At 36.7% G+C, this 72,089-nt stretch overlaps 1 protein-coding gene across 1 annotated transcript; it reads right to left on the reverse strand.

The window, feature by feature from the left end:
• Positions 1-25,900: 25,900 nt before the first annotated feature.
• On the reverse strand, positions 25,901-57,011 carry LOC140147661 (uncharacterized). The gene is made up of 11 exons (XM_072169432.1): positions 56,699-57,011; positions 42,332-42,438; positions 41,523-41,661; positions 34,911-35,071; positions 34,227-34,394; positions 33,314-33,444; positions 32,460-32,542; positions 30,019-30,140; positions 28,283-28,364; positions 27,997-28,107; positions 25,901-26,257 (listed from the first exon to the last, which is right to left on the reverse strand). The coding sequence occupies exons 1-11, from the start codon at positions 56,870-56,872 to the stop codon at positions 25,913-25,915; spliced, it is 1,623 nt and encodes a 540-aa protein (XP_072025533.1). The 5' UTR covers positions 56,873-57,011; the 3' UTR covers positions 25,901-25,912.
• Positions 57,012-72,089: the final 15,078 nt, after the last annotated feature.

Genomic DNA, 72,089 nt, shown 5'->3' on the forward strand with positions numbered 1-72,089 from the left:
CATTGACAACACCAACATCGCAGAAGGGGATGATGAGGGGAGGGCTTGAAACGCCAAATGGTCTTAGCAGTAGGAGATGAATGCACTCAGACTGGATTCTTTGTGTGTCTAAAATTTGCACCTGAAATATAATTCCTTACACTAAATTTGTCACACCAGGTCCGAGATTCATGCACTTCATTTTATTTCATAAAATATATCATAATATATCTGACAATGGAAGAAATTGGAGGACCATATTAATAATATTAGAAAAATAAAGTTTGTGTTTTTTTGCCTGAGCAATCATGTTGGAATATGAAGGAATGTTTTCTTCGTTCTATTTTTTAATAAAAAAATTTAAAAAAAGGCAAAAAGAAGCTTTACAATATTATGAGATTATGTTCGCTTATGATCAATGACATTTAATTTTTGTTACGTTTTTATCATGCTTTTAACTATTCTACTCTTTAATTGACTGAAAATTTAACACACGAAAAAAATAGAAATCTGATGTATATTTTCCTCATCATTTATATTACAGCGGAAGATATCCCCTTAGAAGAGCATGATAGGTTTAAAAAGAGAGGTCTAACAAGATAATGTTTGACTTTGAAGGTAAGGCTTCAAGTCAACTGCCATCCCACTCTAGTTCATTCATGAGGCAAATGCAAATTAATTATCTTTTATCAAATTTCTATTTATCAGTTTGATCAGGTTACAGGTTGACCATTAAAAATGAAGTAAGATAAAACGTACATTTAAAAGCCGACAAAAATGTATTATTTGATTATTTCTATAATGTTTGTAGTACACTCTTGCACTGTTCTATACATTGAAAACTACCAATGGTTTTATATTTTTATAAATATTTCTTTTGACTGAAAATCTCTACAAAATAAAAGTTAACGATCTCCCTTCATGATTTAATACTTGTAAGCTCTAAACGTTGTAATTTTCTTGTTCTCTCCTTTTCAACTTTTCTAGTCTGCAACAAACAGCACCTTGTATGATCAACATGTCATGTGCCACGTTTATGGGTCACAGTGTGCCAACACAAATGAAGTATTATCTGGACGAGCAGGGCAGAATTCAGACTGTCAAGTCTTATCATCTGATGAAACAACTGAAAGCCATGGCTTTGAAAAAGCAAGAGGAAGAGAAAGTAAGCAGGCTTATGACTTCATGTCTTTTCTTTTGTCACCACTACAGAATGACGCACCGTGCAAATAGATTGGTACTACCACCGGTACCAGCCCATTGAATGATCAATATAAATGTAATCTGTGCGCACTCCAGTGCATGAGTGTGGAGGACTTAACACAGCATGTGTTATAAAAGGCCCCCAAAGTATCAATACTGCAAGGTCGGGACGTGCAGATACCGCACCATCCGTCCGGAACTACTCATCAACCATAAAATCAAATGTCACACCCAGACTAAATCAAATGTATTCTACCGCCTAGGGCCACACCCATACCACCCATTTACTCTCAGGCAAAGAGAAGAGAAAGAAGACAAGAAATCAAATGAAGAACAGAATCACAGCAAAGGCTAAGATAAGAGACCAGAGAAGGAGCAGAAAGAGAAGGCAAAATTGGACATAGAGAAGCAAAAGAAGACAGACGAAAGACATGGGCAAAGAGAAAAGAAAGAAGACAAGAAATCAAATGAAGAACAGAATCACGGCAAAGTGACACTTAAAAAAGTCACCTGTGACACTTAATAATTCACCTAATATGACACTTAATAAGTAGCCTAATGTGACACTTAATAATTTCAACTGTGACACTTAATAATACACCTAATGTAACACTTAATAGTTCACCTAATGTGACACTAAATAAGTCACCTAATATGACACTTAATAAGTCACCTAATGTGACACTTCATCTTCATTAAAAATGTAATGTAAAATGACACTTAATAATTCCCCTAATGTAACACTTAATAATTCACCTAATGTGACACTTAATAATTCACCTAATATGACACTTAATAATTCCCCTATTATTATGACACTTAATAATGCACCAAGTTTTATAAGTCACTTAATGTGACACTTAATAATTAACCTAATGTGACACTTAATCTTAATTTAAAACGTAATGTGAAATGGCACTTAATAATTCAATGTGATTTGATAGCTCTACAGATAAACCCTGGTGAAAACACTTTACAGTCAATGGATTATAGGTTTTCCCTTGGAAGCAAAGTCTGCGAACATCTATCTCTGTCTTTTTCCTGTAGCCATTTGCAAAATGGATAAGGGTCTCTTCATGTAATGTTCTTTGAATTCCAGATCAAGAGCAGGACAAAACCCATTATGACAACACAACTATGACAATTTCAGCCTCTCAAAAAGAACTGATGATGGAGATCAAGAGCGGGACGAAGACAATTGATGCTGTTGTGGAGAGCATGTTGTCAACCATTGACAACACCAACATCGCAGAAGGGGATGATGAGGGGAGGGCTTGAAACGCCAAATGGTCTTAGCAGTAGGAGATGAATGCACTCAGACTGGATTCTTTGTGTGTCTAAAATTTGCACCTGAAATATAATTCCTTACACTAAATTTGTCACACCAGGTCCGAGATTCATGCACTTCATTTTATTTCATAAAATATATCATAATATATCTGACAATGGAAGAAATTGGAGGACCATATTAATAATATTAGAAAAATAAAGTTTGTGTTTTTTTGCCTGAGCAATCATGTTGCAATATGAAGGAATGTTTTCTTCGTTCTATTTTTTAAAAATAAAAAATTTTAAAAAAAGGCAAAAAGAAGCTTTACAATATTATGAGATTATGTTCGCTTATGATCAATGACATTTAATTTTTGTTAAGTTTTTATCATGCTTTTAACTATTCTACTCTTTAATTGACCGAAAATTTAACACACTAAAAAAATAGAAATCTGATGTATATTTTCCTGATCATTTATATTACAGCGGAAGATATCCCCTTAGAAGAGCATGATAGGTTTAAACAGATGTCTAACAAGATAATGTTCGACTTTGAAGGTAAGGCTTCAAGTCAACTGCCATCCCACTCTAGTTCATTCATGAGGCAAATGCAAATTAATTATCTTTTATCAAATTTCCATTTATCAGTTTGATCAGGTTACAGGTTGACCATTAAAAATGAAGTAAGATAAAACGTACATTTAAAAGCCGACAAAAATGTATTATTTGATTATTTCTATAATGTTTGTAGTACACTCTTGCACTGTTCTATACATTGAAAACTAGCAATGGTTTTATATTTTTATAAATATTTCTTTTGACTGAAAATCTCTACAAAATAAAAGTTGACGATCTCCCTTCATGATTTAATACTTGTAAGCTCTAAACGTTGTAATTTTCTTGTTCTCTCCTTTTCAACTTTTCTAGTCTGCAACAAACAGCACCTTGTATGATCAACATGTCATGTGCCACGTTTATGGGTCACAGTGTGCCAACACAAATGAAGTATTATCTGGACGAGCAGGGCAGAATTCAGACTGTCAAGTCTTATCATCTGATGAAACAACTGAAAGCCATGGCTTTGAAAAAGCAAGAGGAAGAGAAAGTAAGCAGGCTTATGACTTCATGTCTTTTCTTTTGTCACCACTACAGAATGACGCACCATGCAAATAGATTGGTACTACCACCGGTACCAGCCCATTGATGATCAATATAAATGTAATCTGTGCGCACTCCAGTGCATGAGTGTGGAGGACTTAACACAGCATGTGTTATAAAAGGCCCACAAAGTATCAATACTGCAAGGTCGGGACGTGCAGATACCGCACCATCCGTCCGAACTACTCATCAACCATAAAATCAAATGTCACACCCAGACTAAATCAAATGTATTCTACCGCCTAGGGCCACACCCATACCACCCATTTACTCTCAGGCAAAGAGAAGAGAAAGAAGACAAGAAATCAAATGAAGAACAGAATCACGGCAAAGGCTAAGATAAGAGACCAGAGAAGGAGCAGAAAGAGAAGGCAAAATTGGACATAGAGAAGCAAAAGAAGACAGACGAAAGACAAGGGCAAAGAGAAAAGAAAGAAGACAAGAAATCAAATGAAGAACAGAATCACGGCAAAGGCGAAGATAAGAGACCAGAGAAGGAGCAGAAAGAGAAGGCAAAATTGGACAAGGAGAAGCAAAAGAAGACAGACGAAAGACAAGGACAAAGAGAAGAGAAAGAAAAAAAGAAATCGAACGAAGAACAGAATCACGGCAAAGGCGAAGATAAGAGACCAGAGAAGGAGCTTCAGCCTGGACAGACATTAGGCAGCCAAACAAGCAATCAACCAACCCTTTAGATATGTGATGGCCAAAAATTACTATAGTTAAAAAAGGTACTTTTCTATTGAAAGCCTCCTTGTACTATGAAGCCACAAAATAATGGATTTATGTTATTATTTTTTTTTGAAAAAAAAGGCCATTTTCTGGTCACTTATTTTTTAACCACCTTTGTATAACCACAGACCAATCATGAGTCTTTGCATTTTAAATACATCATGTAATGATGATCACTTTTTATTATTCTGTTACTGGTTGCATATAGTTTTTGCACCAGACTCGTTGAAATATGTTCAACATGTCCTAAAAATTGTGTGCACGTGCACACTGTGCATGTAAAATTTATAGTGTGCATTTAACTCATTTTAATTTTCTTACTTATTTACTGTGGCTTCTCAAAAACACATCTTATTACTTTAGCATGCATCAATTATTTTCCTTTTGATATTATTACAGCTACATAATATACAGGACTTGACCAACATGGCAACCCATATTAAAGAAGATAAAACATAAATGGAAGGCGTGAATATTCCTAGGCCAGTCCTTCATATCTATTTTCATGAAGATGCTGCACAACTGATTTGGAACTTCACTCAATGAAATTTCAGTGTTCCAGTTTGAGAACTATTTGCAAACTCTGAAGAGATCTGCAGCCAACCTAGCTGCCCAGGTTGCCAAGTGCTACACTGAACTTGAAGCAACAAACAGGTTCCCAAGAGTAAAACATACAGTGTAATATATCTAAGTATCCCCTTGACAAGACAAATGTATATGTGCAGATGGGCACACTGTGACTGTGACATAATCAAGAAGCGATCACACAGTACTTCTTTAGATACCAATACGAGTCCCAACTTCTGAATATACCCTTCATTCCTAATAATGCAAGAAATGGCCAAAGGATGATAAAGAGCAGCATGATCCAAAGGAAAGCCATTTGGAGAAAGTCATACCATATTTCCTCTGCACAGCATAAGATGGAAAAAAGCCCCATAGAAACTACATATACAAACAAACAAAACCAATACAGGGACTTATATGTATCAAAGATATGATTTATACAAATTTATCTAAAGATTTGAAGCAAATATTGTTACCAAGCCACTTTTATTAACATTTATAAATGAATGAATTTATGTATTTAATTTAATTAACAACTAATGGCAACATGGTACTTATATGCAATTATTTGGAACTTCATAAAAGAAAACTTTGATTGCACAATGTATATCATTTAGTTTTTAACATCATGTTTTTACAGGAATGAAAAACAATCTGCAGTTCTAGTGTAATAAACACAAAATTGACTGAAAATCTCTACAAAACAGATATGCATAAAATGAAAGTTGCCAATCTCCCTTCCTGATTATACATGTTCTAAACATTGTAATTTTCTTGTTGTCTCCTTTTCAACTTTTCTTGACTGCAACAAACAGTACTTCTTATGATCAGCATATGCAGTGTGCAACATTCATGGGTCATAGCGTGCCAACTCAGATGAAATACTATCTTGATGAGCAGGGCAGAATGCAGGCTGTCATATCTTACCGCCTAATGAAAGAACTTAAAGCCATGACTTTGAAAAAGCAAGAGGAGGAGAAAGTAAGCAGGCTTTGGTGATATTTTGATTAAAGCTTAATCTACAAAAGAACTTACAAATACATATTAAATGATAGGTGGTTCCACAATATCTTCTCCTGGTAACCAAACATAAATATAAAGCTATATTGCATTGTGTCTACAATTAACTGCAAAAGTGCTACATATATAACGGTCAGCGACCGACCCTGCGCAAGGTGGTAAATGCACAGCATTATTTAATGTTCGCTATATTGTCCAAACATGATAAAAATGAAAACAAATATTGGCTTTCAAATGGTATCATCACCTAGGTATTTCTAAGCATGGAGGAATAGGCCATTTATTTTATATTGACAAGGTTTCATTAGTGAATACCTTTATATTTGAAGCACATATAATTTGTGCACATTTGATCTTGTTTATCATACAAATTACTGTAATTTATCATTGACTGCTTTATATTAAGGTATTACCAATGTGTTTAATCAAGTCTAGGTGTAATTAGTCTATTTCTTTGCAACAACAATGAATCCAATGGCGTACAATCTTTTGAGTTATGTGTGCATCATGATTTTGGGGTGCCGCTCTGGTACCAAATTCCAGCCTGGGAGCTGGAATATGTCATAACGTTGATATTAGAAACTCGACGGCTTGTGAGTGCGACTGCTTTTGGTGTATGCACTCGAGCACTCGAGTAGCCGCGCTGACAGAGGATCCTCTGTACCCAGCATCAATGTGATGTAATATGAAAGTCTAGTTCTTATTTCCTGAATTTAGTGCAATTTTCAATGTGATTATCAATTTAATTCTCAATTTCATTCTCAATTTAATTCAGTTATCAAGTTAATTTTTAAATTTATTCAATTCATATGAAATCCATGTAATTAAATTCTAAAATTAGTTTCTCAGTTATAGAATAGTATAGATGCTTATAATAGCCCCATTCCCAGTTAGAAAGGCTGCACTGTCCACCCCAACACTGGTCATATTACTGTCCAGCCAACCATGTTAGGTCTGCACATGATAATAAACCTTTGTTTTACCTTTGTAGCTAATTCAAGTTAGTGTTACCATTTGATTTGCCCAAGCACCTAACAATGCGTGCAACATGTATCATGTGGCATGCATGCAGCATGCATTATACGCATAGGATGCACATTAAGATGCAGTTCAGAAGGTACCATTTCTTCCACCGTGACCAGATTTGACTTCCGTACATAGCCATAGTGACTTAGTCTATCCGACAAAGGTTTGAGTTTGTCCAGATTGCCCCAGATGGATATCTCCACTGGCGTACAATACATGTTGCCCTTCCCAGATGGCACCACTCCAATGTTTCCACTAAATGCAAACTTGATCATAATAAAAATTAATAATAATTATGCAATCAATTAATCAATATATAAATGAACACAGAAATAATGAAATTATGAAAAATTATAATTAAGTGATCAATTGCTAACCAAATATATGGATGAAAAGGACTTTCAAGGACCGTGGAACCCTGTTATTACTAATTCTTATCATTATTTCAGTGAAGATATCCATCTGGTGCAATGCGGACGAACTCAAAGCCTGTGTCTGATTGACTAAGTCGCTATGGCTTGTACTGAAGTCAAATCAGATGGACCACACCCCCACTTCTCCACTGGCATACAATACATATTTCCATTGCCAAGTAGCACCATTCCTCGTGTATAAATGCACACAATGTTTCCACTAAAAGCAATTAATTTAAAATTAATAATAATTACGCAATCAATTAATCAATATATAAATGAACACAAAAATAATAAAATAGATATCCATCCGTTGCAATCCGGACGAACTCAAAGCCTGTGTCTGATTGACTAAGTCACTATGGCTTGTACTGAAGTCAAATCTGATGGACCCCCCTCACTTCTCCACTGGCATACGATACATGCTGCCCTTCCCAGGGATTGAGCATGTACTGTTGCACAACTAAATAAAGATTGTTGCAGAAGAAGAAGATTCCAAGAAGGCCCAACTTTAAGGAGCCAGATCTGCATGCGTGCTCCTCCCGCTGATAGATATGCACAAAGAGAAACTGTTTGGGAGCGCAGGCAAGCCCGGACATGAAAATCAAAGGGTAATTATATTTCGATAGGGAGTGGTTGCAAAATCAATGCCTTTTGTAGATCTATGCTAAAGTAGAAAGCTAATATTTTCTCACTATCCCAGTGAATTTTAGCACACGTAATATTTTTCATTTAAATTGTTTGATCAAAATTTGATTTGTGGTAACCTGCAGCAATACAACTCCAAATTTCAAACATTATATGGTAGGTCTCAATCTAAGATATAAAACTGAACATGTATAATCCCAGCGATTTATGTCAATTTTCAGTTTCCTGGGCATGGCCAATTTATAGCTTTATAAATGTATGACAAACCTAGAAAATTATTGATGCAAATAATATTAAACATGCCAGTTTAGTCATTTTGTAACCTTTTTTTTTTTTTTTTTTTTTGGAAATTGCATTCATTACTTCAATCCCTTGTTTGTATTGTCATGAAATTGTTTTAACTATAAGTGCAATAATAGTATGTACAAGAATGATTCACATCAGGTTCTTTTCCAGGTTGAGGAAAGAAAGAAGCGTTATTGGAAGTTAATAGCCGAAGAAGTAACTCAGGTGAAAAACATCGAAAGATCATGGGATGATTGCTGCAAGAAATGGCAACTACTAAAATCTGAAGCTTTGAACGTAAAGAAGCAGCAATCAAAGACTGGTATGTAAAATAATTAAACAAATAAATTAGAATTTTTTTACACTTTCCATGTCAATAATTGTATAAGAAATTTGGTACATTTGCCATTTTAGCAACTAGGTGATGTCAATTGTGCATATAAAAAAAAGCTTGATTGGCGTAACTGCAATAAAGAGCTATTTATACAAGTTTAAGAATTACTTTTCTGATTAAAATGTTCAAAGTTTATGAACAGAAATGAATGATTCAAAGTATGTGTATTTAATTTGGTCTTGGAAATTATGACAATGTACAGGACTTCACAATATACTCACAAATACCAGGATTCCATAACACCCACCATGCACTTCATGTCATTGTTCAGGGTGATAGCTTTTTGCTCAAAAGGGAGATAAATAACTACTGGTTGAGGAATGTCTGGTGCAATGTCCTGCAGCAATGAAAAACGTCAGTGTTGTATGGGATGCTTTCACAGGCCACTTGACAGATGGAGTCAAGTCGGCAGTTTATACCACTTACAATAGTGACATGGCAGTTATTCCAGGGGGCTGCACATCAAAGATACAACCCTGTGATGTCAGTTGGAATCAACCTTTTAAGGACGCATACAGAGATCTTTATGATGACTGGCTGGTCGATGAGACCCCAGAAATCGCATAAGGGGGAAATAGGAAGCCTCGATCTATCCAAGGCACTGGTCTTACAATGGGTCGAGGCTGGGCAGGCAGTCAGTCATGCAGAATTAGATCAAGAGGCAGAGTTAGACCAGGAGGCAGAAATGGAGTTGAAACTTGAGGACTGAGACGAGTGGGTGATGAGGAAGATGACACACACATGCAGCAGAAGCGGAGTCCGGATCTGTACATTGCCTGTTACTGTGCAGATGGCAATTTTATAAGCCAAACAGCATGTTCACAAAAATCAACCAAAATGGATTTGTTGTGGTGGGTGACATGGTTCACTCAATCACCAGAGTTTGAAAACAGCATTTTCATGCAAATCAAACCCAATATGGGTGTTGTTGTACATGGTTCACTTAAAGGTGAATCTCATTGAAAATAAAGTTATATATCAATGGAAAGCTTATGATGTCAGGATACCAAAAATTATTTTTTCCGATTTTTTTGATGGCCAATAAAGCTGAAAAATTAAAAAAATGAATGAATTTTTGGTCTTTTTAAGCGCCCAAAAGCACCCAAATCAATCGTCTATGACCTTGGGAATGCTCGTGACGTAAGCTCAGGGTGCGCAGTCACGTGAACCTACTCGGAAACATGTAAACAAGACTTGCTTCCTGTACTTTGCAAGCTGTCCGGCAAGTCTGATTTTCACAATAAAGCTTGAAATTAGAGGACTCTTCAAGTTGCTGGTTCCTTCTATATAATAATAGAATTATTGTCAGCACATAAATTTTCCGTAAATTTTTGACAAAATCAGTCATAACTCGCTGGGTATAATTGGGTAATTGATTTTGAATTTCGCGCTGGGATCAGTTCCATGCGCAGTGCTTGCTACTACCGTATACCGCTCATGTCATGGACTGAATAAACAAATTAAATACTTGTTTGTGACATTCCCTATTCTATGTATTTTCGCAATAAAGCTTAAAATTAGAGGAATATTCAAGTTACAAAATCAGTCGAAACTGGATGGGTATAATTGGGTTATTGAGTTCGAATTTCAGGCTGTGATCAATTATTCCATGCGAAATGCTTGCTGCGACCGGTGTCCGTCATGGCATAATATAAACATCAAATACTTGCTTATCAAGTGACATTCCCTGTTCTTGATTCATTATAAAATATCTGATTTCTAAAAAATATTGTCTTGCAGTAATCAAAAAAGATTTCATTAAATCCAGCTCATAAAAAGGTTTTCATATCTAGCGCCGTGATCATTCCCGGTCGGATATCATTCATTGCGGAAAATATTCTTTCCATGAATTCACAATTGAAAGAAACATACTTTAATACAATTTAGGCTTAGTAGACCGAATATTTGATGGAATTCTGAAATCTAAATTATAATATTGTCATTTCTGTCACAATTCTTGATGATAGAACAATCGGTGTAGCCCTACTGAAAAAGAAAAACATCCATGTAAATTGTTGTATGGATGATGGTAGTAGCGACATACTGCAGAAATTGCAGGAGCTGATGTCTGCGTAGGCGGGTATGACCAAACAGCGCTAGCGCTTAGCGTCGTATTCGGGAGAATTTCTGCGTGTGTAGGACTATTAGCTGATTCAATCGTTCCTTGATATGAACATTTACAGGAATAAATTTTGCTGATGAAGTAGCAATAAGTTGGAAATATCAGAATGTGAATATCAAATCGGTCATTTTGTCTGCAAGTACAGTACAGTCGCGGATACACTCGGCGACTGAGACTCGATCAGTCACTGAGTTCATCCACCATGGTTCATCCCGTACGTACGTATCTACGAGTTCGGCTATCATACATGACCGGTTGTAAAGCTAAGAAATAATTTAAAAAATCCTGTACATGTACCTTATTCTATTCCCTTATTTTCTCATTGTGATAAGTTCATCTCAACTTGGTGGGACGATCTGAACTGGTAGCACTAGCAGTTATTTTTTGCAATCTGTTTTCATTCCGGTTCTTCGCTAATCTTCGCTCTTAGTGCTTTACTGTAATATTCCCTATGCATATCGTGGATGGCTTGGGTGGCTTGGCCAACACTTTTTCCATTTTTATCCACACACTTTATTCAGGAACTTCTTTATTTGATCATGATGTTTCCTTCATTTTATTCTTATTTTATTGAAGATATTGTTCATGTAAAGTAAGTTGGCAATGACTGAATTCGTACATCGGCCCGATGCATGACACAGTAATGCATGGACATTGTGTTTACAATCAAACCCGGAAGTAACTGTGTGTCCCCGAGCTGACGTCATCAACGAAAGCGCGCCAATTTGAACGATTTCGCTTTGTAATTTAGGGGGTGCCAATATCCAATCTTTGCATGGAGATTGTGTCTAGCCTGGTATGTAAGGCAAATAAAAAATATTCTTTTCTGCTTCCTGACATCATAAGCTTTCCATTGATATATAACTTTATTTTCAATGAGGTTCACCTTTAATATGTTAACTATTCAGGTGTTCAGATGGCAATCAAATGCTATGTGAGTTTAAAGAAAAAAAGAGGGGTGGCAAGGGTTCAGGATGGAACCCTTGGGTGGCATGTTTTTCAGGGGGATCAGGGTCTGGACCTTTTCTTTTTTGTTAGTTTCAATGGTCGTGTCCTGAAAATATTTGGAGGTTTGTTGCCCCAGGTGGGATCCACCATCCAAATCATCAAATAATATGTCCAGACACCGTTCCCACCTTTTTGTTTCCCATCAATGGGAAACCTTTGTAGATACTACATAGCCTTTGCATCAGGGCGTGAGATTGGAATTCCAGTTTCCTTTCTCAAGTAAGGGCTCAGAGTAAAATTTTAAAATTGTGTTTGGGAGTCCCCAGATGGGAGTGGCCTTCTCTCCTTTCTCCTTTTCCTTGCTATTTTCTTCCATTTCTTGCTTTGTTTATTAAAGCTATCTAGGCCAGCATGCATTTTATTAGCCTACACTGGCTATCTTGGCTTGTGCTTTTTTTAGTATGAGCTTGGAACGGTCCATGAATTTCCCATGGATTAGCATGTGTCCCTCACGGACCAACCTGGGTAAACAAACAGGCGTGTGTGCATCAGTGTGGTGCTGACAGCTTCAGCTATTCCGCAAAAATAAAAAGTGAATTGGGTTGTAACAAAATTGGCTGTGTGATGAGTTGTTTTTTCTCTCTGTGCATGTAGCCTAAGACCCTCTGAAGACAAATGCCACCAAACAACTACTGAACAAACTCTAGACTATTCCAGAGATCCTACTTGTAACCGACTGTAGAGAATTTTGTGGTAAAAACAGCAGATGGCTGCAACAAATTGACAAAGTAAATTTAGTGTGGTTACTTCTTGTATTGTGAAACATACAAGGCATATCAGTTTTGTTTCATTAAAATTCCCAATAAAACAATGTCTTCAGCAGACAATATTTGAATCTGTTTATATCTTTTGAAAATTAAAATAATTTTTTTTCCGTAAACTGTTTTGCAATTCATGTTATCTGCAGTAGACAGCACTGCAAATTAACCATATCTCATTATCTCAGGTATTTATACAAATCCATTTATAACAGTAAAAATTTACTTTTTTGCCTCTTTTTCCATTCAAATGTTATCTTCAGTAGATAGCACTGTAAATCAGACTTATATAACACAAGCCCCACATATGTGTGAGGCCAACAAAAAATAACATGAAAACCAGAAAATGTGAATTTTTCCCATTTGTCATATACAGGAAACATGATGTCAGGGCAATTGATCTTTCATCATGAGAATCTGCAAAAAGAATGCAGGGTATGCAGTAGAATATTCTGAAAACCTGGATCGAAAACGTAAACCATCAGTTATGACTTTAAAGGGTGCAAATAAAAAAGAAAATTTGGTCGGTACTTCTACAAAAATGTTGATAATGTTGATATTTCATCTGACGATGACAACATACATCCAGCATGATTCTGCCACAAGTGTTGTTTGTACCTGAAAACTTGTGTCATGAAAGCGTGTGGCAAATCATGGGTGAGCAAAAGATATCCTCAGACATGACTACCCCACCAATGACCATTCAAGCAAGCAGTATGCATTGTGGAAGAGGCACACCCCAGGTTCAACTAGTGGCGTACAGAAGAAAAATGCCTTGTCATTAATTGTTGTGGGATTTATCTGTTGTTTTTTAAGATGCAAAAAAATACAGTGATTTTGCATGGCGGAATCAACCAACATTTTTATACGCAATTTCTGATGAACATTTTGGGGACATTCATACAGTGGAATGTAATGAGCGTGGAGAGTGGACATTAACAAGAAGGGTAATAGGAGATGGGCCTGCTTTCAGAGCTGGTCTCACACTCAGTCTATTACCAGAGGGAAAGGTACCGTTGTTTGGTGGATGCACCCAACCATTGTTGTCTTCATCAAGCTCATCTCATAACATGTTTCATCATATAGAAGCAATAGTGGTGCTGGTAGACATGTATAATGCCGAAAATATAAATGAAGAACAGCCAAGACAAGCCTGGTTGGAAGTCCTTTCACTGTTAGGTTGGAATTGAATTCTAAAGTAGGTGGCCCCATTTCCCTCATAATCATCAAAATAAGTACAGCATTCATTCTATATAGTTCCCAGGACACTTAACAGCAATCCTGTGCACTGTTGGTTCCTGAATAGCCACTTGCCAGGTATTTGTGCCAGGATTATACATCTGTATTGAGGATGGCATTTCACCTTACAACAGACTACCAGTTTACCTTCATATGCCAGAACTGATGGAAACATATTTGACACTAACTGGGATTGATTCCACAGGCTTCCATTGCTTCTTGCCGATATCATATCGCTCAATATCAAGAAGGCTATCATAGCACTTGTTGTTTCTGCGATCGATGACATAAATGAAGCCGTCCAAGTGCTCATTTGAAAATGTTTGCTGAGGAGTATTCATTGGTTTCAAATGGTTCCATTTGTATCTGGGTCATAAGGGAACAAGTGTGTGTAGACAATATCGCCCTGGTCATGTTCTTCATCAAAGTTGGATTCTTCCTCCTTCTCAGGTACACTCATCTTTCAGTGGTCTAAATTTTTTAATATGACCACATTACATCTATCGTTTCTTGTGTCATTTTTTTATTTAGCTAAAGCTTAAATTTTAAGAGGAAATTCTGACAGTTTGTACACAAATATGTATGAACATGTATGAAAACTTCCCTTTAATGCATGGGAAGTGGGGCAAAATCTGCCCGAGAAATCAGGTGCTGCTCCGCGACAGAGCAAGGGGTGCTTATAACATGTAGCCTGGACGCAAATCGCGGAAATTGGAATTTGAGCACGGAAAATCGAAAATGAAAAATTCTGAAAAAGTAAGCTTAAAATTGACAGAAAAGTAAGAATTTTCTTGAAAAAATATTTAAAACTATCCAAAAATTTGTCAAACATGAAATAGCTGAACTAAAAAATACAATTTCCAAGCATAACAACTCACTTTAAATCACCCAATACAACCCCTTGTCTCAGTACATGTGCGCTGTTGATGTTGCATCACATGGTTGGAAAATAACTGGGCCAGGTCGATCATGACAGCTCATGACCGCAAACACTACACTGTGTACTACACTGTACATGTACAATTACAGTTATTTTCCAACCATGTGATGCAACATCAACAGCGCACATGTACTGAGACAAGGGGTTGTATTGGGTGATTTAAAGTGAGTTGTTATGCTTGGAATTGTTTGACATTGTACATTGTACATGTGCTGTACTGGTTTACTGTGCGAGCGTACCGTGCTTTACGTATGACCTCCTCGTGGCGCATATAATTAGCAGTGAACTGGCTGAAACTGGATCACGGAGTGTGCGCTTTCAGTAGTGATTGACTGAATGCATGCCATGTTCGATTTGTTTTTGTAACGTTCTTAGTCAATTCGCTTATTGGTAGGAAGTTTTTATCAGGAATTTTAAAATGTATTCTGTATGAAAATGGCGGCTAGTGATCGGGGTAGTGCTAAACATGCTTGATGATCGACGAGAGAGCCTCACAGAAAAACATACCAAGGAATTACATATGTTATACTTCAATGGCGATGTTGAAGGTCGGCTTCAGTAAGGTAGGACAAATAACTAACAAGTTCATGTTGTCATTTTGCTTTGTAAGGTGTTTTTATAGGGATTTATGAGTAAAACGGAAAATCACGGAAAATGGCAAAATGGAATTTTGATTTTGTAAAACGGAGAAATGGAGGCTTTAGGATAACAGTTATTTACCTATCCATCCATCAACCACAAAGGACGAACTAGATCTAAGAGCATACGTCATAACAGATATTGCTGGTTTGAAGATAGGTAAAAATAAAACAGATTAATCAATTTAAATTTTATGAATTATTTTACTACTCGCTAGTTATTGCTATTTCACAGGATTGCCTTGATCTGCATAATAATTTGTGTATCATCTGCTGACACGTATATCCTCCACATGCCAATGACGCATTAACTTGTCCTAGTTTCTGAAAATCGAGCAGATTTTACAACAGACTAGGTAGGTGGTCAATGATTCTGAGCTCAGGTAGCAGGGCTTGTGTGGTGATGCTGTGCCATTATCTCTTAGAACAGAACTTCAAGACAAGTACTACATGCAATGTAAGACAGAGTTTACTCTAGAGGAGATTAAGGAACATTCTGTTACTCATAATGAACCAATATCACCGATCAAATTGTATGGGAATATTCTCTTTTAATTAAATATGGCAAAGTCTTTACTAAAATTCTTTTGGCATCCAGTATCAGTAGTATCAAATATTGCAAAGTTACTTGGATTTAGAAGTGTCAGAGCTCAAAAGGTGGTCTAAAATGGTGGTGACCACCACGGATTATGACAAATACTTAGTGTTTTACTATAGGGGAATGTCAGCCAACACATTCCCCTTTAAAGGTGATTTTTCTATGGAGGGATAAGTAACAGTTATTTACTTATCCATCTATCATCCACAAAGGACAACTAGATCTAAAAGTATATGGCATTAATAGATATTGCTGGTTTGAAGATTAGTAAATCTGCAAAGTCTGAATAATTAATTAAAATTTTAATGTATTTTTTTTTACTACTCACTAGTTACTACTTACTATAATATTTTTAAAATTTATACGATCTATGAAATTGAAAAATTAAAACGTATGTTATTTTAAATTATTTAGCATCACATGTTCGACTGCACAATCAAGCTTACAATTGTAATGGCTTTGTTTGAAATTATCTAGCATCAAGATGTTCTCTAGATAGAATGAAAATGATAGCAATGGCTAAAGAAAAAGCAAAAAAGAATGAAGCGGCAAGTTCCTAAGATGAAGCAGCAAGTTCCTCTATGTAAGTAGAATTTAAAGCACTGCTCAATATTCCACAGCAGAAAATCATGCTATCCATGATGCATTGCATGACATTGAGCTATATGGAGTCTGCAGAACATTGCTTTTATTTATTTATTTATTGTAACATTCTACATATACAAGTGACAGTATGTGCCTGTCAATAGGCCCCCTCTTTTAAACCAGCTTATACCCAATGACCCCCTTTTTTAAAACTATGGGAAACTATTACCCAATGACCCATTTTTTATTTTCCTGTTACCCAATGACCCCCTCATTTTTGTAAAATAGGTTACCCAATGACCCCTCATTTATTTTTTTTAAACAGCTAAAAAGATAATATTAAATTCATTAACAGCTGTAAAATGTGTATGGCATTTAAAATCATAGTCTAACATGGTGTACTTAAGGCAGACTTGAGTACCATGATCTAAGCCAATTTCAGCGATCTTTGCACACTTTGGGGCCTGAATCACAATCACCTGTAAATATAGTATTTGCAACATGTTAGCACTGCACTTTGCATCGTGTGCTGTGTTGGGATTTGATACATTGCATGCTTGCATGAACTTGAAATTTGAAAAATCCAAGGCAGCTTACTTAGTAACTTTGCCAACCATAAAAACCATGTGGATTGACTGAAATAATGAGTTACGTTTTTTTATATTGATTTTTTAATATATTAATTTCTCATAATTTCATTATTATTAATTGGTCAATTTTAAGACAAATGTTAAAACAACATTGACAATTGAATTGCAATATATTTAGACTAGTTGCTTCAATGTTCAACAAGATGTAATATTAATAAAAATTATTAATGTTATTAATAATATTAATATAAAATTAATGAAGGTAAGCTTGTCTTGTCTTGTCTACCTTTGAGATGTAGGGACATATGTGATGATTTAATGTTTTTCTATTGTGCCTTGTTCTATGATAGATTACACTGTTTAAAATTTGACGGTTCTTAATTTCTCCACAGATGAGCTAATTAGATGTCAATCCTGCAAGGGTATATTCCCTGGTAAAGCCACTTTCAAAACACACAGAGCCACATGTTTGAAGGCTGAAGGTATGTACCGTATGTAAAGCTAATATATGCCTTAAATTCATGCACGGATGCATGGAGCTGCAAACATGACTGCAGCTCACCGACTTTGCAAGCTCGTGAGGACCAGGCCGCCATCCAAACCATAATATGTGGGGCACACAACTATGATATGAGAGAATTGTAATAGTTCATAATTAAATTTCTAAATCATTTGAAAAAAAAATCATTATTATAATTTGTTATCATTACAGAGGTAAGAAGATGAGGCTATTTTTTGTAGCCGATTATTACCAGTGGCGTGCGCAGGGGGGGGGGCAGGCGGCAATCATTCATTACACCTTACACTCCTAATCACACTCCATTCGGGGGAACTGAAGAACCTGGGCCCCCACTTTCAATGTGCTGCGCACACCACTGATTATTACGCCCTGATCAGCACCATGTACGGTCTGACGGGTGCTTCAGGTATGTTGACCATATATTTTTATCCAATTAAATTTGATTTTCTCAGCATTTTTTATTCAAAAGGTCTCATCATGCAATATATATTGTAAGATTTTAGAAAATAAAATTCAACTGATTAGAATGATATACATTACATAATACCGATATATTGATTTTTTTGTGATTGACTTTGAGCACACTTACAATTAACTTTTAATTAACGCATGTATTAACCTATAAATACTTGAAGTGTACGTAGCTGAGAGCAAAAGCTGACGATCAATTGAAAATCAGATCAAGTTCTTCGAAGCATCTATTGGTTCTTAACGCCTATTTTTAAAACGCATTTTCATGATAAAACGGACTCGCCACAAGTGCCCACAACAAACATGACATATCGTATTTGATAATTTACTCCTGATCTTACTCTCATGATATAGCTAGTCACACAAGCTGTAACTTCTTTTACAAAAACGTCATTGATTGTATTCGGTGTTTACCAATTTACAATGTTTATCTCCCAACTTTAGAGCCGCTTCTAAACATCTTTTGATCATCTTTCAATTGACCAACTCATTAAAAGGATCATATTTTCATTTTTTATTACTTTATCTTTTTATATTGGGAAGTTTTGATTTTTTGTCCCTAAGTAACTGTCGAAGCAACTCGAACCATTAAAAATTAATTAAAGTGATATTTTACTAAAATGATGATCCATTGAAATATCTCCCTCTATTCAAACGTAAACATTTACCAAGTTAACAACATCCGCCAAGAAATCCTGTAGTTTTCAATGAACATTATTGAATTTTGTACGTTCAAATTTAAAAATCATGTTTTTACTAATTTGCAATCTGATTTGTCTGATGTGCTCTCAGGACCCACAAAAAATATTGTGCAAACATTGATACCCGACTCCTTTAATTCTACTTTTGTCACAAATATAGCACTTACATGTATTTTCTTTTTTACCACATCAAATAGGTTACAGACCGCAAAACAGTGACTTCTCACGGGCAGACGTTCCTCGTGATAAGTGACATCAAGATTACAGTGACTTCTCACGGGCGGACATTCCTCGTGATAAGTGACATCGAGATTAGGTGGCTGAAACGATATGTCGAAGAAGTTCGCCCCTTCACTCTAGAGCCCTATTTATTTATTAATAGTTTGGGCAAGAAGTGCACCAAGATAAGCCGTGACCTGACAGTACATTTTCAGCAGGTTACTGGTATCCATAAACACATCACCGCAACAAATGTCAGGCATAATACAGTCTCCACGGTAAGTGAAATAGATGGCAATATTAGTTACCCCCCCTTTGTTCACAAAATACGAGAAAATATTTCTGATTAGAAAGAACTAGCTATATATAGTTCACATAGCTTGAACGACAAATGAGGTGCCAATGTGATGATGACGTGATTTGATTAGCCAATCAGAACCCCACTACAGTATATGCCATAATGCAACATGTTATCACTGCACTTTGCATCTTGTGCTGTGTTGTGTTTTGATACATTGCATGCTTGCATGAACTTGAAATTTGAAAAATCCAAGGAAGCTTAGCCAACCATAAAAACCATGCGGATTGACTGAAACAATGAGTTAAGTTAAAATTGTTTTTTTAATATATATTAATTATTCATAATTTCATTATTATTAACTGCTAAATTTTAAGATAAATGTTAAAACAACATTGACAATTGGATTGCAATATATTTGAGACCTATTTACTTCAATTTTCAACAACATGTAATATTGAAAATGATTATTAATGTAAATAATAATATTAATATAAAATTAATGAAAGCAAGCTTGTCTTGTCTTGTCTACCTTTGAGATGTAGGGACATCTTTTTGCATTCCAGTCTCAAATGCCATAGTTGAGCGTGGCTTCTCCGCCATGAGGCGTGTCAAAACTGACTACAGAAACCGTCTCCAGCACACCACCTTAGACACACTGATGAGAATCTCCCTTGACGGTCCCGAAGCAGCCAATTATAACAGTGAGAGAAATAATTATATTAAAGTTGATTGGAATTTCATGAAATTTTAGTTAAAATAATCCTCATATTATTAAATACATCCAAAAATTTGAAGGTCATTTGGCTATACCGCTTTAGAGATTTCACATACTAATAATGATTTGTATAATGAGAATTAAAAGATAATGCAAGTTGCAACATAATAATAATTCAATTTCCAATGACATTTAATTACTAATATTTACCTTTAAAACATTTTATTTCATATTCTAGTCTTTTCTACAGCTCTAGTGCTAGGAATGAGAGCCACTGGATCAGGACACTCAGGAGCATCTAATCTAAGCGGCTTTCTGGGCCTCCACCCCCAGTAAACCACTGTTCCTGGGCAACACACACAAGACTTCTTGCAGATAATTTAAGTAATAATTATTTCAATGACTCAAATTATAAATTTTGTCAGACAGAAAATCAGATTTTGCTGAAGACAATAAATCGGAAGACAATAAAGGAGAAGGAAGAGAAGAAGAAAATGGATCAGGATACTCAGGAGCATCTAATTTAAGTGGCTTTCTGGGCCTTCCACCCCCAGTAAACCACTGTTCCTGGGCAACACACACACAAGACTTCTTGCAGATAATTTAAGTAATAATTATTTCAATGACTCAAATTATAAATTTTGTCAGACAGAAAATCAGATTTTGCTGAAGACAATAAATCGGAAGACAATAAAGGAGAAGGAAGAGAAGAAGAAAAAGGAGAAGACACAGATAAAGAAGGGGCAGGAGAGGGGCATATTAGGAGGAGGAATGGTGGTAATGTGGTATGGTGTAAATTGGACTAACCTCTGGATGTTACTCCATCTCCACTGTAACTTGCATTACATGAAAGACTTTGAAAAATCATTTCTAGATTTTGAAAATCCAGGAACCATTGGAAAGAAAGCAGTTTTAGCTGACCATCAACATTAGGAAGACTAAATGATCTTCGCACAAACATGACAAAGAGCTTCTCAACAGTGATCATCCAAGCAAGTACCAATGACTGCAACTTGGAAAATAAAGCTGAAGAAGCGGGAAAGATCTACAATAAAATTTCATGGGGATTGGCCATCAGAATGTGAAGTACAAACACTTGTAAATCTTTGGCAATATGATATTACAACATTAAAAAAAAATGACAACAAACAATTTTCATGAAAAGACGTAATTACATATTCATGAGTAAATAGACTTCACCAAGTCTAATGATGACCGGGAAAGGTTTGCTCTATTTCATCCGGATTTCGTCATAAAAAAATGAATAAACAAACGAAAATGTCAATTTTCAGTCTAAAAAAGAATACTCAGGATTCTAGATTAGCTTATTTCACTCCCGACTCGTCAAGATGATTACCATTTTCAGCACCAATTTAGTTTTTTATTTAAAAGTAGACACGTACAATGTAAGATCTTAGATCATCAAGACCATTGCCGGTCCAATCGTAGCAGACGACATACATCATGGCTACGAAGTACAAGAAACTCCGATTAGATGAGTGCTGTGTATGTCCTAATACATCACACAACACTCATGTCAAGTTCTTTAGGTTTCCACGGGACAGAGAGAGGTAAATTTTTTATTAGGTGTTAAAATCCTGGAAGGTAACTGTGTACCTAGTATGCTGGCTTGTTTGTACCGGGTATACATGTACATGTAAGACAGAGGGCACAGCGTAGGTCTAATCTGATATGTATGACAATGACACATGTATTAATCATCTGTTCCAAACCACCCATTCCCTGCATACACAATGATATCTCCAGTTCAGCTCATTTCAGAAGATAGTAATGATGCCCTTGTAAAACCAACATAATCTACTCTATTTATTGTTGGTAGATACAGCTTTTTATTTTTGTTCTGTTTAGGACCTACACATAAAAGTGCAGTAATTAGGATGAACTGCTGTAATATTTTTGCACCACAATATTAAAGAAAGGATCCTACTGCATTTTGAATTGATAGCCTATCTCCTTTTTTATTACCGGTGGTGGTTACTTTTATTTTTAGAAGCAGTAAAACATTTACTATAAAAGATATCTTTAGCATTACTTACTGACCTAGATACTGCATTTGTATAGGAGCAGGCTTAATTATTTTGCCCTGCTCACAAAAATTTGAGTTGTAATAAAAAAAAACATTGAACGCTTATACAATCCAAGTTTTCAAGGGCAACATAGGCCTACTTGCAAAATGGATTTTTTTTGTTGAATAATTTGTTCTGGATTTGCAGTGCGCAGAAGGGCTCATAAAATTTTTCAACTCAACATAAGGTGTCAAAAATACTTCTTTCGCGGATAAAATACTATCTTGAAAAGATGTCAGAGGGTGTAAGATCAACACTGTTTCTCCTCTTTGAGCTTGCTGAGCAACATATTTATGCCACACACAGTGATATCAATCTGGAAATATTTTTAAGAGGCTGATCATACAGGTGATTGCAGCAAGTCAACACTGGGATGTCAAGCAAGATTAATATCATCATCCAGTAATATACACCTCAAACAGAAACTTGGCATCAATCCACAACTGATGATGCCAGGAAATTATGCCAGGACCCTGTTTGGTAAAAGAAATGACAATGTCATACTGGAGCTTATCATTTACTTCTGCTGCAGCTGAACTTTGGTACAATCTTACTTACAAAACTAAAATCACTAATCAATTCAAATGTTCTGTAAAAACATACTTGTTTAATGTTTAACTAAGTTACTTAATTTCATTCTATATATTTTGCTTGTAACCATGGTAACTTTTTAAACCTTATGTTGTTGCTCCGTCGTAACTTTATACAGTGTTATGCAGTGTATACAGTGTCTGAAGTTCAGACCTGATTCATATTGTATTTTAAATCTTATGACATCTTTCTTTTTCCATTGCTTCGGCCTATAGCATAATTTAATAACTACATTTCAATCTTTTCCTTTTTGTAGGTTCAAGCGTTTGAAGAAGAGTTTAAAGAAAGGAGGAAGAGGAGGAGGAGAACGAGGCAGGCCGGGAGAAGGAGGCGTTACGGGAAGAGTTGAATCCAACAGCACGTTCTGAGCAGGTCCTAGGCCTACTGGACAATTGGAATGTAACATCAAATTTAATATACCAAAGACGAAAAAGTAGGGAAACATCCAACATCTAAACAAATCATAAAACCAACACCCCCTTGACATAGGGCATACACTCAAACAAACAAATAAACAAACAAACAAAATCGTCATTTTACATTTTGCAGAAGCATAGATAACACAAATGTCAACGATGTGAGCTCATGTGAATACGGTTTTTTGTTTGCACCTGAATAGCAATCATAGGGATAGCTATGCTGTAGTGAGCCATCATCAAGCGCGTCGACGTCAGGGCGCGGTATGCGTGTGAATAAATGGTTTAAGTTTACGCATACCACACGTGATACGCATTTCATTGACAATATTGTCGCCTAACAACAATCAAAACAATCGCAGATAGCAGTTTCATGATACGTGTTTTTAAATTACGGCACTTGTTCTGTTCAGCTTCTAGCAAGAGTTGTGAATACACTGATATTTTACCGTGTCGCCTCTTTACGCCTTTATTATACCAAAAGAAAATGTGTCTTATTACTCTATTTTGTGATAAAGGAGGAATTTCCACTTGTAAATGCCTGAGATCTTAAGCACCCGCTCTCATTGTCAGTCTCTCTACCACGCCGTAGGTCAACTCCATAAAAATAGTAAGTTTTGATGCGATGCATTAATTTTTCTACCCATCAAGGAAAAACATACATTTGAAATGTTTGTTGTTGTCTAAATTAAATCCAAGGGAAGACATATTTTGACTTTTGAGCAGTCGCTGTCACCTTCACAACAAACCATGTGTGTACAAAATACATAAGCAAATACAGGCATGTGTGCAGTGCACAAAATACATAAACAAATACAATACAAAACTAGGTTTGATGATAAAATGTCTTGAGCAAAAAAAAATAAGAAGATCACAGATTCCTACACACATTTGAAATGTTTTGTTGTTGGCTAAATTAAATCCAAGAGATGAAATATTCCATGCAGTCGCTGTCACCCTCACAAAGAACCATGTGTGTGTAAAATATACATACATAAACAAACACAAAACAAAACTGTGTTTCATGGTGAAACGTCTCGAGCAAAAAAAACTGAAACAGCACTTAGGGTAAACAAGAAATTTGATTACTGCTTTTTAAAAGCTATCATTAAATTATTCAAATGCGACACGATCCTGTCCATGGGGGCCAAAGGAGGCATTTTTGAAAATTGAGTGACTGTAATTTTTACATTATACATATAATAGGCTATCATTTACTGAAAACACCAAAGGCCTAGCACACTTGATTCTAAAGTTATGAAGCTTTTTTATGTTTATTTTTTATGTATTTTATTGTTTTTGAACTTCATATTCTTACCTTTATCTCAGTTTCAAATTTGCCACCTTTGGCTCCCATGGACCAGATTGTGTCACAAAATATAAACATGATTATTCACAATCCATTTGCAATGACATCAAAAATTATACACATTTCTAATCCAATATCAGCAGCTTCTTGCTCTTAATATATATATCTACAAGATTATCCAATTAAAGTCATATAAATTATGACACATACAAAGACCTGTTTCAGGCCATATGCAAAATATATTTCATTGCACAATATTATTGCATTAGGCAAAAAAAAAGGTTGGTCTCACATCCCCTGCGTGTATTGGATTTCTGATGGCGAAAATGTTCATAAATAGCATTTTATTTCACAATTTTGATTTCATTTTCAAAAATGAAGGCAAATTGCCATTGGTAAAACATAATGGGCCAAAACGTGAGTTTTTAAGGTGGTTACCCCCTGAACACCTGATATATTGATAAAATTAAAAATTAAAAAATGCATTCTGCATTGGATTTGTAATCGCTCCAGGACATGAGACAAACCTTTTTTTTTTGGGCCTTCTAGAAGGAAATTGTAAAATTACATGCAATAAATATATTTGATTAACAAAAAATAAGAATATTTTCTTTAACCATTGTTGACAAACTTGCTACATGAAATCTGTATTTTATTATAAAAATACACAAGGGTCAATTTCCATCTTATACTGGGGTCAAAAAGTAAAGTTGCTCTGAAAGTTGTAGCAAATTGTTCACCTACCCACAAGGATTCAAGAAAGGAATAGTTTACACCATTTCCAATCTAGTTGATGCGTTCACAGTGATATTTTGACAGACAGAGAATGAGAACAAAATATCAGGAAACATTGTTTTCTTTAAAATGTCAGATTTTATCATCAAAACAGCACCTAAAGCCTTGATTTTTGTAGGGTATGTTAGTTTATCAAAGTACATTGCAATTGTGTATATATCAGAATTCTGACAAAAATAAGAACATCCTCCTTAGCAAATGTTACAATTAATGTTTTGAGCCATGTACAATTTGCAAATTGACCCTTGACCTGTTGTGACCACTTTTTATTTTGTGACCCTGTTATCATGTGCACTAGATGCACAATCGTTTGTTATGCTGATGTTTTATGAAGCAGAGTATTATTTAATTTTGGTTGTTTGCAGAGAAATGCTAGAATTTCACCAGTATGATAATCCAATATGGCTAATTGTCACAGCTTTACATGAATACAGTGTCAAGACTCGCCTTTTCTTACTTCTTTGGCAAAATACACACAAAAGATATGAAATGAAGTTCACTTATTCCTTAAAATAACCTTTCTGTACTCCAAAATCAAACCTTTGGATCATAAAATACGAAAGAAACAAATGTATACAAAAATGTATAACTGCATATAAAAAATACCCAAAAATATCACCTCCTTTGTACATGTTGTACCTCTTTTACCAATTCCTTAGCATCTCCTGATTTTTCCGGTGGTTTTACCGCCTCCTCTTTCCCTGCTTTTTCCGGTGGTTTTACCTCCTGTTCTTTCCCATTCTCTTTTGCAGCATCCTCATTTAATTTACACATTTCACTCTCACCATCACACGGTGGGTCCGCTTGTTTCTGCTGTTCTAGCTGTTGCTGTAGTTCTTCTATTTGCTGCTGTATTTTTTGCTGTTTTAAATTGTGCTCTGATTGCGGTTGGCTACGAGACTTCACCGAGTTCTCTATATGCTGGATGACTGAGAATGGATCAATGTTTACATTTGATGCCTGCAGAGGGTGGAAAAATAAGAAATTAATTGACAATTATTTTCTAGAACTTTTGTACACCGAAGCAGATCCTTGTCATTTGTATATTTTTTGTTCCATTCAGCATGTAATTTTGATTTTATTGCATACCACCCCAGTAAACACAAAAACGTTTTAAAAATGTTTTAAATAAGTTATATTTTGGGTTTTGGTTTGGGTAAAAACATTTTAATAATATTAAATGTTGGGTTACATAAGGGTCATGAAAACGTTTAACAATGATTTGTAAGGAAAACACACTGCAACAATATTTTTAAAATGTTTTCAAAATATTATTATTATTATAAACTATATTTTGCAAACATTTTTGGCCAAATATCTTGTCAACACTTAAATAACATTACGTTAAAACATTTGCAGCAGGTTATCAAAAAATGTTTTTTAATGTTATGAAAACATTTTATACCCTTTATATACCCTCTATATAACCCGACATTTTAACTTTTTTTGTCAACCTTTTATAACCTTTTTCGAATGATGTCAAAAACATTTTGTTTGCTGGGTCATGCTTTTATAGACGAATCCAAATACACACATTCCTACACCTGACTAGCAGCCTTTAGTTGGGTAGCCGTCGGCTACAATGCACTCAAAACGTGAAATGATTTGGCCTTGGCGGAAATTTTAAACTGCATTCCATCACCCGTTTTACACCTTCCGCGAAAACACAGGTAGACAAAAGAATAACACAATACAGTTCCTTCGACAAAACACACAGCATGGTCTATTCGTTGTTGAAGTGACATAATAATCGGATTAACTATACGCGGTATCTATGCATTGATGTACTTGCGAACAAAAGGACTATGTATATGAACAGATGCGGCGGGATTACCTGCGGAATTATCTCCATTATATATATTATTAGCTATTATTCTATTAACCCTCCTCGTCCATCTTCTCTAGGTGTTAGGCGGCTTTTATTTGCACAATCGGACGCTCAAAACACCAGGTTGGTGCTAGCGGCTACCCAAAGATGTCCGACCAAATCCTGACCATGACTTGGCTACTTGGATTCGTCTATACACAGCAAAAGACATGATTCACTACCTGCCTCATTGAATGGAACATTCCACCTTTCACCTCATGAAAATAATCTTACCATTGCACGCGTAATTATTTATTACTCATATAACTCATAGCCCTGATTTATGATGGGAATTTTTGTACAGGGTTCTTCCATGTCAAAATGGTTCACTTTTTGTGACTATTTCTAAAACTACACTACAAGATTCCTATTGGGGCCACCTGCACAGGTATCAGGGGAGTACCAGTGCAGTACCACTGCTGGTGAGTCCTGTGCAGTAGTAGCATTGGTACTATGTTGGTACCTGTGCAGTACCACTGCTGGTGGGTCCTGTGCAGTAGTAGCATTGGTACTATGTTGGTACCAGTGCGTACCACTGCTGGTGGTCCTGTGCAGTAGTAGCATTGGTACTATGTAGGTACTTGTGTGCACAATTCAGGTACGTTGGCAATGGATGGTGTACCTGTGCCCGTAGATAAATAATCTTGTAGTGTAGTTCTTTGCGACCCCCAGGTTAAGGTTTGCACCAACAGAAAGACTGCGATTAGAAAAAAGTGCATTATTATTAGTATTATCTTTAATAATATTAATAACAGATTTCTGCATGTGATTTTAGATTGACTGAAGACAGATTCAACCAGTATGTCCATGACAAACTCTTGGTCAAACTCACCCCAAAAAGTTCTAGTCCACTAATGTCAGATCTACTACTGGTAGGCGGTCCCCTTGTAATGATTCTTACAATGGCTGGGATATCATCATAATCGGGTGTACTCCAAGGTTCCTGAAATTGCCAAAGAAACATAGATTTGTCAACGTATTTGTGGAAAATACTGCTTTATTAATCAATCTGCTAAATTTAAGTAATAACATTAATACAATAATGTGTTGTTTTCCCCCAAACAATCTATAAAATATATATACATTTTTTTTTATATTAATGAACATCTTAAACTCACCAATTCCGGTAGAAACATTGCTAGACTCCAAGCATATAAGTGAAGATCATCAATAAATGCTCTGATTGTATAATATAGCAACCTGACAAAAGAACAAAATTACATATACATTATTTTTGCCAATATAGTATAAATTTGAAAGATGCTTTCTCATTCTGGTAAAAGAAGAGTATATAATGTTCAGAGAGTCATTGTACAATCAATTAATCAAGAAGTAAATCTTAATTACATACCTGAAGAAAGAAACGACACAAGTCATGAGACACATAAAACAATATTTTGCATGAACGTCTGGGATTGTGTTACTTCACAAGTGGTCTTATAAAGATGCCGGACTTGGGTCATGCTTTTATTCATACACATACACAACTAGGTGCTATTTCCCCAGTACTGGTATAAGCCTAAAAATACACTGTACAAAGTGTTATCTCCCCAGGTTATCTCACTTCTTTCTTAATTCCACATGCACCCCTACACCCGGACCCATGCACCCCGTCACACACCATTCCAACAAAAACCTGCCGACCCTCACATATAAACTGGCCTCAAAAAGAAACTTATAATTTTTCACAAGGTCATATCTTAAATCCTCTCCATAAAAATGAACAAAAATTGCACACATGATTACTTCAATACTCTACTCTAAACACATGTCAGTAACCAAGCAGTTGTCCAACTGACACAACATCAAAATGCACTGACATGGAACACCTTCCTGGACCAAAATCCACATCCCAACAGATTTCAAAATGCACTGACATGGAACACCTTCCTGGACCAAAATCCACATCCCAACAGATTTCTTTTGTTGGGTTCCAATTATTCGCCTGTACATGAACAAAAATTACACACAGGGTAACTTCAATACTCTACTCTAAACACATGTCAGTAACCAAGCAGTTGTCCAACTGACACAACAGTAAAATGCACTGATACGGAACAGCTTTTGGGACCACATTCACAGGCAAATAATTGGAACCCAACAAAAGAAATATGTTGGGATGTGAATTTTGGTCCAGAAAGGTGTTCCATGTCAGTGCATTTTGCTGTTGTGTCAGTTGGACAACTGTTTGGTTACTGACATGTGTTTAGAGTAGAGTATTGAAGTAATCCTGTGTGCAATTTTTGTTTATTTTTATTTAAAAGATTTTAAGATATGACCTTGTGAAAAATTATAAGTTGCTTTTTGAGGCCAGTTTACATGCACATGGACTTGGGTCATTCTTGCATTTATATGCATGGTTTCCCACCATACATACATTACACATGGACTTGTGCTTCCCACACTGAATAGAAGCACTTGCCGACTGAATTTGGGAATATCGTTCACACACATGATAGCCTTGTATGAAAGCAACATTTTCCCATGCCTAACCCAATTTGACCAAAATATGATATGACATGGGTTGTTTCTTTATTCAGGCAATCCATCGTTATATGTAGGAACAGGTTGAACAAAAAATTCAGACAGTGACCTACAACCTTTTGCCAATACCAACTGGGTGGAACCGATAGTTCAGGGGTCAATTTCGAGAGGTTTACTTCACGCCCAACAAGATATGTACCATCAAAATGTACAACTGATCACAATAACTTACATCAATATCTTTTATCATTTATTAGCCCATGATTAATCATTTTATAATGCAATATTTTATTTATACTTCTCCCTTTAAACAAATTAAACATCATGCTCTTTTTATACTTGAATAAATGTAAGTGTGTCCATTACTAACCTGAAAAAATCAGTATTAGGCGTTTTGCTGACTATAAATATTTCATGATCTTTTTTTGGCGTAATGTAAGCCATAGCTGAAGCATTGCCCAATGTGGTTGTTAAACCAAGAGCTGAGTGAACCTGGAAGTAAAATACAGATACCATTATTTAGGTAATTAATATGTTTTGTGCAATAATTACTCATCTTAAGGGATCTAAAATGAGCGTTTATTGCGTTTCGACAGTATTTTTTGTGGGACATGAGAGCACCTCCGACCTATCGAATTGCATTCTGAATACGAAGCATGTCTTTCTGATATGAAATAATTTTCATTTTTGAAAATCACAATATAATACAAATTTTATGACAAATTATAAAATTTGATATTTTTCAAATTTTTGATATATAACAGTCCTCAAAGTAAATTATATAAATCTAATGACATATTCTTAAAGTGTATGTAGCAGGGAGGAAAAGCCGACGGTCAATTGAAAATCTTGACCTTTCATATTGAAGATATGGATTTTTTCCTAAAAAGACCTAATTTTGTTTGGTGTTTTGGGAAAAAAATCCATATCTTCAATACTGAAAGGTCAAAATTTTCAATTGATCGTCGGCTTTTCATCCCACCTACATACACTTTAAGTATAAATCATCAGATTTATAAAGTTTACTTCAAGTACTGTTAAATATCAAAAATATCAATTTTTAATGATTTGCCATAAAATGTGTATTAAATTGCGAATTTCAAAAATCAAAATTATTTGATATCAGAATAACATTCTTCGTATTCATAATGCAATTCGATGTCTCTGATGTGCTCTAATGTCCCACAATAAATACTGTCCAAACGTTCATACCCCAGCCCTTAACCATAACAGTGATGATCTCTTTCTAATGATTAAGTCATAGCCAAAAGAATCATAGCACAACACTACTATGGTAAAGCTGCCAAATTTGATTGTCACACACATGCAAAGAGATCAAAACAGTGAACTTTTTTAATTTATCAGCAAAGCCTGATATCAAATGTTGATTTGCATTTTTTTAAATGTATGCGTGCATACCTTTGTAACACTAAAGCTTAAAAGAAGCTTTAGTGTTACAAAGGTTTGCACGCATAGCACTTATTGTATGTTGAAGTAGCATGCAATTTAGACAAAGTTTTGCCTTTCATGAGAGACATACAAACATGGTTGAGTTCAGATTCTTTTTTTTAAGTCTAATCTCTTTGGCCATAACAGAAGTATTACCTACACAGACCTGCCAACCTCTGAAAGTCCAAATGCGGGACACTAAAAATTTCTTCCAAAATTCCAACGAAATTACGACGAACCTTCCGAATTCGGAAACATTGACACAGTGAAAAGCTGAAAATAACCTCTTCACCAATCCGAAAAAGATACGCAATTCATCGGTTATACAATGTTGCATCAATGAACCATGCACCGAGCGATGAGGCGAAAATTATAGCCTCCTTTTAATGGCAACGTTCATACATATCCAATGTATTACAATGGGCAACGTGAATTTAACACGCAAGCACGTGCTAATCAGGCTTTTAATAGCGCCACCACATTTTCAATGCATTTAAATAGGTATAGCGCCGCCGCAATTCTTTCGTGCCAGATGATATCGGACAATTTGTTGGTTTTTTTAATGATTTTTTTCAATGGACGGAAATGCGGGAATGCGGGACGTCCCGCATTTTCGGGGTGTTAAACTTCGGAATGCGGGACTGTCCCGCAAAATGCGGGACAGTTGGCAGGTCTGCCTACACTTGCTGTTAGGAAAGAACAGCACTTGTTTACATTATGAGAGTGTACGCAGTGTAAACATGGAAGTGAAGTTCTGATCACCTCATTCAATTGTCTCACAATCATAACAACCGGCTGGTAATCTTACTGGCCGTGTCAAACCGTTGCTCATGAAAGGAACAAAAGGCCCAGTGTGTATAGCTCATTAACACATCACTCGCATTGATCAGAGCAAGAGAGAGAGAGAGAGAGATGTTCTTTTTTAAAAGCCAGTGTAATGAGTACATTCAACGGTGGATCTACTTCATCATCCAACTTGTTTTTGCTAATCCTTCTGTTAATGTATATGGATGGCTGCTCTTCAATGTCTGTATCTGGTGGTTTTTTATTTTTTTTAATGGCAATTAGCAAATACACCATGCTAAATCTGGCCAGACGTAACATATTTATATGTCAATTGCAGAGATTGATGATGTTAGCAGCCCATGATGGGCCATTTGTGGTTCAATAGCAACTTGCAATCATGTATCATCTCATTATTTTGTTTCATGCTAAGGTTTTCACTCATAGTATAACTGCTTATAAGATCATCAATAACTGGACATGCCGCAATGATCCTGTCATTATTTGCACTATCTTTGAGAACTGTTTCGGATTGCAGCAACACAATATATTTACTAGTGCATGAGCCCAATCACATACCTGTAATAAATGACTGAAATAATTCTGCCCATCATGTTCTTGTCCATATCGCATACCAGCTTGTTTTATGTGTTCCATTAAACCTGGGAAAAAAGAAGAATGAGCAAAGTGCACAGTGTATTCAAGCCATTACAATAATGAACAAAATTCTATTTATTTTTGAATTCTTTTAATGGAAACAACTCAACTTCTAGGCCTGTCAAAACATGTCTATCAGAACAAAAGTGTGTTGCATTGCAGTACAAATTTATGATGAGAGGAAATCTTGTACTCATGGACTTGAACCCTGCAGTTACAATCATGTTGTCAACTTACATCAGGAACTCTAATATTGCTTCCATTTCGGTCTGAATGGGTCAGTTTGGAGAGTAAATAGCTCATGGTACACAATGAAATGGCAACCTCTTACCAGTAAATTATTATGTACAATCATCAGGCCCAAGAGACCAGGAATGGTTTACTAACTTGTTAGCATGTGGCTGTTTTAACTTTGGCACACAGGGGATCCTTTACCTTGGGGTAAATTTCATATACAAATAGAGAGCTGAGCTCCCTCCTCTAAAACTCCCAACAAAAATTAACGGTCCATGCCCTGGTTTGCTGGTGGGATTTCTATGGGAGGGCGCTTTTAGTTTATGTCTAAAATTTCAGTTATATCAAGGGAGCCCATAGCGCCATTAGGCAAATCTTTACGGTATGGAAATTGGAATTACTTATGTACACTTATCATAACATCTGATAAGACTGGAGATGATCTGTTAACAATGTATCTGTGTACTACCAGCATTTGGTAAAGGCATTCTATTCCAACTGGGTCAATTCTGACAAGTTTATAATAGATTTTTCATGCTTACCGTAATATCTGATAGAATTGAGACTGATCTGTGCATGAGGATGGACCTGGCTAGCACTGGCTTTTGGTAAAGAATCCCACATCAAATGAGGAAATCTATACTGTTTATCCATGGTGTGAACTTTCATGAACCTGTCACAAAATGAACAACACATAAAATAACCAATCATTTTAGGCAGTTAGAAATGTATGACAGAATACAACATGGAAGTTGAATATTGATTTGATTAGATGCACAAGGTAATAACTTACAACCGATTGGAAGAGTCAGTCACAACATTTGAGTGCTAGCCGATCCAGCTTAAGATTGCCACTGCTGATCTCCAATCACAAAATTGACTGATCGACCAATCCCGATTCAGATCTAATTATACATCTTGGAAAATACAGGGTTGATAATCTGTTTCTAGTAACACTGTTACTAGCAGCTAAAAAACTAAAATTTTCCCCAATCCAGATTCAAGGCCAGTTCAACATCCGATCGGCCCAATTTCTCACTTGCAAATCTGGATTGCAAGAATGTCCAACACTATACTACCTACCGGTACATGAAATCACTCAAAACTTGTATGTCAGCCTAGTATACATAATTCAACAAATGGAGGTAGATTTTAACCTTCAACATTGTAAGGGTTCTATGAGCAATGTTGCCTCCGTACATCATTGTTTCTTTCCAAATTTACACTATTTATATCAGAAGCTCAAGTTAAACACTCTTTCGGTTAAAATTCGGTAAATCTTAATCATTCCCAATGATTTACTATAGGATCATTTTTTGAGTATCTTAAACCAAAATCTAGTATACATACAGGCTGTAATAGTATAGTGTTGAACATTCTTGTAAAGAAGATGACAGTTATTACAAGATGAGAGTTTAAAAAAGAATTACATAAAAAGATGAATCTACAACTTACCATTTCATAGCCGTGTTCATAAAATCTACAAACTGTTCTTCACTAAATAGAAGCGGATGATGAGTCTTGAACATTACTAAGGCATGGTAGCTGTCATATTTGAAGGCGTTGGCAGCGGTGACTGAATGCTCCGACTCTATTCTACCAAATGTGTCTTCTGCTGTTTTACTGTAGATCATACAAGTTGATACAAAAAAAAACATTGAAATTGTAACATGGCTAATGGGTAGGAATGTTGTTTGGAAAATTGGACATAGAAGACCTAATTTCGAGGACTCTAAACCTGGATGATATGGTAGTGTTAATCAGAATTGGCTGCATTGCAAAAAATTGGACATAGAAGACCTAATTTCAAGGACTCTAAACCCGGATGATATGGTAGTGTTAATCAGAATTGGCTGCATTCCAGCACTTCACAAGTTGTAATGATTGTTTATAAGCAATTTATGAAACAAACTAAAAACAAAATTAGTCAACAAAATCCTGTCTAAATACAACAATCCTTTCTGCCTGGAATACTTACACAATTAAAAATCTACTTACATGTATAAACTATCAGCATACGATCTACAATGTAAATTAAAATACTTTTTACTTGATTATTTGTTCAAAATTTCTCAACACACTGTATGCACAACGTTGGAATCCAATGAATGACTGTGTAAAATCAGAAACCATCCTTACTATTTATATTCACATAGATCGCAATTCTTTTCTGTTTTTGAACTCAATTCCTCTATATAGCTATCAGCGTCTTCATCCGATGTCAGACCAGGTCTTTTTGATCGTAATGGGTTGAAGATTGAACTCTCATGAGTATACTGGTTGTACACTGTCGTGATGAACTGCAAGATGCAAAAACATTTAAATGTCAATCAATGTCACACGATGTACTTTGCATTTTCAATGAATATAGTAAGTCAGAGGTAGTACATAATCCGTTCATTTAATAACCATACAAACAAGTACCGTCGGATCCGTAGCGGTCGCTGCGGGACAAGGAATTCAATTTTGCAGTGTTGGTGTCTTTGAAGCAGGTTAAAGTTTGACCCCTATTTTGACCTGTAACCCCTCTGTGAGCTTAACCTTTGAGGGCGCTCATCTTAAAATAATGCCAGAAAGGGTATTTCCATCCACACCAAAAAAAAAAAAATCAACATTTGAAAAATTGTGTTCGGAAACCAATTTTTGACACTTTTGATGTTCAAACGATTTTCGGGAAAAAAGCGCGGCCCTGATTTGGTAAAATGATCTAACTTGAAATTAAAATCGCAGTTTCGAGAAAAAGAGTGTCAAAGTATGAACACTTGACATTTTTCTTTTTGAATAAAATAAATTATTAAACAGATCTAATGTCTTAGAAAATATAAAAATCTCATTATTTGGTGGCATGGTGGTGATTTTAGGATGTCACCAATGGAAAGAGCGCCCTCACATTACCCATGCTATGGATTTATCTCAAAATATCCAAATTTCAAGTTAGATCGTTTTACCAAATTAGGGTCACAGCAGCCCCTGACATCAAAAGTGTTCGAAACCAATTTCGACACTTTTGATGTCCAAACGATTTTCGGGAAAAAAAGCGTCTTGACATCAAAAGTGTTCGAAACGATTTCGGACACTTTTGATGTCCAAACGATTTTCGGGAAAAAGCGTCTTGACATCCAAAGTGTTCGGAGACCGATTTCGGACACGTTTGATGTCCAAACGGTTTTCGGGAAAAAAGCGTCTTGACATCGAAAGTGTTCGGAAACCGATTTCGGACACTTTTGATGTCCAAACGATTTTCGGCGAAGAAGGGTCTTGACATCGAAAGTGTTCGGAAACCGATTTCGAACACTTTTGATGTCCAAACGATTTTCGGGAAAAAAGCGTCTTGACATCGAAAGTATTCGGAAACCGATTTCGGGCACTTTTGATGTCCAAACGATTTTCGGAAAAAAGCGTCTTGACATCAAAAGTGTTCGAAACCGATTTCGGACACTTTTGATGTCCAAACGATTTTTGGGAAAAAAGCGTCTTGACATCAAAAGTGTTCGGAAACCAATTTCGGACACTTTTGATGTCCAAACGATTTTCGGGAAAAAAGCATCTTGACATCGAAAGTGTTCGGAAACCGATTTTGGACACTTTTGATGTCCACACGATTTTCGGGGGGAAAGCGCCTTGACATCAAGTGTTAAATCCCCTAATTTCCCTTAATTCTTGTCAATTTCCCTTAATTCACCAGAATTTCCCTTAATTCTCTTCAATTTCCTTAACTTCCCTCAATGTTCCCAATTTCCCTCAATTTCCCTCATTTTCCAAAATTTCCTTAACTGCCCTCTATTTTCCCAAATTTCCCTTAATTCTTGTCAATTTCCTTAATTCACCTGAATTTCCTCAATTTCCCTTAATTCTCTTCAATTTTCCTTAACTTCCTCAATGTTCCCAATTCTCCTCAATTTCCCTCATTTTCCCAAATTTCCCTTAACTTCCCTCTTTTTTCCCAAATTTCCCTTAATTCACCTGAATTTCCCTCAATTTCCCTTAATTCTCCTCAATTTCCCCAAATTTCCCTTAATTCCCCTCAATTTCCCCCATTTCCCTCAATTTCCCTTAATTGCCCTCAAAATCAATTAATTCACCTGAATTTCCTGAATTTCCTTAATTCCCCAAAATTGCCCTTAATTTCCCCCATTCCCCCAATTTCCCTCATGTTCCCCACTTTTCCCTTAATTGCCCTATAGGCCCTCTCCCTCACCAAGTAGTACCATAGCCATGCGACAAACGATGTTGACGTAACAGCATTTTTTAGAAATTGTTGAAAATCGTGTAATGTCCCTTTAATGACCTAATTAGCATATTTCGGGACGAAACTCTTTTCCAGTATGGGGCCGGTACCTGCCTTCCCCCTCACCAAGTACCATAGCCATGCGACAAACGATGTTGACATAACAGCATTTTTTAGAAATTGTTGAAAATCGTGTAATGCCCCTTTAATGACCTAATTAGCATATTTCGGGACTAAACTCTTTTCCAGTATGGGGCGTATAGGCCCTCCCCTCACCAAGTACCATAGCCATGCGACAAACGATGTTGACGTAACAGCATCTTTTAGCGTTTGTTACTAACGGACTAACAGACTAACGGACTAACAGACTAACGGACTAACAGACTAACGGAGAGACATGGTGACTTATAGAGCTGCTACCCGCAGCTAAAAACAACAGGCATTATTGGCACCAAAAAACTTTGTGCCAATAATTGCTTGTCCCCCTCCTCCAAGTGCTAAAACTTACTTGCCCCCTCTCAATGTGTCAAAACATTCTTGCACCCCTCCCCCTCCAGCAAAAGTCAAATTTTGGGAAACCACCTTTCAAAAAATCCAAATGTGATTTTTTTTTTAAATGGTATAAAATATGATGGGAAACATAGCGGGTAGCGTTTGCATGGTTTACACTGTTTGTCTACATCATTTTAGAACATAATAATATTGAAAAGGTGCAAAATAAATATATGTGCCAAAAACTACTTGCTCACTCTCCTTTCAACCTGCCAAACATTTCATGCTCCCCAATTTTTCCCACACCCAGGGTTCATAATTATTGCCCAGCCCTGATCCATGACATCAAAAAAGGCAGTTTACCATCTAAAATTCTTTTGCCCCCCCCTTTCCTTGGTTTCATCCTCCCCAGGGCTCATAATTATTGCCCAGCCCTGATCCATGACATCAAAAAGGGCAGTTACCATCTAAAATTCTTTGCCCCCTCCCTTTCCTTGGTTTCATGCACCCCAATTTTCCCACACCCAGGGGTCTATTTCACTAAACTTTTAACCCTTCGTAACTCAAGTAACCGTTCGTAAAGTTACGAATACCCAATACTAGGCGTAACTTTACGAAGGGTCCCTGTAGTAAATCCCGATTACTTACGAAGGGTACCATTCGTAAGTATGTTTAGTGAAATGGAACTTACGACTTCGTCGTAAGTTACGAATGTTTTGAGACTTCTGAAGCTTCGTGAAGTTTAGTGAAATGGACCCCAGGGCTCATAATTAATTGCCCAGCCCTGATCCATGATATCAAAAAGGGCAGTTACCATCTAAAATTCTTTGCCCCCTTCCCTTTCCTTGGTTTCATGCTCCCCAATTTTTCCCACACCCAGGGCTCATAATTATTGCACAGTCCCTGATCCATGACATCAAAAAGGGCAGTTACCATCTAAAATTCTTTGCCCCCTTCCCTTTCCTTGGTTTCATGCTCCCCAATTTTTCCCACACCCAGGGCTCATAATTATTGCCCAGCCCTGATCCATGACATCAAAAAGGGCAGTTACAATCTAAAATTCTTTGCCCCTTTCCCTTTCCTTGGTTTCATGCTCCCCAATTTTTCCCACACCCAGGGCTCATAATTATTGCACAGCCCTGATCCATGACATCAAAAAGGGCAGTTACAATCTAAAATTCTTTGCCCCCTCCCTTTCCTTGGTTTCATGCTCCCCAATTTTTCCCACACCCAGGGCTCATAATTATTGCACAGCCCTGATCCATGACATCAAAAAGGGCAGTCAAGACGCTTTTTTCCCAAAAATCGTTTGGACATCAAAAGTGTCCGAAATCGGTTTCGAACACTTTTGATGTCAAGACGCTTTTTTCAATCGTTTGGACATCAAAGTGCCGAATCGGTTTCGAATACTTTCGATGTCAAGACGCTTTTTTCCGAAAATCGTTTGGACATCAAAAGTGTTCGAAACCAATTTCGACACTTTGATGTCCAAACGATTTTCGAAAAAAGCATCTTGACATCGAAAGTGTTCGAAACCGATTTTTGACACTTTTGATGTCCACACGATTTTCGGGGAAAGCGCCTTGACATCAAGTGTTAAATCCCTAATTTCCCTTAATTCTTGTCAATTTCCTTAATTCACCAGAATTTCCTTAATTCTCTTCAATTTCCCTTAACTTCCTCAATGTTCCCAATTTCCCCTCAATTTCCCTCATTTTCCAAAATTTCCTTAACTGCCCTCTATTTTCCCAAATTTCCTTAATTCTTGTCAATTTCCTTAATTCACCTGAATTTCCCTCAATTTCCCTTAATTCTCCTCAATTTCCCTTAACTTCCCTCAATGTCCCCCATTCTCCCTCAATTTCCCCTCATTTTCCCAAATTTCCCTTAAATTCCCTCTATTTTCCCACATTCCCTTAATTCACCAGAATTTCCCTCAATTTCCCTTAATTCTCCTCAATTTCCCCAAATTTCCCTTAATTCCCCTCAATTTCCCCCAATTTCCCTCAATTTCCCTTAATTGCCCTCAAAATCAATTAATTCACCTGAATTTCCTTAATTCCCCAAAATTGCCCTTAATTTCCCCATTCCCCCAATTTCCCTCATGTTCCCCACTTTTTTCTTTTTTTCTTAATTGCCCTATAGGCCCTCTCCCTCACCAAGTAGTACCATAGCCATGCGACAAACGATGTTGACGTAACAGCATTTTTTAGAAATTGTTGAAAATCGTGTAATGTCCCTTTAATGACCTAATTAGCATATTTCGGGACGAAACTCTTTTCCAGTATGGGGCCGGTACCTGCCTTCCCCCTCACCAAGTACCATAGCCATGCGACAAACGATGTTGACATAACAGCATTTTTTTAGAAATTGTTGAAAATCGTGTAATGCCCCTTTAATGACCTAATTAGCATATTTCGGGACTAAACTCTTTTCCAGTATGGGGCGGTATAGGCCCTCCCCTCACCAAGTACCATAGCCATGCGACAAACGATGTTGACGTAACAGCATCTTTTAGCGTTTGTTACTAACGGACTAACAGACTAACGGACTAACAGACTAACGGACTAACAGACTAACGGACTAACGGAGAGACATGGTGACTTATAGAGCTGCTACCCGCAGCTAAAAAAAGGTTAGAAATATACAGTGTACAATGTACACTGAAAGTCATTGATTTATATGGGAAAAAAAAAGATACTAAATATTATACTTCTAAGTTCTAAATGATAATCTCCTCTCATACCATTAATCACATTAAATAAAACATTTACATGTACACAAAATATACAAAATTTACCAACAGCGAAAGACCCTGACCGCGAAAGACGGGTGACCGCTAGTGTGCTCAATAATAATGTCCTCAATTGCACATTTTAGCATTAAAGGGGGTAACCCTATCGGTTTAGGATATGGATTCTCTTCAAACTTACATACAATGTCAAATATTGTCCCCTTTATCAATCTATGTGAGAAAACGGGAACAATTTCAGCATAAATGTGAATAATTAGCATATTAGCAAGCCAATACACTGGTACGCATGAATTGCATTCTGGTCAGGCATCCCGAAACAACGGCCGAGCGCATGTCCCGTGGAAACAGGAAGTGTTCGCTTTGGTACTGAAAACCGGCTCGCCCTGTACACTTTTATACCCTCTATTCATACTGATTAATCTTAAAAAACATTACATATCACTGCGCTCATTATCATTCTTGACAAGATAGCCCATGCTGTATTTACTTCGCTTAATTATTTCTTTATTTTTAGCTATATGATGCACATTTTCACATATTTATGATTTTTCTTTGTTTTATTTTTTAACTATTTTTTAATGGGGGAGGTGCTCTCATAATTTTTTTTCATATTCCTCGTATCATGCTTGACAATATAGGTCATGTTTAATTATTTATTTCGCCTTTATGTATTTCTTTATTTTTGTTTTTTGTTTTATATCATTATAGCGCCATCTATAGTTTGACATTAGGGGCCTATTTGATGTATTTTTATGACTAATTGGTACTGGGGTGAAGTCTTCCGAATCTATTCCGATTTCATTCTATGACTACCCAAAACTCCCGTGTCGTGTAAAATGCGAACAACTGGTAACCTGTAAAAAACGCTGTGTTTCATGATTTCTCCGGAAATACATCGACTTCGAGCGTCAAATTTCAGGATAGTCATGAGAAAAATAGTATCTATTATGTGATACCAAAACCTCATCAACAATGAAAAAAATCGGGGGGATGATGCTGTCGATCGGGTTACGGACCTTTAAAATTTTTGTGCGCTTCGCCCACATTTGTCTTAGCAAGATCATTTCAGTGGCAGTTCAGCGGGACAATTATGAAATCTCTCACTACATGTAGGTAGCGCTGGTACACTACTGTTCAAGAAGCAACATTAATTTGCACACTTTGGTATGAAATTCTACTCCTGACTTCATGATCACCAATGAGACATGAGGTAAAACTACAGAAATTTTCTGTCTATACATTTTGTCAATCTCTAGAAAGGAAAAGTGCAACCCACCTGCAATTTGGCTTCCTTCAACAGTTCTTCATTATTTCCCAGCCACTTGAGTAACTTCACCTGGAAAGTCTCAGGAACAACAATTTGTCCGCTAACTTTGTTGACAGCATAAATACTGGAAAACTTCTCGTAAGTGTTTCTATCAAATGAAAAGTAGATAAGTAGATTGTAATCCACAGAATAATATAAAAATGCAATTGCCTTCCTGCCCAAAATCTACAATGCTTCAAATTTCACCCACACCCAATTTTAACTAACTCGAGCCAAACATTTAAGTATATCATGTATATCTTCTTGCTAAAACAATGATTGTTCATGAGGAAAGGGCAATGAGGGTTGTCAATATTTACCAATCATTCCCATTACAAATTGGCATCATATGAATGCAATAAATTTGATCAGAAAGCTGTTAATTTAATGAGAGTTGTTTAAGTTGTTCCACGTCCCATTTATTCAATATGGATCACACTATCAACATTTCATTATGTGTATAAATTGCATAGTTGAATGGATTTTCAAACTGGTTCAGTTCCCTCTGATCGCAATGCCCAAATAGCGAGTGCAGCAGTGCGAGTCGTGAGCACCAAGCATGAGGCAGTCTGGTCACTACTGGCTATATTAATTCTTGACCGATGCTTGACTGGTTGGGATTTTGCCACAGCTTTAAAATATTTAAGTGGTTTGAAATTTTGACCCTAAAAATCAAAAGTTACACCCTTTACTGTGAAAATGACCATATATATTTAGAAAATAAGCTTGTAATTTGTACATAGTATAAATTGGTACTGGTATCATAGTCTCATACTTACCTGCAATAAGGATTACTTGACCTTTTCCAAAGTGCAACATAATCATCCAAGGTAGATATGGACAGCTTTTCTGTCATTGCACCAAAACAATTCTTCTGATACCACTCCTAAAATATTAAAACATATTTAGAACTTTGTTGGTGCAAATGTATACGCTAACTCTCCCTTTATGCATGTATGCCATTCTGATCTGTTTTACAGCAACACAAAGAATGAAAGCATCAAAAAAATGTTTGAAGTTTTAAATAGCACTAGGAAATAATCATGATAATCATCTCACTCTTTGAAACAAAACAAGAAATGCTTTACATTCTTATAGTTATAGCAAAAAAAAAGCGAATCTGAAGTTTCTATTTTTGTATTTCTACAGCACCTTCTTTCTCAGAAGCACACAAACCGTTTCATTTTAAAGTTTTAAATCTAAACAAAAGCACATTATGTTCTCCTGTGTTTAAAAAAGTAACAACTTTGGTCTCTATGAAAGAAAAGAAAGTCTGTCTTAGACACCCGCTTGCATTGCTATGTGAACTCCAATTTAGCGCTAAGGACTACGTGTTGGCTGTAAAATTCTATTTTTTTGCCAATATGTTCAATTTTTGTTTTGTTTTTTTGTTAATATTTTCAGTATCGTATCACGCTCCAATTTTGTCTATTTTTGCAGTTTGGTTGTTGTTTTTTGTACACATTTTGCCAAGATTGTGAAAGAGACAAACAAAACTATTCATTGTGTATGTACATAAATATAAATATTTGAATATCATTATCAAAAAGAAAATTTAAATATTGTGCCTTGATTGTAAAAAAAAAAAAAAAAAATCGCATTTATAGCTCATTTTCTTCAAAAAATAAAAAAGCACATGTAGCTTTTTTACCAAATGTGTCTCAGACAGACTTTCTTTTTTTTTTTCGTTTTTTTGGCCTAATTATTTATTATTATTATTTATTAAGCTCATTTTCTTCAAAAAATTTAAAAAAAGCGATCATTTAGCTTTTTTACCAAATGTGTCTTAGACAGACTTTCTTTCTTTTTTCTTTTTTGGCCTAATTATTTATTATTATTATTTATTAAGCTCATTTTCTTCAAAAAATTTAAAAAAACGATCATTTAGCTTTTTTACCAAATGTGTCTTAGACAGACTTTCTTTCTTTTCTTTTTTTGGCCTAATTATTTTTATTATTATTTATTAAGCATGAACACTTCAGATATTTACAGCACCAGAAAATAACCTTACTTCCTTCTTAGAAAGCACATAAACTGTTTCATTTTTAAGTTGTAAGTCTTTATGAAAGCACATAAAATATTCTCCTGTGTTTAAAAAATAACAATTTTGGTCTCTATCAAAGCACAATATCAAATAAAAATAATATCAAAGCTTGTTGCAAGGGTGACAGGCTGGAAGCCTTAGTACAAAAATCCAGACCATATTTGTCATGCTTGGTATTCTATTGATATTGATTGATGGCAAAATATTTTGGGGAGGCTACATGTAAATAAGAACTAGAAACGTCACGGTTTTCGACGCAGGGCGTCGACTGGGATGCCTCCACCATGGGGCGATTTAAATTTATTATAACAGTTATTAAATCCTTGGATACCACCAATACATGAGGGTACCCATAATGCAGCATTGACCCAAGTTTGGTTGCATTAGGAATTAAACTCTTCATACTTTGACCTCAGATGACCCTGGGTGACCTCAGATGACCCCAAAATGACCTTTGAAAAATTTAACTCTAAATGTTGACTGTACCCACCAAGTTTCATGCCCATACGACAGTTTTTACTAATTTGACCTCAGATGACCCCTGGGTGACACAAGATGACCCCAAAATGACCTTCAAAAAATTTGGCTCTAAATGTTAACTGTACCCACCAAGTTTCATGCTCATAGGATTTGAACTGTTCATATGAGACCAAATTTACAAGTTGACCTCAAATGACCTTTGACCTCAGTATATATGACCTTCAAACCCACCCCAAAAAAAGTATCCAGGGTTTCTGACCAGTGTTTACTCTCTCTGGAAATTGGATGCGCCCAATGAAACATTTCTTCCCAAATTGGCCCAATTTTGTCTCAGTAATTCCACAAATTGATTAATTGTAATGGTCGCATGTCACAAATAGGTCACCCAAAAATGGAGCAGCCGTAACATGAAAACGCTTTCTTCACACTTCAAGTTAGGTTTATTCTAAAAGTATAATACCTATTGTAGAAAGTTTGGTGTCATTTTGTAGATAATTATGTTCTTTTTCAAATACAAAAAACTCAAGTCAATTGGACAAGTACTTTGAGATTTATACCTCAATATGTAAGATGTGCCAATGGAGCAGCCGGGTCGGGGGAGCCGGGACGGGGGAGCCCCATAGGGTTGTACACAAAATTGTGAAAATATGGCAAACTTCAAACCTTTGGATTTGAAAAGTACAACTAGCATGGACCTCAAATTGCACATATCATCCTGGATTGTAGATCTACCTCATAGTACATCAACTGTAACAAAAGATGTAACCAATTAATTGCCTAATTAAATGCTAATTAAGACAGTTTTCCCTATATGTTACTGTACAAAGTGTGCATACTATGCTCCGACATTTCTATATGGACTATCTCTTGCCCGAGTCACCCTGCTTATTCAAAAGAACACATATTTTTAAGGAAATTTGATGAGGAATTCAATTATGCTATTAGTTTTAGTGCCAGAAATGGAGGAAAAAAGTTTTGATTGAAAAATGTCATAAAATTGTGAAATTATTTTACAATTTTTGACCACCCTCTATGTTTAACGCATAAGGGATACTAAACTCTTTCTTCCTAATTTGTTTGAAGGACCCATGCAATGTCTTTCTGAATCCATATTTATTTTGAACTACATAGCTTTCAGAAAAGGAAAAATATGAGGTTCACCATGACAAGAAAGATGCTAATTTTGTTGTTGTTCCACCCTGTATATTTCTCACCCACCCTGTATTATGATGTTACTAGGCGGTTACCCGTATTTGGCGGTTCTCGGCTGTCGCGATTACCTGGCTGACTGTACTCACCAAGTTTTATGCCCATACATGTAGGACAGTTTTTACTAATTTGACCTCAGATGACCCCTTGTGACCTCGAAATGACCTTCCAAAATTTGGCTCTAAATGTTGACTGTACCTCCACGTTTCATGCCCATATGACAGTTTTTAGTAATTTGACCTTGGATGACCCCAAAATGACCTTCCAAAAATTTGACTTTAAATTGACTGTACCCACCAAGTTTCATGTCCATACGATAGTTTTTTACTAATTTGACCTCAGATGACCCCTCGATGACCTCGGGTGATCTTGGCCCACTAACTGAAACAAACTTGTTCTGTCTGAGGTCCAGATGCACCCATCCACCAAGTTTGAGGAACGTGCGACCCCTAGTCTCCGAGAAAATAGGCCGAAAACAGTTTTTACTAATTTGACCTCAGATGACCCCTGGGTGACCTTGACCCACTAATCAATACAAACTTGTTCTGTCCTAGGTCAAGATGCACCTACCCACCAAGTTTCTTGCCCATATGACAGTTTTTACTAATTTGACCCCTAGATGACCTCTGGTGACCTTGACCCACTAACCAATACAAACTTGTTCTGTCCCGGTCAGGGCGCACCCACCCATCAAGTTTGAGGAACGTCACACCCCCAGTCCCTGAGAAAAACAGTTTTTACTAATTTGACCCCTGGATGACCTTGGGTGACCTTGACCCACTAACCAATACAAACTTGTTCTGTGTGGGGTCAAGCTGCACCCACCCACCAAGTTTGAGGAACGTGCGACCCCTAGTCTCCGAGAAAATAGGCGGACAGACAGACTCACAGAGGGACAGAGTCACAGACTACCAGTATTATTATATAGACTAGGCGGTTACCCGTATTTGGCGGTTCTCGACTGTCGCGATTACCTGGCTGATGGTGACTGTACTCACCAAGTTTTATGCCCATAGGACAGGTTGTACTAATTTGACCTCAGATGACCCCTTGTGACCTCGAAATAGCCTTCCAAAATTTGGTTCTAAATGTTGACTGTACCAGGGATATGACTGTACCCACCACGTTTCATGCCCATACGACAGTTTTTAGTAATTTGACCTTGGATGACCCCAAAATGACCGTCCAAAAAGTTGACTCTAAAAGTTGACTGTACCCACCAAGTTTCATGCCCATACAACAATTTTTACTAATTTGACCTCAGATGACCCCTGGATGACCTCAGGTGATCTTGGCCCACTAACCAAAACAAACTTGTTCTGTCTGAGGTCCAGATGCACCCACCCACCAAGTTTGAGGAACGTGCGACCCCTAGTCTCCAAGAAAATGGGCAGAAAACAGTTTTTACTAATTTGACCTCAGATGACCCCTGGGTGACCTTGACCCACTAACCAATACAAACTTGTTCCGTCTTAGGTCAAGATGCACCTACCTACCAAGTTGCATGCCCATATGACAGTTTTTACTAATTTGACCCCTAGATGACCTCTGGTGACCTTGACCCACTAACCAATACAAACTTGTTCTGTCCCGGGTCAAGATGCACCCACCCGTCAGGTTTAAGGAACGTGCGACCCCCAGTCTCCGAGAAAAACAGTTTTTACTAATTTGACCCCTGGATGACCTCGGGTGACCTTGACCCACTGACCAATACAAACTTGTTCTGTCTGGGGTCAAGCTGCACCCACCCACCAAGTTTGAGGAACGTGCGACCCTAGTCTCCGAGAAAATAGGCGGACAGACAGACAGACAGACAGACAGACAGAGGCACAGACAGAGTCACAGACTACCAGTATTATTATATAGACTAGGCGGTTACCCGTATTTGGCGGTTCTCGGCTGTCACGATTACCTGGCTGATGGTGACTGTACTCACCAAGTTTTATGCCCATAGGACAGTTTTTACTAATTTGACCTCAGATGACCCCTTGTGACCTCAAAATGACCTTCCAAAATTTGGCTCTAAATGTTGACTGTACCCACCACGCTTCATGCCCATATGACAGTTTTAGTAATTTGACCTTGGATGACCCCAAAATGACCTTCCAAAAATTTGACTATAAAAGTTGACTGTACCCACCAAGTTTCATGCCCATACGATAGTTTTTACTAATTTGACCTCAGATGACCCCTGGATGACCTCGGGTGATCTTGGCCCACTAACTGAAACAAACTTGTTCTCGGCGGTCGCGATTACCTGGCTGATGGTGACTGTACTCACCAAGTTTTATGCCCATAGGACAGTTTTTTACTAATTTGACCTCAGATGACCCCTTGTGACCTCAAAATGACCTTCCAAAATTTGGCTCTAAATGTTGACTGTACCCACCACGTTTCATGCCCATATGACAGTTTTAGTAATTTGACCTTGGATGACCCCAAAATGACCTTCCAAAATTTGACTATAAAAGTTGACTGTACCCACCAAGTTTCATGCCCATACGATAGTTTTTACTAATTTGACCTCAGATGACCCCTGGATGACCTCGGGTGATCTTGGCCCACTAACTGAAACAAACTTGTTCTGTCTGAGGTCCAGATGCACCCACCCACCAAGTTTGAGGAACATGCGACCCATAGTCTCAGAGAAAATAGGCGGAAAACAGTTTTTACTAATTTGACCTCAGATGACCCCTGGGTGACCTTGACCCACTAATCAATACAAACTTGTTCTGTCTTAGGTCAAGATGCACCTACCCACCAAGTTTCATGCCCATATGACAGTTTTTACTAATTTGACCCCTAGATGACCTCTGGTGACCTTGACCCACTAACCAATACAAACTTGTCCTGTCCCGGGTCAAGACGCACCCACCCGTCAAGTTTGAGGAACGTGCGACCCTCAGTCTCCGAGAAAACAGTTTTTACTAATTTGACCCCTGGATGACCTTGGGTGACCTTGACCCACTAACCAATATAAACTCGTTCTTCCTCATACCAAGCTGCACCCACCCACCAAGTTTGAGGAACGTGCGACCCCCAGTCTCCGAGAAAAGAGGCGGACAGACGTACAGATGTACAGACAAACAGATGTACAGACAAACAGATGTACAGATTCTAATTTGACCTCAGATGACCCCTGGATGACCTCGGGTGATCTTGGCCCACTAACTGAAACAAACTTGTTCTGTCTGAGGTCCACTGTCACGATTACCTGGCTGATGGTGACTGTACTCACCAAGTTTTATGCCCATAGGACAGTTTTTACTAATTTGACCTCAGATGACCCCTTGTGACCTCAAAATGACCTTCCAAAATTTGGCTCTAAATGTTGACTGTACCCACCACGTTTCATGCCCATATGACAGTTTTTAGTAATTTGACCTTGATGACCCCAAAATGACCTTCCAAAAATTTGACTATAAAAGTTGACTGTACCCACCAAGTTTCATGCCCATACGATAGTTTTTACTAATTTGACCTCGGATGACCCCTGGATGACCTCGGGTGATCTTGGCCCACTAACTGAAACAAACTTGTTCTGTCTGAGGTCCAGATGCACCCACCCACCAAGTTTGAGGAACATGCGACCCATAGTCTCAGAGAAAATAGGCGGAAAACAGTTTTTACTAATTTGACCTCAGATGACCCCTGGGTGACCTTGACCCACTAATCAATACAAACTTGTTCTGTCTTAGGTCAAGATGCACCTACCCACCAAGTTTCATGCCCATATGACAGTTTTTACTAATTTGACCCCTAGATGACCTCTGGTGACCTTGACCCACTAACCAATACAAACTTGTTCTGTCCCGGTCAAGACGCACCCACCCGTCAAGTTTGAGGAACGTATGCACCTCAGTCTCCGAGAAAACAGTTTTACTAATTTGACCCTGGATGACCTTGGGTGACCTTGACCCACTAACCAATATAAACTCGTTCTTCCTCATACCAAGCTGCACCCACCCACCAAGTTTGAGGAACGTATGCACCCCAGTCTCCGAGAAAAGAGGCGGACAGACGTACAGATGTACAGACAAACAGATGTACAGACAAACAGATGTACAGATTCTGGTGAATTATAGTAAGATGCTTCGTTGATTTGGCATCCTTGTACAGTAATATAAGCTTTTCAGAAATATATACTTATAATGGTCTAAAATGTATTCATTAAAAGTTGTGTTGAATTGAATCAAAATTGGTGATATTTTTCTCATTTTACATCATGTTACACAAAAGATGACCAATTCATGACATGCGACCATATACAGTATTGCATATTTGTTTGCGCCAAAAATAATTTTCACTGGGCCAAAATTGAGACATACGGCCTCTGAGTAAACACTGTTTCTGACCATGACCCACCTATCCTGAAAATCTGAAGTCATTCTGGCCATCCATGCCAAAGATACAGCATCCGGACGGAAGTACGGAAGCACAGAAGGAAGCACGGAAGGAAGCACAGACATTGCAAAAACAGTATGCCTCGCGGTGGAGGCATAAAAATGAAAGCTGTGATTGCCAGGAATAACTTTCAACAAGTGTCATTTGGCATTTTTATAGAAAAAAAAACACAACTTTCTTTATTTTTATATCATTATAAAAAAAGTGTTTCATATTTAATGATTTTTTGGGTTGGTCGTGTCTGGGCAAACAAACATGTTTTGGCCTAAACAGCAGCCGTAGCGATAAATTAAAGGTGATCATCAATTATGTACTCAAAATTCAGCAAATTTACTTTTTTTTTTTAATGATACGGCGACAATTCAGATCTACACAATCATATCAAATCAAGTTGCAAAACTCTTTATACACACAGCTGGTCCAAATGACGTTTTCTACATGGTACATGTGGCTCAAAATATGCTAAGGTGTCATATTATAGCCATATATTTTGACATCTTTTTTTTAAAATAATAATTATAGAAATGGAATATTTGCTAGTTTAGTGGCAAGTTTAGACCTAGTAAAGACATAATACACAATTTAAGTAAAATCCTTTCACTCTAAATAATAAAAAAAAATAAAAAATAGCTGTGGCCACGTGTTTTGAACTCGCCACCCTTAGCGTTACATCACAAATATTATGAATTTTTACACCAATCAAGTTTCAAATTAGAATATCTCCACAACTATCAACCCTAAACTAGCAAAAGTATACATTTTTGGAAAGCTGAAGGCAAAAGCAATTTAAATATACACATTTCAACTCACTGTACAGGGTGACCTTGAAGTTATACAAAAAAAAAAAAAAAAATCCAAATAAAAAATGGGTCATTTAATGCATTGCTTATTACTAACTTGCAGTTATAAACTGAAAGTAAACAACATTGATTTGGTTAGAGGTTAGGGGGAGCCTACTGACTCTGGAAGAAACAAAATCACAGCTGTTTGGTAATCTCGGAATACAGGGTGTCCCAAAATATGTTCAATTTTTTTTACATTTCAACATATTTTGAACTGAAACATTTTACCCCTAACCCATACAAAAAAAGTAAGTCCATAGTTAGATTCCTCATCAAATTTCCTCTCAGAAAATGTAAACTTTGACTATGATAGGATAAGTAATTAAAAATTTACAGCAACTTTTAGATTTTGAAGACATCCGCATTGCTTACTACAGTGTTTAATATGAAAACGGGTAGTTTTGTACATAAAAATTTGCATTTTATAGACTAAACCAATCAAAAAAAGAAAAAAATGATTAAAAACAATTAGCAGAATTAATAATCTTTCAAAAGAGCTCTTAACCATGTCTGTAGCCCATATGGATGCAAAGATATGATCAGTTGATTCAACGCACACACACAAAATCTTTATTTCCCATAGACTTTGCACATACCGCCACCGCCTCATCCGCCACCGCCTCATCCACCACCTCGGTCATTCTGAACTCAAACAACTCTAACTCCACTATCTTAGCTGATAAACAATTCTCCTTTGGAGGTCTGTTAGGGCACTTATATAGCTACAAAATGACACCAAACACACTTCAATACCTTTTGTTTAAGCAGAGATATAACAATTTGAACGAGTCTCGATTTGGAAAAGCGTGCAACAACACCACCATTTTTGGGTGGCGAGTTCAAAACGCGTGGCCCTGTAAAAATGCCTATTTTTACACTTTTATTTGTAACATGCCAAGAGACGCCTTTTTTCAACAGCTTTTAATTTTTTTTATGGATCCTTATAGAAATTCATGTGACCTGTTTCCCAAAATGGTGCAGTAAACCAATAAAAAAACCAGAAAGAGGCATTATGAATTATAAGTTAACAGATCAAAAAAAGGATTTAAAAGTTTGCCTTTATGATGTTACTATTGTCTGTCAAACTTTTGATTGATTTTGAAGTCCCTCAGTGTTTTATAAACAAAGACTTGAAGCATAAACTAAAGGGTAAATCTATTGTAAATAACTTCATTTCTCCATATTATAATCAATTTGTAAGTGGCTGCCATCTTTTTGAACATATAACAATTTTAAAATTTTTCTTGAAATGTCTGTCAAATAGTAACATACGCAAGACGGTGCTGTAATTCCTGCTAAACTAGGGTGATACAGCTAATTATGCTACATGACATAGCATTTAGCTCCACCTAGCTTTGTGGCACTATCACTTTGTGATGAGAAGCTTTTTTGATGACACAATCCATTGTTAAGTGTTGTCTGTCAAACATTTGTACGCAAGTAACATACGCAAGATTTGTATGTGTCTGTCAAAAGTAACATACGCAATACGTTAAAAAAATTAAAATCACTTGATGTTCACATTATGATGATAGTTTAGAGTTTATAAAAGTGTTTTTAAACATGTGATTTATAAACTGCATGTGATCTTTATTCAATTTCCCATCTTGAACTACTGTTTTTGCCAAATTATTATTCTGTATGTTACATTTGACAGACATCTTATGTATGTTATGGCTTGACAGACACACATATTTTATTTATAACAATTTATCCTCCTTATTGTAATATTTGGACACATTTTTTTCCACAATCAGTTGCTGTAGATCCTACACCTAAATAACCACAAAATACCTTATGTAATACTTTATAAATTTTTATTTGATTGCAGAAAATCATCAAAATTGTGTCTGTCAAATATAACGTACGCAAGGGCTAGAAAATTAAATTTGTGAAGTAAATGGTCTATAACTTATCTTTCTTTTAGTGTATTATGAACGATATATGAGCATACTATAATTTAAACCTGGTTGGAGACCAAAAGAAAAGAGCTGGAAAAATAATTGTGTGTTACACTTTTATGACACCTTACATGTAGCTTATTTTGAGCCATGTATATATTGTAAACATCTAATCGACAATATAAACTCAACAACACTGACCCAAAACAAATATATCCATAAAAGACATTATCAACAGTTGTTTTTAATTTTCTTTCATGTCTACAGCATCATTTAAACAAATTAATGTTGAACATCTGTTGCACGTTATAGTCAAATATGAAATAGCATGCAGTCCAAGTACCAAGTCCCACATATTGAGTCAGATCTTTTTAACAAACTGTAGTGTAATCAGTTTATCACATTATCACATATTTTTGATGTTTAGCATTTTAAATTAAAAATTAAAAACATATAGACTTGGAAAGCATAGCTTTCTAGTACGGTAGTTACTACTACTAGTGGCCACACATACAACTCGGTGCGATGACAAACTAACATTCGACAGGGCTCATGATCACCACGAAAGTGGGTGGTAATAATGTAGTATGTGCATGTTAGTCGTAAAGTCGCAAAGAATTTGCAAAATGAGAGAACTTGTGTTCTCTCTTAAAAAATTAATAAGAATTGAATCGCATCACGCAGTAAAACGGTACCATATTTTATAAACATGCTTAAAAATACATCTGGCATCAATTTAATACCATCAAAACGAGCACTGTTGATCGCCACCGAAAGCTTGCTTTAATCAGTGGTTTATGCATTGATACACTACAGCTCTTTTCCACAAAATTGTTGATAAAAACACAAAATTTTGGCAAAAAAATAAATCTTGTTCAATTTAAGAATTAATATTATTTGATAAGCCCCTTCATCATGTTCATGATATTGCCATGCCGCTGGCTTGCTGCTGCAGCAAGAGGCACAACGTTTCAGCAAATGACAAACTTTGTTTGATTGAATATCAGTTTACACTGGGTTTCAGAGAAGAACAGCAGTCCCTTGCTCGGATTGACGTGAGCGTCCTGTTAACGAAATAAGCACTTATCCTCTTGTCCAAAAATCACTGGGGACAACCATATTGAGATATGTACTTATCCTCTGGACAACCACTATATATTACCTATTAAATATGGCACATTTTGGGGACAACCAAAATGTTTTGAGGACAAGCAGAATTTATGCTTAAAGTTGTCCTCGGGCCAACCTCCATATTTTTCTTATTTCGGACACTGATGAGCGACATGCACGGACCATTGTGCTCACTTCAAGGGCGCCAATCTGTGCTGACCAACGATTTGACGCACAATCAGCCAATCAGAGTATCGGACTGTTGCTATGATTGTCAGACGATTGATTCAGCCAATCAGAACCCCACTTCCGTGTCTACGCTCTGCACGCTCTCAAAATATAAACAAGTGCCCTTCTTCTCTGACAAAAACTTTAGTTTTGATTTCTACTTGATTTCGAAGGATTCTCTAGCCTCAAGTCAAATGAGATGCTATCAGTGTCATTCGGTGAGCAAATTCGAAGGCTAGCTATTAATTAAAGTCATAATGTACGATCTTTTTTCAGAATTTACCTTTATTTTTTTCAAAACCAATTTTTTGGCATATTTGTAATACTTACACATGTTCTAACTTAAATCTATGAGCAAACTGTCAAATTCTTTCTATTTTTAGTAAAACGGGACGATTCTGTTGGTCCGACATAAAGTCATAATTTTTTAGATTATGACTTTATGTCAGCCACGATCGCAAACCGTAGTCTCGTACAAAACTAGTTATTACGCCCCTCCACATGTGGAGGGAGCGTAACTCAAACTGGCCGCCAGAGGAGACTAACTCTGAGGCCGCACTCGCTGTCCTAATCCAAATAGTGCGAGATGTTTCGAGTGATAGAGGTGAAGTTTATGATGTTGTTTCTTTGCAAATTCCCAATGTTTTTCAAGCGTCCAAATGTATTGGGAACTTTCATAATGATTGCATATTATCATTTTAGAAGAAAAAAAGAAAAAGCTAAAAATTGAAAAAGATCGTACATTAAGGCTTTAAATGTGCTAGTTGTTTATTTCGTGGAATTTTAATTTATGCAAACTTACAAACTAATTATATAAAAACTTTAATATGAAAACTGTATTTGGAATCAAAAAAATCCATGTAATTTCTTTCTTTTTTCAATTCTGATTTTTTTTTTTTAATTTTAAAACTTGATTCAATGAATGATTGCCGTCTAGATTTAAAGGCGAGTGATCAATCGCCCGCTAGCATGATGCTACATGTAGGGCAAGCAAGTGGTCAAATCGCTTTCTAGTCGTACGTATGCAGTGGTCGAATCACCCTCTTACTTAGACTATAGAAAAATTATTTAATTTGTGTACATCGTGGAACATACTCTTTGCGTGGCTGTGCGTCGTAAGCTGTTGTACGCAGATAACATTGCTAATATGGACGCGTAGTCTAGAGTAGCCTTGTTTATGTTGACGTTGTACGCTTGTGTATTAGCATGATTAGTCGCGGAGTAGTTGAATGTTCCACGATGTACAAGAATTTAATAATTTTTCTATTCTGTCGGTCCGGACGTGCCACATCACTTCCGGTTGATGATGCGACTCACGGTCGATGGAAAACAAGTCCCTGATTCGATTTTTGTTGATGATTTCTGTCATTGGTGTTATGTAAATTTTGATAGCAAATAGTCCTGTGGAATCAAACAACCGTTTCTAAGTCTTCAGAGTGGAAGAAACTTACTTGATTTACCGTTTATATACTGACAAACTTAAAATTAAATTCCATGGTCGAGTGTGGTTTTTTCCGAAATTGAATGTCACTCAAACAACATCGCTAAGCTATGTAGCCTCCACAGCCGGTTTCTTTCCCTGCCCTGTTGTTCATAACAAACTGTGACTGAGCCACATGCAGTTTGGGCCCGAGACTAGAGATATCCCGGATGTTGGACGGACAGAATAGTCTGAAAGATCATTCATACCAATTTGTTCGAAATATTTACTAACGGTCAAAGCTTGCTTTGACCGTTAGAATCCGTTCCTACTGAATATCGGTCGGAACCCGGTGTATAAAAATGCATCGGGATATAAACAAAGTGACATGACTGATAAAAAATGCTATGTATTGGCTTACTTCACCAGCACATATTAATAAGCGTGTCATTATATAAGTTTTATTGTACTATTACCTGCCTGTTTGCACTTTCGATGCATACGATCCTAACATTATAAAGGAAATATCAGCTAAATATTCGCAAGTTTTTCAGAGCTGGATCCGCCTGCACATGCTATTATTATTGTAGCCGCTTGCGCCGTGTTGATGGTGAAACAGTCTCAACCTACGAGGGCATTTCACACACGTAAATTGTGCTTATTAATGACTGAATAACGCTTTTGTGGGGTTGAGAATATTATCGACGTAACAGGCTCACGTGATAAGCAATTAGTTTTTAGTGTTTTTAGTACAAACCTAATTTAACAATACAAAATATTGATATAGTCTTATAAAATAGTCCAAAACAAATCAGCAGTTAATGAAGAAGTAATTTCCGATATACTGTCAGTAGCAATTAGAAAAATTTATTATTTTTAAGAGTTTTGTTTATTAATACACATGTCTAGGGAAATTGAAATTACAAACTAGAAACAACAGTAAATTTTATTTCGTGAACTGACAGTTGAATCATCGCCGATCAATGGAAAAATGGGAGCAATTTTAGTGATGAAATATCCACGCAATTGCACTTGAAATGCGAAGTATTACTGAGAATTATGTTGGGAACGTGTATAGTAACAAATTGGTAGGTCATGTTATGTGGAAAGTGGTATTTGAGGGTATGCTTATTGAAGCAGTCAGTGGCCTATTGTATTAAGTATACGGTGTTATTTACATGTTTATTCCTGCACTGCATTCAGATACTCGAGGACGCTAGCTACGAATGCGAGGGCATCCGTGAGCAAATTCGTAGCTAGTGTTTCTCGAGCAAATACCAATACGAATAATGAAATACAGGGTGTTGAATAACCTCTCTTTCGTTTTCAGGAATTAAGGCTAATTCATTACAATATACCGAATGAATAGATTGAAGGGCTGAAACTTGAATGCAAATTGGGTAAAATTGTGATTCGCAGCGCAGCGAGCGATATTTACAACAAAAAAAAAGGCCTGTTGTCGTGTTGAACGTAAATAAAAGCAACATGCAAAAACACATATTCCTTACAAAATCATGATCTTTGTACGTGCTGAAACTCTGCAGACCATCAATGGACACCAAACGTGGTCGAACATCATACGAGGAAAAAATCATCAGCAGACGAACCCATCCAAAACTTGCAACACACACGGCGATGAGGCCAATGCCAAATAGTTTCTTATTCATTCTAGCACCTGCCATTTGTCACAAATATGCTCAATATGAGCTTGAAGCTTCACAATCTTAATTGCACCTGTTAATATAATGCATAAATTGTTTCAAATGTTAAAATTTGTCAAGATTTTGTAGAGTGATATGACCTGCGATGCAGACGGCAAACTTGTTTTGGTTTTTGACGTGACCTTTCACCTTTGATTTGCAGACTTCAAAAAAATGCTATTTAATATAACTTTTTTAAATTTTGGAGCAATACCATCTGCAAAGTTCATTTATATAGGAATAACGAAAATTATATTTTAATATTTCATGAATTAAAATTCAATGCTTTTTGAAATACAAGGTAAAGAGTGTGGAAACTCCATGATGACCTCGATCGATTGATTGACAGATGACCCATGCACATGTCATATTTTATTTTGCTGGCAACTTTTGAAGTTGAAGTTGGAATATTTACTGGAATTGATGGGTTACTGCATTTTGCAAATTCTGTAGTCTAGGGTAAAATATTATTAAATTAGTATTAACATTGTGACTGACGTGTCACAGCCTCGTAAATCATGTTAAAATAATTAATGAAAATTTCATTGAAATTGTAAGGAAGCTTTACAGTTTACCATGTTTACTAAACATGTAAAGTAATATTCAGATTTCCTTTTACAAATTATAGTCAAATGCAGCAAACCTTTGACGAGCGTGACTACCGTGATGTTGCAAATTCGGAGCTAACTGCGCACAGTTCATTCATAAATTTCCACTAGCATGCATGACTAGGCAACAGCAGATCGCCTCACAGCAGCCAAGTCTCAGAGTCGGAGACAAGTGCGTCCAGGGGTGGAATTTCGTAAAGTGCCACAGGAGTCCAAGTGGATTCTCGCAAGCGAGTTGTGCGAGAGTCCATGGATTCCCGTCAATGGATTCTTGTTGTACAATCTTGCGGGAGTCCAAAAGGTACCCGGGAAAAGGTATTACACATGTAGAACATGATTGCCTGATTATAGGTATGCTAGGTGAATTTAAATTTGCCATCAAACTGCATCATTTTATATATCAAATTAAAGCCCTTGAGTAAACAAAGCCAAAACTGAAAACCATTTTTTCATAGCACTTTCCGTAGCAAAGTTACATCTTGTCAAAGATTGACTTTCATCAAAAAGTTTCAGCTAGCAAAATTCCCCAAAACGGCATGGCGGGGGTGTTTCTAGATCTTAGTCTCATTATGATAGCAGCTTTTTTTAATGGAAATGCTATCCAAATCCCTCTAAAATTCCATGTGCGGGTGACTTATCACCATAAAAAATCATATATTTGGGTCAAGTGAAGTATAGAAAACATATTTATGTAAGTTTCTTTCTTCGGGCGCTTGTTTTAAATTTCTATGTAAAAATGCATTGACATTGTCGGCGAATTTGACTGACCAGCAAATGTGTTAACTAAGGTTTGCCTGGGTTACCTACTGATTATCATGTTGTGGATGGTTATTATCCAATCAATGCATTGGTTAGATACTTTTTATTAGCTATTGACTAATTGGTAGTATTGATTAAAATCGGAAACTGCTCTTGTTGTAAACATGGAAAGGAAGAGTCATGTTTTGGTCGTGTTTTCGCGATCACAGTGTTGAACTTAAACGTAAGTTCGCAGAGCCGATCATTTCCAGCGCGAGTCCACATGGACTCTCGCAATAGGACTTTTACGGGAGTCTCTGCGAGAGTCGACTCTCGGACTCCCGCCGAAATTCCACCCCTGGCGTCCAACGCAGTAAATATGCGATGTATACTTAAAATACGCGCCCGTCCAGCGCGTATTATTTTGCACAAGTCAAGGGTCAGTCCATATCAAAACAGATTGAGTGTACACCCACCCTCTTGGATTTTGCTCTCCTTTGGCTCAGGGGTACCTTTCATGGATCCCTAGTGAGGTCACAAAAAAAAAATTCAAATTCCATTTCGCTTATGTTTGCTTGAATGGCGGGCAATCAAAGTTTGGCGACCTCGACCAAAATTGGGAATTTAAGGGTCCAAATGACAAAGTGCTCTCTTTGAGGGGCACTCTCTTCTTAATTGAATCAGTTGTGATCCTCTTTTTTTTTTTGGTCTCTCACTGGCTATGTCTGAAATACCTAATGCAAAAAAAAGATAGCTTTCGGTATTTCTTTCGGCTTTCAGAGGGGGGTCAAAATCAGCACTTCGTACTGTTCAATCAAATTATCTTTGATTTTGAAGGACCCATGATAATGTCACAGTGCACTTATAGGTCCTAATTATGTTCAGAATGGATTAACCATGTGCCAATGTCTATGAGCAGTAGAAAAGAAGAGAAATTTCTAGACCCACTACAGAATTTTAGGCCACCCCTAAAGTGGTTCAGCCACAAATGGCACTTAAAATCGGCAAATTTTGACCCCTAATAACTTTAGGTGTACACCAGATATGAATTTCTAGTCTTTTGCATCTGAAAGAATGTAGCTTAATGTTACTAGGAACATAAGATTTGTTTTGTATTTTTTGTGTTTTAGTATTAAGTTGACGCTTTCAAAAATAGTCATTTTTGCCTAACATACCATGCATACAGGATACGGTACAAAATGCCAATTTTAGTATGATATTTTTTATATTTTTGATCACTTTATAGCCATTTGTATTATTTATCCTGATATTTCAAGTTGCTCTTGAGTCAAGTAATAAGAAAAACTACTTTCTAATCCTCTGTATGGATTTTTAAGGGGGCCAAAAATGCACTTCCTGGCAACGATGCACATGCAAAGTACAGGTTATGGGGGTCAAATTTTCAGAATGCTCCCAATTATGTCAAGTAATATATCAAATTACTCGTATGGTCATGAGGATTCCAAAATGTATAGTTTGTTATGTGTCAGACCTTTCAGGAGGGCGCTTATGATCTAAAAATGTTCATAGGTCAACGACCTTTTTGAATTCTGACCATAGTTAACAACGCTGATTTTAGTAATTTTGGTGTCTAATTATATATGTTTTCTTGCATGAGAAATACAACTCAGAAAATTAAAAAACTATACAAAGAACCGATGACCCTCTTTTGCAATATGTCTGCCAAAAGCGCCTATATTGTAATAAGGAGGTCATTGGTTCCTTGTACAGTTTTTTAAGTTATGTAGTTGTATTTCTCATGCAAGAAAACATAATTAGACACCAAAATCGGACGTTGTTAACTATGTAATAACAGGATAAATAAGACAATGATCAAAAATAGAAAAAAGAGTATGTTGAAATTGACATTTTGTACCCATAACCTGTACATTATTAGTCAAAAATTGGGATTTTTGGGACCATCAACTTAGTATCAAAACACAAAAAATACAAAACAAATCTTATGTTCCTAGTAACATTAGACTACATTCTTTCAGATGCAAAAGACTAAAAATTCATATCTGGTGTACACCTAAAGTTATTAGGTGTCAAAATTTGCCGATTTTAAGCGCCATTTGTGGCTGAACCACTTTAGGGGCCTAAAATTCTGTAGGAGGTCTAGAAATTTCTCTTTTTTTGAATTGCTCATAGACATTGGCACATGGTTAATCCATTCTGAACATAATTAGGACCTATAAGTGCACTGTGACATTATCATGGGTCCCTCAAAATCAAAGATAATTTGATTGAACAGCACAAAGGGCTGATTTTGACCCCCCCTGAAATCCCAACGAAATTCAAATCAATCTTTTTGGCATTAGGCATTTCAGACACAGCCAGTGAGTGACCACATTCAAAAAGAGGGTCACAACTGATTTAATTAAGAAGAAAATGCCTCTCAAAGAGAGTGCTTTGTCATTTGGACACCTTAAATTCCCAATTTTGGTCAAGGTCGACAAACTTAGATGGCCCGCCATTCGGAAACGAAATTGAATTTGAATTTTTTTCTTGTGACCTCACCTAGGGGTCCATGAAAGGTATCCCTGAGCCAAAGGAGAGCAAAATCCAAGAGGGTGGGTGTACACTCAATCTGTTTTGACATGGACTGACCCACAAGGTCCAATGCACGCGCTTGACGTCGCGCGCATATACGTGATGGTTATGCTGTCAAAGGAAATCTGAATATTACTAAAAGTAAAATCATGAAATAAGTTATACACAATGCACATAATGGCATGAGCCAAACCAGTTCCAATAATTGGAACTCACACTCCCGCGTGTGACAGTCCTCAAACGTTCGAAATTTGTAGTTACTACAACTGGAGCCAAAGTGGAACACTAAAGTTAATTTTTTATTACTTCCGTGGTCCGGGTACACGCGGGTGAATTGCGATCGCGTAGAAGTGACAAAGTCTCTTACTACGCGCCGCGCCGAAGACCAGTGGGTCAACCGGCTTGTTGTCAAGTGCGTTGATCCAGGGGTGCAAATTGTGATTTCTTCCTCAGGAGCAAGGTTTTTAGGCTCAAGATTTCCTCAATCATACCAGACATAAAATAGGTTTGTTCTGCACTTCGAAAGATGAGAATGGAAACATAGGATGGTTTTTTTTTCAAAGTCAAAGAGACTCTATATGTCTTCGAGTTTCCAAACAGGACTTTATTTGGGAAAGTGTGCGCGCGTAGCGCGCAAAAATTTGGTATTTTATACTAGTTTGGCCCATGATTGGTGTGAATTTTGTTGGGACACGGCTCCTTTCCATTTCTTTTCCTTTGCCCCCCTCCCTGGTTTTCTCTTTCATTTTTTGTCAGAGGGAACACTTTTCTCTTTCATTTTTCTCACTCTGCCTCCCTTCTGATAACTTTTCCTTATCAAGAAATTCCTACCTGTTTTACCTGGTCTTTCTTCTTCTGAATGTTCTTTAACAATATTATTTGAAATATCATTTGAAAGATACAAAATAATGAATTATTTGCTTAGCACTAGCATCTGTTTGCAGCATGCCCTTAGTTTTAACTTCCTCAATTTTTGCATCAATAGGGAATCAAATTTGCATATCATGTTCAAGTAGTTTGATGTGGCCTTCTTTATTTGTTTCCCTTGAAATTCCTCAAATCGTGCTGGTCAGTAGGAGCCACTTGCTGCAGCTGACCATTGTATCAGTCCATTAATGGTTGGTTACCGCCTTTTTATGTTTACCCTTTAATGTTGATGGGTCCATTACACTATCCTTTACAACTTGTTCAGTGCTTTATGTTCTATTTCTAAATTTCCTCACAATTTTCCAGGTCATAATCTCTTCACTGGTACTTCTGATTTTTTCTCAGATATGTGCCCTATTTATACCACCTGCCTTCACCCAACTTCTTTTTTTTCCTGTTAAATTACATTGAATACCTCCTCTGATGATAAATTGTAAATTTCCTCAAATACCGTAAACGTTCGCCTAATGGCGCTTTTGGATTCTTAGAAATGTGAGAGCGCCATCCTTGTAAAATCTCAACAGCATTAAGGATACGTGTATGTTAAATTGAGCAACCTGGACATAATGCCTCAGAAAAAAAATATCGTGACATGACCCAATACTTTAGGTCACTAGGTTAGTTGCTAGAGCAGCAAATGTTTTGGGGTTTCTTCAGGTATTCTTTCTCAAAGTACCATTGGACTTTATTTGTAAATCGATTCATACGTTATACCTAACTCATTTTGGTAAATCTTTTTATAACATTATAATTTCTTCATATTTTTTAAATATTCTTCAGCTCAAAATTACACCCTTCTATTGTCTGACCCGTTAGCTCAGTCGGTAGAGAGTGCGCCTTTGAGGTGGCTGTGTACTCTCAGACATGCATGTAGTAAAAGTGCAATAACTTTGTAATTATTCATAAAACATATAAAAGTATACATTTTTATGAAGGCAAGACATCAATAAATCTTAATATAAATACAGATTTGGGGTAAAAACAACAATTTTGAAGAAAATCACAAAAAGTGAGTTTTTGGCAATATTTGTTAGGTACATCATAACAAAAAACACTCTTTCCAAAATATTTTATTTTGTTTTTAGCGCAATCTTGAGGCTCCATTCCAAAAACAGTTTTTTATTTTTTGATATTGGCCTTATTTTTTGAGATATTGACCATATAAGGCATCAAAATGAACTTTTAAAATTCAAAAACGCCTATTTGCACAAAATGATGCCCAAATCGGAAATAGACCAAAATATAAAAAAATGAGAAAACCGTTTCTTGAGTCGATCATGCTTTTTACGATGATCATATTTGCTTACCTATAGATGCTGTATTTATTGAGTTATCGTGTACCTAAATCGCATTTTACCGAGAAAATGAACATTGAAATAATGGCCGCTGAAGTTTAAAGTGGTCACATTTTGCACTTTCATCGAATCTCACAGGAGAATGCGACAGTTTTCGCTTTTTGTAACTTATATTACGTGAACATCGGGTAAATCCACAGCCCCTTGAGAAGTTTGAGCGAAATCCATTCATAACTTGACATTTAAATCGGGGAAAGAACTTGAAAAACCCACATTTTATCAGCTAAAACGGAGCCATTTGACCACTAGGTTTTTGTGAAATCAGTGCTTCCGTGGTGTTTCCATAAGATGCGCCACGATGCAGATAAGCGTCACGTATGCGTCAGCGATTTGTGCAAGTAACAAATTGCGCGACACGCAACGCGATGAGTTGTTGCGCAGCGTGTACCTTGCTGGTACAACAAAGATTTTCTTTCCTTTTCAATTTCAAACACGAGTGGAATAGTGAAATAAAATCCTTAAAATATTGCAGTTGGAGTTTACAAATCTGGATTTTCATTCCTTGTATTTATAAAAACATAACAAGGTACAAACATATCATAAAAACTCAATTTTGAGAAAGAAACAATGGCTAGAGTACACAGCCGCGTTGAATGGTGAATGGTACTTGTTCGAATCTTGATTTCTGCCCCCACTTTTATGTGAAGAAGGGTCAAGAAATGTTTTTGGATTTTGTCCCCATTTTACTTAACGAATAATGTGAATTTTTTAATTTAATTTTAATTTTCTTATTTTTTTAGATAAATAGGCACTGCGTAACAAACGGCAACAAAAACCGCTGACAAAATTTGCTCCACCTGCTACCTATCAATGCGTGATATATTCCACTACATTTAAACAGTTAAATGACCTTTGAAAAATAGAACGGCATCAATGTTTCAAATTGTGTAACTACATTACTTTATTCATTTATGCATTATAAATGATCAGCTACTTTTTCTTTTCTTAAAAGGATCGAACCCAAGTAGATCAGACCATTGATCATATAACTATCAGACCACGAAGTAGTTACGTAACTCCGTGATGGTATCTGAACCAAGTACTGTTTGTATGGCGATCATTACGATCACGCTATTTTGGTATGCCTTTTTTGTGTACTGATTGTTTCGATCGTGGTTCATTACTTAAGAGAGTAATCCCGTTGACATAGTAACATTACGTAACTTTGATACCGGCTTTGATACTGAATAGTTGTTGAGTGCACATAATATGGAAAGCCATTGGGGTATTGTGTGCCTTCCAAAGCGCCTTATAACATGTTCTCATTGTGTTGTGGAATCCTAGCCAGTTTTCAATGATAGCTATAGAAGCCTTGCGTTTATCGATTGGCTCCAAACAAAGGATTTGAACCGGTTTCTTCCCCGTAATCATGGAGCAGTGCAGTCCATTCCATCAAACGTTGTCATCTCAACCTATTTGATCGTAGTGCATTTGTTATGTGTGTAAGATGAACTGTCGCGGTAGATGCAATCATGCTTTTGTTGAATGCATTTGCGTAGTCCGCCGTATTTACGGGATGATACGTCATATGCACAGCCTCTATTCAGTTGGTCGTTGTACATACGTATGATTTTGTTCGTTCACTCATTCAAATTGTATTTATATCATTTGAAGACTGAGCCTATTATGATACATCCTCCGTGGAACAGTTTCAAACAAATATAGCTAGCGATTATTGGGGCAGAGGTTATCTTTTGAATCCTCTTAGAGGGCTATCATTTTTTTTGGAAGGGGGGTTCCAAATTTACGAAAAGTCTGCGTGAATAAAATTGCGCTTCCCCTATTTCGGCAACAAAAATTTTATGATCCCGAACCCCAAAATTGTATTTTTGAATAAAATAACACACTTTCTGTGGTCATCGTGTGACTCCCTACATTTTCGTCATAAAACAGTTTATGACCCCCTCCTATTATTCTTTCCAAGGCTTTATGACCCCGTATATTTGGGACCCCCCCCCTTCGAATAAAATGATATACCTCTTATGAATTGAATTCGCTGAATTGAAAGACTTGTCGACGCGACAGTTCGTCTCACACACATAACAAATGCCTATACAATCAAATAGGTTTATTACAACATTTGATTGAATGGATTGAGTTACTCTAAAATGAAACGATAAAACAAAGAATCATGAAAAAGACACATACAAGATAAAATAATAAAATTATATAAACAATGTTAAAGATAAAATCAAGAAAATAGAGAATAAAATTTCCTCAAATCAGAAAAAAAAAAAACATTGACAGACATCATAATCTGTCAGAAATTACTGCATGAGATTCGAACCATCAATCTTCTCCACAAGTTATATTTATCCTCGCACTATAGTCTAATGCTCTGCTCACTGGGCCACAACGTATCAGGTGAATGATTGATTACCGCATTATCATGAACAAGTTTGTTCGATCTTGTTCATAATTGTATGTGTCGATAGGTTTCACCCTTTAACTACATCGCACCCTTAATGATCAGTGATAATAGTCGGCTTTTACAGGGATGGCGCTCTCTCCTTTCCATGAACTCTATAGCGCCATTAGGCGAACGTTTACGGTATGCATTGTTACCCATATCCATACTCTAGAACCAACACCTTCCTCTTTTAATACTTAAGGCTCTTGTTTCTTAAATAATCATGTGAATTCCTCAATATTTTGCACAAGTGTCTCTTCTATTCAGTAGCTTCATTGAACTGCTTCACTAATATCAACTTATTATCTTTTGCTGAGATTTGTGTCCCTCTTGTACCTCCTCCTCCTCCTGTTCTTCTTCTTTCTTTCTTCCCTCTTCCTCTCCTCTTTTCTTTTTCTTCTCCCATGCTCTGTTTTCCTCGCTTACTTTTTTTCTTCTCAATGGCATTATTTCCTGACATGAATTTTGACTGTCATTTCCTAGGAGCGGTGCTCCCCGCTCCCGCACAATTTGCATCCCTGGCGTTGATCAGCCAATCAGCGTGATTGTTTATTTCTTCTGTGTGTACGCTCGTCTACGCTTGGCGCACAGCTCGGACCACGGAAGTAATAAAAAATTATTAGCTATGCGATAAACACATGCGAATCAATATAGCGTGGTACAGAAGAAAGCATGTACACGCCCCATTGCGTACATGCTTATATTATAATCAAATTAAGTATTTCTTGGCCAAACCGAAACATGCACGTTGCGTCCATTGTACTAAGCGTGTACGCAGTGTAAGGCGCGTGCATACTTTCTTCTGTACTGCGCTATATTCGCATGTGTTTATCGCGGAGCCACTAGTGTTCACAGAGTTCCAGTTTGGCCAAAAAATACTGAATTTGATTATAGTACGCTATATGGACGCAACGCGCATGTTCCAGTTTCAGCTGGTTTGGCCAAGAAATACTTAATTTTACTGTAGTGTATATATACATGAATGCTGTACTATTCAGCAAATTACTTCAGCGGTGCCCATCTGCTCTTTCTGATTACCGCGTAAAAAGAACTAGCTCACATCATGATGCTATGGCTGCAGCTTGACCAGCAGCGAATGGGGTGCCGCCGATGTGATGATGACGTGAGAACCCCACTTCCGTATAGTGACGTTATACACCATAAAAGGCATAAACTGTGCCAAATTGGTAGACCGCTGAAGTACTGTGCTGAAAACTATATGCATACTATTTAAAGTTCATTCATTAATTTCCACTTGGCAACAGCAGATCACCTCGGCAGGCAATCAGAGACAAATAAATTTCAGCCCAGTAAATATGTGATGTATGCTTAAAATACACTCTTGTCAAAGGTTTACTGCAAAATATTATAATGATGATGTATTCTTTTCCCTCATGCCGTAGTTCTTTTTACAAAGCGTACTCTGGTTACTACACACTGAACGCGTATGACAGTTCATTGAGTTGACTCGACAACACATGAACGCATCTTACACAGTACTCAACAATGCTCAAACTCTAGCTTTGAAATTGAATTTGCACCTTCTGACGTGATAGTTACGCATTCAAATACTTGACTAGATATATTAGTCCTATTCAATTGCTATCATTTTTTGGTCAGTCTCAGCATGGAAGTCGTTGGTTAAGGACGATGAGAAGGAGGTCCCTAACCCTAAACCTAACCCTAACCATGACCTCCTCTAACCCTAAATTTAACCCCGGATTTGGAGTCAAACGGTATCGGTGAGCAAATTTGTGGCTTGTGTTCTCGAGCAAAACACATCATGCAAAGCTATGTAATGGGCTTTCTTTTATTTGTTGGTTCGGGCGAAGTGCAGTACGCAACACGAGGCGGCACTATGCACTACTTGCAAGAAGTGAACAATAAGTCGATACAAGCATTTCTCACATAAATCTCAGAAATGGTCACATTTTTGATCAAAATATCACATATAATCAAAAAACCACATTTTGACTCAGTTTTATCCCCCAAAAAAATTAGTGCTGTATTTTTCTGGAATGGGGAGTTGGACTTCTTGAGTAATGCAAGCTATCTGAAACTTACACATCACTATTTTCTGCAATAGGATTGGAAGCTGTAACAGATCGTGGGTAACTTTTTTTAGCTCCCAGAAGTCTCTTGTGTGTCAGGATCCTGAGCTTTGATCGGCCGGGACACCCTAACTAGCAGGTATTGGAAGCGACTGCTATCTGTGCAGTACCGCGTGCGGTACTGCACACTTCCGCTCACAGTCCCGCATGCGGAACTGCACCTTCCGTCACGGAAATACACCAAAAATATTGCACATCTCTGGCGGAAAAACACCAAAAAATTGCACATCCCTAGCGGAAATGCACCAAAAATATTGCACATCCCCATGCGGTACTGCACATCCGACCTGCATTCCCGCATGCGGGGAATGCAGGTCGGGATGTGCAGTTCGCATGCGGACTGTAAACGAAGTGTGCAGTACCGCACGCGGTACTGCACAATTCCGCGTCCCAAAAATAGTTCTAACTAGGGCTCAACCGATATGGCATTTGTCTACCGATCCGGTATTGCTCTTTAAAGTCGACCGAAAACTTTGGGAAAAAAAAATGAAATTGGTCATCCGGGGGTCATCTGCTACTCATACCTACAATGTATATGAAAACTGTATTCATACCTGCCAACTACTCCGATTTTCGCGGAGTTACTCCGATTTCGAGTTTTAAACCCCGAAAATCGGAGTACTCCGATTTTCTGGGAAAAAAAAATTTTTTTTTTTTTTAATTTTTTTAAATTTATTTTCCAAAGTTTTCGGCGACTTTGGAGAACCACTGGACCTATTCTGAAGTGCTAGGATCATTCACAGTTAATTTGAAAAAAAGTTACAAAAAAATTACAGTTTGTTATCCTTAATATGCAAACCACTAACTAATGTTTACCTCTTCATCTAGCACATATTATAAAATGCATGGAAAACCAATGCATGTATAATATTGTGATAGATGAAGAGGTAAACATTAGTTAGTGGTTTCCATATTAAAGATAACAAACTGTAATTTTCTTGTAATGTTTTCCAATTTTTTTTTCAAATCATCTGTGAATGATCCTAGCACTTCAGAATACGTCTAGTGTTCCAAAGTCAACAAAAACTTTGACATGTTTTTTTGTTAAATTTTTTTTTTTTCTGAATTTTTAACTTTGTATTGTGCATCATATCAGTGTCCTATCAGTCACGTAGGCCCTGTTATAAAGCCAAAAATCGCTTCAATGAATGATCGTTATGTACAAAAGTATAGGAAACTGCATTTTAAAAGCACATTTTCTATGTGAAGGAAGCATATTTTTCAAACTTGTAAAAACAAGTCCCAGAATGTTTTTTCACATTTTATCAAAGGTTGCAGTCATCAAATATGTGTTGAAATTGTTGCCAGATATGGAGTATAAATCCCTCCTCAAATGCAACCTTCAGAATAGGTCCTCAAGTTGCCAAAAACTTTGAAAAAATTAAGAAAAAATGGATTTTTTTTAAAAATTTTCACCTTTGTATTGTGCATCATATCAATGTCCTATCAGTCACGTAGGCCTTGTTATAAAGCCAAAAAATCGCTTCAACGAATGATCGTTATGTACAAAAGTATAGGAAACTGCATTTTTAAAAGCGCATTTTCTGTGTGAAGGAAGCATATTTTTCAAACTTATAAAAACAGGTCCCAGAATGTTTTTTCACATTTTTTTCAAAGGTTGTAGTCATCAAATATGTGTTGAAATTGTTGCTAGATATGGAGTATAAACACTAGGAAAAGTGGAACGGCGTCATTTTCCTATTTTTGGCATCAAATGGCTTCAAATGGCATCAAATAGCTTCAAATGGCATCAAGTGGCTTCAAATGGCATCAAGACGGAATCAGTGATGCCAATTTGTAATCAGTGATGCCAATTTGGAATCAGTGATGCTAATTTGGAATCACTGATGCTAATTTGGAATCAGTGATGCCAATTTGGAATCAGTGATGCCAATTTGGAAGCAGTGATGCCAAAATGGAATCAGTGATGCTAAAATAGAATCAGTGATGCTAAAATGGAATCAGTGATTCCAAATTGGCATCAGTGATGCTATCTTATCATCAGTTTGGGTGTCAAGTACTTTTTAAGCTGTCAATCAATCAATCTTATCTTTTCTTGTTAGTTTATGTCTATTTGTTCAGCATCAGTGTTGTGCTGAAACCAATGAGCTGTGAATATATAACAGGCAGCAGCTTCATGTTTGAGTACATATAGGGCTCAGGGTCATGCAAGCCTATTTATCCTAGAGGCCTGACATATTGATTTTTTCCACATAATGTAAAGACAAGTACATTTTTTAAAAACCACAGGAAATCTATTAATAGTATTACTGAAAAATAAAGTGGAGTAGAACTGAGAAATAAGCCAGAGACTTGGCAAGTATGTCACAGACTCCATTATTGTTCCTCTGAACTCTTTGTATCTAAAATGAGAGAGTCTGCATATATACTAGGCCTAGAAGACTAAGGAGCTTTTAAAAGTTCAGATTTCTGGAGTTTTTAACATGATTTGGGATATTGTTCCTAATCTTTACACCTTGTATTGCCAAATTATTCAAAGTCAGAAGCAAATTTAGTGTTACAATTATGATTTGCTGCATTAGTTGAAAACATATTGTTAAATGCTGGGGGGTAACACATTCTTGCAGTATTTTTACATAAATGTGCCAATATTCAGTTTACATGATATTAGTCAAGAACTTTGAGTTGATTATTTTGATAAACAGTGGATTGGAATGACTTCTGCACTCACTATTTACTGATTGCCCGGAAAGCAAGTTTTTGTAACATGTAAAGCTTATTTTTACTGCCTGCAGTCAGTCGATCCTGGAAATCTTTCCAGGATATGTGCTGCGCTACTCCAGGCAGTATGCCATAATTACCGTAATAATATGTTTTTATTATAAAAGTGCTGTTATAGGAAGATACATTTTGACCTTATACAAAATTCTAATGCTATTTGAACATTTTATTCGCAAGTTCATCAATATGATTTCCCTAGTCAGATTTTGACCAACAGTAACACCCAAGAATTTAAATTTATCACATGATTTATTTCCGTGTTATCAAGTGAAGGTTTAAATTTGTCTTTAACTTAATTAGTTTTAATATGAGTTCCAAATAGCATATAATTATTGTTTTAAAGAAAATAATACATGTAGCACAACAGAATCATGTTTAAATTTAAGGTTTTGTTATTTTTTCTTAATTAATTTATTTTTTTAAATTCTTGTTCACAGTTATTTTTAAGCTTTGCAATAATACAACCAATTTTAAATCCGTCTGATTTTGTTCCATTAGCATTGGTCCACACCAGTCTTAAATTTGGTTGAAAGCAAAAATATATACTTGAGTGCACTTTAAAGTATTTATATTTTAACAGTTAAAAGGCTTATTATACTATTAGGTTAGATACAATCCTCTCAATTTCTCAAGCAATCAGCTTATCTGCTTATAATCACATAGCTGTAAATTCACATCCAATGAACTTCTGTGTTAACTTATTGATTTGCATTGATGACAAAGCAAATAAGTGGAAGCTTTCATTGGTATGGAGCTGAATGAGATATAGGCCCCATATCATGTAGTGGTAGGCGCTGCCAGGAGTAGTGGCAGTGTGAAAGATGGTCAGCGTAAGTTCCGCCAGGCGTACGTCTGGGTGTACGTAGCGAGCTAGCTGTAATATCCGCAAGGCATATGTTGCAATGTGAACGCTGCTATTTATGCCTGGCACCCGGTGTAAGTTTGACCTTTTTTTTTATTGGAACTAAGAAATGACATTTCGCATGGTTGCAAAAGGTCACGGAAACACCGGAAGTGTAGCCGATATACGCCAACCAGAAGTTAATGTAGTACTAGGAGTAGGTTAGGTGTAGACATGTGGTAGGAGTAGGGAAAATATTTGTGGAATTTTTTATCAATGTTAGCGTAAGTTTACGCCAGGTGTAACTGAAAATATGAACATGACTATTAGCATGTGTAGTATCAACAATAGTGTCACCTTACATGGTGCATTTATTTAAATTATTAATTCAAAATGGTATTGGTTAAGTATATGTACAAGTATCAATCAATGAACTTCTCTGCATTGTCCGTTGTCAACAATCAATCATTGGTAAACCTCCCCCTCTCGGCCCGCCAAAAATCTCTAGCCCCCCAGTAGCGTGGCGCAGCCCCCAGACAAAAAATAAAAGAAAAAGTGCCCTCTCGACAAAAAATGAAAGAAAATCAGGAGGGCAAAGGAAAAGAAAAGGGCAAGGAGCCCTTTTCTAGCAAAAATTCAGGGCCAAAATAGTATAAAATACAAAATTTTTCCGCGCTACGCATGCACATTGTAACAATAAAGCCCTTTTTTAGCCGGATAATGGGCGAAAAAAGTGTAAAATACCATTTTTTTCGCGCTATGTGCGCACATCATCCCAGTAAGGCCCTTTTCAGGAAGCTCGAAAACATACAGTCTCTAGGTATTGTATGATGCAACTGCAATTTTTTTCGTTTCTGCCCCAAAAATTTTATTTTGCTCCCCCTGAACAAGAAATCTGGCTATGTCCCTGAGCC

This window comes from Amphiura filiformis, chromosome 3 (assembly GCF_039555335.1).
Source record: "Amphiura filiformis chromosome 3, Afil_fr2py, whole genome shotgun sequence".
Lineage (NCBI taxonomy): Eukaryota > Metazoa > Echinodermata > Ophiuroidea > Amphilepidida > Amphiuridae > Amphiura > Amphiura filiformis.

Bases quoted from the DNA above. Each gene is read 5' to 3' on its own strand.
- LOC140147661 (XM_072169432.1), bottom strand. From the start codon at position 56,872: ATGGCAGGTGCTAGAATGAATAAGAAACTATTTGGCATTGGCCTCATC. The intron at 41,662-42,331 runs GTAAGTATGAGA...TTCATTTGATAG, and splicing joins TCAAGTAATCCTTATTGCAG to AAACACTTACGAGAAGTTTT. The intron at 30,141-32,459 runs GTATGTGATTGG...TTTTACTTCCAG, and splicing joins ATTTCAGTCATTTATTACAG to GTTCACTCAGCTCTTGGTTT.